Raw genomic sequence first — 72,089 nt, 5'->3', positions numbered from 1 at the left:
CAGCTAAAATGTCTATTTCAATAATCTCTGTATTTTGCCAGGCTTAATAATCATATATGGGTATTAACCTTAATTGTCTGAATTTCTTCAATTCTCATTCAAGCCTGCAATAAATACACCATATGGCACTGAAGTTTGAAAAAAAGAAAAAGATCAGTTTTCTCCATTCCTCAGTACCTTTAAACTTGAAAAGTCCTGTGACATACAAAGATCCTGGTAAATATTTACATACATTTTCTAAAGTGTTTATGATCTGATCTTTTTATAACTAAGGTTTCAGTGAGATTAAAAATCTAATATGTTTACATGTATTCTTTAAGTAAGATCAATCTCTCAACTGGAAATTTTTTTTATGTCTCCCTACTATGTGCCAAATATTTTGTGTATGTTTTCATTGGCTCTACCTGAAATGCTTGTAGATGGGCACAATTATTTTCCCTTTATAAGACATGCAGTTCAAGATCAGAGATGTCAAACACAAGTTTGTCCACAATAGTACAGCTAGTGAACAGAGCAAGTGGACTTGAGCCCAGTGGAACTGACCATAGGATGGAGCTGGCGCGGCAGACCATCCTGCCTGCTGTGGGCATTGGCTAAGCCAAGCATCAAGAAGGCTGACTTATGGATGCTAGTGTTTAAACAGAGCTGATTTCTCCAAGTTTCCTTTTCAGTTTCCAAATTCACAGTGCCATCCCACAAAACTTCAGTTGGGGTGAAGGGAACGATTGGGCCTCATTTCTGGGAAAGATATTGACGTTTTTCTCTTCTTTTCACCTCTAGTTCTACTCCCAAACTGTGCTATTAAAAAGTAACACCAACAGGGGCCCCTGGGTGGCTCAGTCGGTTAAGCTTCCGACTCTTGGTTTTGGCTCAAGTCCTGATCTCAGGGTCATGGGATCAATCCAGCATGGGCCCACATGGGGCTCTGCGCCCAGTGCGGAGGCTGCTTCTCTCCTCTCTTCCTCTGCCCCTCCCCCGGCTTGTGTGCTTTTTCTCTCTATAAATAAATAAATTAATTAATACACACATACATGCATGTATCTTAAAAAAAAAATGTCCTGAGCCATTGTTCTCTTCCAGCCACATTCTGGCACTACGGTCTGTACTAGTCGGCTCAGTAGAACTTTCTGTGGTGATAGAAATCTGTACTCGCAATGCCCAATATAATAATGTGCCACTGGCTACATGTGGCTATTGAGCACTTAAAACTGTGGCTAATATGACTGAACTTTAGTTCAATTTAATTATAATTAGTTTAAATTTAAAGAGCCACACATGGCAGTGACTATTAATATTGAACAGGGCAGGTCTATAGATTAATTCCTTGCAATTAAGTACCGAAGACGTCCATACCCCAAACTTTAAACTAAAAATATCTTCCCCCATATGAGTCTATTCTAGTGTGGGTGAAGCAACTAGCTTAGTATTGGGTCCACTTTGCCAGAAGGACCTTATTAGTCACATGTACCAGGAGAGTGTCAGGAACCATGGGCTGGTAAAGCTCCGCTGTTTCTAAGGAAGAAAACATTACACTGACATGTGTATAGACATTACACAGCACATGCATGATTTTTGTTAAAATTGCTTGTACCGAGTCATCCAAGCAGAAAGGATGATGGTGTCCACGATCATACATCTGAACCCTAACCTGCTGGGTTACATCAGTATCCACATCTCCCTGGAATCCGGAAATGGCAGCTGACCCCAGAAATAACTGAAGGTCTAGGGACCCCCATTTCTCCTTGAACATTTATTCACCAGTGGCTTCAATTTCCTGCAAGCAAAAGTCATAACAACCAAAAAGCAAGGGGGGAAAAATCCCAAATGCTAAGAGTACAATAAGTCATCAGAAAAAGATACTTTTCTGAATTGGACTGGTTACTACATCTTCTGGTTCAAAATAGGTAGGGTCCCTCCCTGCCCTGCTTTCCTCTCTTCCCTCTTGGGCTGGAACTCCTGGGACTTGCTCCTTCTCTGCACATGGCAAACTGCCAGAAGCCTTTTAGGTTTGTTCTGATCCCTGAAGGTGAAAGGCACTTTTCTCTGGTCCCTAGAGTATTCAATTTTGGCTTCAAGCTGTGGCGCACTGTTCTGACAAGGCCCTACTTCACTCCTTTTCCAGGGTTTTCCACTGTTTGGGGCCTCTAAAATTCTACCTGTATTCCTATCCCATTAATCTTCATGTTGGGTGGTTTACCTATGGCTTGTTTAACAACCAATTGTAAAAACATGGTCTACTTCTCCCACGTCTGGAATGAAGTAGCTGTTGAACAAATATTTTGTGAGTGACTCATAACCCAGGAACATTTAAGTTGCAGAATGAATGACCAAGCCCGTCCCAACCAGGGGACTGATGTCGCCATCACCCACTTCACGGTAGTGTCACAACTACCGAAATACTTTAAACATCTGTAACAGAAATAACATTTTGAGATGTTATATCATTATCTTTTTAGTAATTCCTTTTTTTCCTAAATGTCCCAGAAATCACTACCCATTGGATCCATAGACAGAATTCAATGAGAATGAGAAGCACCATTGCACTTTGTTTAAAAATGGATCTTAAAAGATTACAGTTAGACAAAGGTCTGCAAACAAACACTCCTGTTTTGCCAAAATCAAGCCTTGCTGACAAAAAAAAAAAAAGGTTAAAAAGAAAACATGTGCCATCTGATGGGCTGGATGTTGGAGGACTGGTTCTGGGGTTGAAGGGAGAGACAGGAGGCTCTTAGCTCCAAGAAGTGACTAACTCACTAAAGCCCACGGAAGCTTTCCTGGGCTGCAGAAAGGAGCCAGAGGAGAGGTACAGGAGAAGGGCCAAGGCCAGACCTGAGCATAAGGACAATTAGAGAAGTTTGGGGGGAGCCTGGGAACACAGCGTGAGTTTAGAATATAGCCAGTTCTTGGAGATTTCCAGCAATCTCGACCTGAGGGAATGGGTTGGCTTGGGGCCACCCCAGGTCCCGGGGGGCTCACACAGCGGTGTGGTGCTAAGATGGCCAGGAGAGGGTGGGACTGGGGGAAAGGGAGGAGACAAGTGCCAAGGGGACCATCTGGTGGTGGGAGGCCTAAGGACAGAGTGTAGGATCCACAGACCCATGGAGGCCGTGGGACAGGTCCCTGCACATCAGCAGGGAGCACTAGCGTGATATCCAAGGATGGCGCCAATTACCCCACCATGACCAGCAGAACTCCGGGAGCCCACTCCTCAGCAGGAGCATAGGGGCTGCAGAGGGCCGCCTGGGGTTCCTCTCACTCTTCTGCCTCCACACAGTCCTCCAGTCCAGACCAAGAGAAGAGGAGAGGGAAATTCTTCGAAGGGGAGAAATTGTCCTGAAAGAGGGTTTGAGCTTTGAATGGACTCAGTATTTACCCCCAAGAAACCCTGTTAGCCTGGAGAGAACAGAAATTGTCAAGGAAAAGATGCCCATCCTCTCAATATAAACAGGGTCTCTGAGCAAGATGAGCTCGTGCCGAAAAACTAAGGAAGATGTACCTTTATTTTTTTTATTTATGCATGTTTGATTCACATTGTGTGTATTTTGATCCCACTACAAATACATCAAGCATTTTTCCATCAAAATGAAGAGGGGGAAAAAATGTTCCCCATTCCCCAAATTAGAAACAATTACCAGATTGCATTGTAAATTCAGAAAGCTCCTTCATTCAATATACACTGTGTTCTATGTAGTGTGCAATGTGCAATCTCTATACGTTCAGATTAAAAATGTAATGTTTATTTTGGACGTTGTGAGCAAATTATCCTCACTGTTAGGGGAAAATGGAAATATATGTAGAAAGGTAATACCTGTATTAGTTATAATATTTTTAAAAAATGCCTTCGCCTTGCTTTTTTTTTTTAAGATTTTTATTTATTTGAGAGAGAGAGAGCAAGAGTGGGAGAGCATGAGTGGTGTGAGGGGCAGAGGGAGAAGCAGACTCCCCAATGAGCACAGAGCCCGATGTGGGGCTCGATCCTGGGACTCCAGGATCATGACCTGAGCTGAAGGCAGGCACTTAACTGAGCCACCCAGGCACCCCACCCTGCTTTTAATAAGACCTCAAACCAAGGTTATGCGTGTGCTGATTGGTCACCTGCAAGTTGTGATTTCATATCCACAGTTAACTTCCCACACCTCCAACTCTTCCTTATAAACTATGTATAGATGTTTAAATTGCCATTTGAGCCCTTAAAGTTAAGCAGTATCTCTATATGCAAAATTATATTCCTAAAATCATAATACATCATCATTAGCAATAACTTGCTTATTACTTGAGTTATAATTTACACCATGATTCACATTATTTCACTTAGTCTGGACGGTAGTGAGGGCATTTATTACACCCATTCTACAGATGAGAAAATGGAGGCTTCTCTGTTCAATAGTCTTTCTGAACCAGAATGAACCCAGGTCTTCAGATTCTCATACCGGCACCACCATCCTATTCAAACATCTACCGGGGCTTTTGCCATTTGAGGATAACTGATTTGATCGTTGGCACTTACAGCTTTAAAGTGGAGTAGAGTTCTACATCCACCATTGGCACAAAGACTTCCCTGGCCAACCTTGTCCACACTGACCTCACTTTCCTCTTAACGCCCACAACATGTCTATCCTCTTGACATTGCTATTTGGTAATTCATCATCTTCTTCCTTGAGACACCTCTTACACTGCTATTCATCTATCAGTATATTTACAGCTCGTTGCCCCAACTAAACACAGCTCCTGAAAGAACTTTTCCTCTTTTCTATGGGTTTTCCATACTCCCTTGCAGAGTACTTGGCACACCACATGTCTGCACGTATTTCCAGAGTTGTTGATTGACGAAACAGTTTGCTTCCTCTCATTCAAAAGAAAAAGGGCCCCCTGAGATTTCTGGACCCCCGGGACAAGAGAAGAGCTCCAAACGCAGGCACAACATCCAGCTTCACAATTTTGCTTACGACCACCCCTGCCAACCCCAGCAGTTAATTCATTATTTAATCCAGCCCAGTAAAGACTGGGTGATTTCATTCTTCTGACAAGAGCTCTGGTCTGTATTTAATGACTAAAACATACAAGTGTGGCTTGCAAATATTATAGTAATGACTTTATATACAGATCAATGCATTCCCAGGCTATGCCTTGTACGGCACTATCAAATGTAATTGGGCTTTCTAACCTTGTGACACAGCCCATCAGCTACAAAGTGCCTTATTTCCTTTTCTTAAAAAGTACGTTCAATCTACTCTGGACTTTCCCGTCTGTCAGTGCAGCTTGAGGTGACTTCCTGCTCTGTCAGCTGACCGTGAGTCACTTCATGCCTGCACATTAGTTAGAGACGCTGCTTCAGCTCTTTGGCTAGCTGGGAAAGAGAAGGATAGGCGTGAGCTATGGGACCTCCTTCTCAGGTTGCAAACCTCTGGGATCACATTTTTCCCTTGTTCACTGAAAATTTCCACCATGATAAGCCCTGCTCTTCAGCTTCTGGTTTTGTGGTGATCCTTTAAAAGACAGGAAAACCAGTTTCCTACTTTCCAGAATGAAAATGACACTTTAAAAAAATCCACTTCTGTAGTGAATGAATCATTTGTCGGGCAACCCCTTTCTCCAAGGGGGTCCTTCCTTTGAGCCACATTTCGGGGATGTCTTCAGTGAGGTAAATGACAATGACAGAAGCATTAGTTCTGGGATTTGAAATGATGCAAGTAGAATTTAAAAGGAATTTCAAAATTACAGGAAAGTAGCTATGAGGGTAGATAGGGCGGATGTGAAATACAAACAAGAAAACTTCCCGGGTTGAAGAAGCCATTGGAGCAAAATCATGGGGAGGTGCAGGGCTCAAGAATAAGAATAATCTGGGGTGCTTGGTGGCTCAGTTGGTTAAGCGACTGCCTTCAGCTCAGGTCATGATCCTGGAGTCCCGGGATCAAGTCCCACATCGGGCTCCCTGCTCAGCATGGGGTCTGCTTCTCCCTCTGACCCTCTTCCCTCTCGTGCTCTCTGTCTCTCATTCTTTCTCTCAAATAAATAAATAAAATCTTAAAAAAAAGAATAAGAATAATCTATAGAAAGTTAGAGGAATTTGGAGACCCCTTCTGCCTTCTGTAAATATCTTGCTTATTATTTAGCTACTTGGGTTTAAAGTCCTTCTCTTTAAAAAAAATAAAATTAAAAAAGTCCTTTTCATTAAAAGAGGATAAGAGAGCAGTGACACTAACCTACCTCATCTGATACTTTAGGAAAAAGCCAACAAAATACTATTGTGGTATAATAATGTAAATATGTTAAAATGTAAATAAATTAAACATGCACTTTTCCTAATGAGACCAGCAAAACAATAATCCAGTTACATTGTCATCACCTTTGATTTATCCATCTATATGGCTCATTAGCAGTGCCAGGATATTGCCTTGCTCTTTTTGTTTCTTTTTTTTTTTTTTCTTTCTTCTCAGGATTGTTGGCATGAAAATTATTTGGAAAAGAAAAAAAAAAAGCAGGTAAATTGGATATGTGGGTAGAAGAGTAAATGTATGCTCTCAAAGCTCCTAATAAGAGGTATGTTTGGTGGGGGATGGGGAGGAATTGCACAGTCAAAGCCCTCTGAGATCCAAAATAGGGAGGCTCACTGACCCTGACGTAGTAAAGGTAAGGGAACATCTGTGAGCCACTCCCACTAGAATACTCCACAGCATTCTACACATTTCAGTATCATTATGGATTAAATTACCTACAACCATTTTAACCAAACGCAACCTCCCAAACTATTGATATATGTGTAATTTAAACGTATGGCAAGCTTCCATTCTGAACTTTTTTTCAATGTCTCCCAACTGGAAACATTCTTATCTATTTGCTGGACCAAGCCTGATACTGATTTCGGGGGGGGCGGAAATGTGTCGGGTGTTTTTTTATCAAGGAAAAACAGGCTAATGTCCATCAAAGGAATAGGTGATGAATAACAAGAATTGGCTATAAATTAACAGTGGTTTAAGAAAAGATAGAAGTCTCTTTCCTCATATAAGTCTGGAGGTAGGAACCTGGATCTAGTATGGCAGCTCTGATCCCCAAATTTTTCAGGGATCCAGGTTCCATCCAGGTTTCTCTTCTGCTATCCCAAAGCTATGGTTCTAAAGCTCTGGTCCAAGGGGGAGGTTTCACCACCAGACCTACATTACAAGTAGCAAGAGAGGGGAAAGAACAAGTCTATAGGGCTTGGAGTGCAGATGTCATTGGTCTGTTAGAGAATGTTCCCAGAAGCTACCACCCACATGGTATAACCCCTGCTATCCCATTAGTCAGGAGTTTATCACTCAGACACACCTAGCTGCAAGGGAGCCTAAGAAATGCATTCTTTTTTCTGCACAGCCATGGACCTAGCCAAAAGTCTGTCACTGAGGAAGGAGAAAAGCTAGATATTGAGGGTAATTTGCTGTCTCAGCCCTGGAACCAAAAAGTATGATATATCACTTAAACAGGCTCTCACACTTCCATGTAATGTGCTAGTAAAGTCATCACATTGGGATGAAAGTTTGGCTGGAAACAGAAATAGCCATTTACATTCAATATAATAATTTATGGATTACTTGGGAAATCTAGACAGGACATAGCCATCTATCAGCTCTATAATATCATGTGCATATCTACTTCTTTATCCCAACATTTCTTGATTGGCAACAATATAGATTTACGTTAGAGAAATAAATGTAGCTATTAATATCTTGGGTCAGCATATTTAAGCCCCAAAGAGAAAAGCATGTGTGCAGCTTGGGGTTTCTTTAGTGCATTCATTGAAGTTATTCTTGGCATGCTATTTCAGAGAAATTCCAACCTGTACTTCTATGCATGTTTACATGGCTTGTTTAAGAAATTATTTCCATTTTCTGTATTCCTTCTCATAAAATCTAGTGATTTGTGAGCACTCCTCAATTGTCCATTTCATAAAATTTAGGAAATTTCAATAATATAGATTGAGGATGAGGTACTACTGAATTAAATTGGAAAAAGTTCAAAATTGTAATAGGGAGAAGATTTACCAGTTATCCAGAGAGAATTGCTGTAAGACTGACTATTGGTTTTTATTTAGGAATGCTCTAAAACCTCTGTCATAGGGTTCAGATATCTTAGTTGTATCTGAGTTACAGATGGAAACATGGTGATCATTCTCCAGGGTCAAACCTACTATTCCTAGAAAGGAAATGAATAACAACATCTTCAACTACACTTGAAGTAGAATCTTTAGGAAATAGTTGACAAATCTTTCCATTAAAATGAGACTGCCTTTTCAAGATAACGAATACTGTAAGGAATGTTTATAGATCCTTAAATATGACTTTAGAGCCTAGCTCCAGTGAGTAAACCCCCACACCAGGGAAAAGGTAAAATTCTGTCCTGACTCAAAGGCAGAATTCTACTGCCTGAGTCACCTAGAACACTTCAGCAGCACCCCGGATTTTCCTAAAAGGGTCCTCAGCCAAGGATTGGGCAGGTTTAGCCAAGTTCTCTTCTGAAACCAGCTGATGACACAGTCACAAGGACTACAGGTCAGAGCGTATGGATTGGGCTGGTGCCAACCCTGGTATGATGCTCTCCATTCGGTACAAAGAAATCTAATCTCTTTAAATATCAAGACTCTTACTTAGCTCGAGCATCTATGTTCTCTGCTCATGGTAAAAGCCCTACTTTTCGCTCTATCCTATTGTGGATGGCTAAGGCTGTTTAGCCCACACTGGATCAATTCTGTCTTCTTTGGATATGTATGGAAAATACGTGTTCATTTTCAGCTGCATTTGTTCATTTGCTTTTCATCTTTCTCCTCTCTCTGGCTTGCTTCTAGAATCAAGAATCATTCTCAAAATCACAGCCTAGAAGTCAGGGTAAAGGAGCCATCATCTAGAGGAGCGGGAGAACCTCAGATTTAAACCACGGTAAGAGCCAGAAGAGCTGTTAAAGATCTAGTCCAAACCCAGACCAAAGGAGTTGGGGTGCCCACATCAACACTCACAAGCAGATATGCAATCAGAAATTCTCAATGCATATAACTTTGACCCAGCTATTACACAACTAAGAGTCCAGTTTATAGATACCCTAAAATATATACAAAGACATTTGTACAAGTGCTCACATTGCAGCATTGTCTGTAGTCAAGAAATACTGGAAACAGCCTATCAATAAGAGAATGTCTAACAATCAAAAGCTGATCATACAAAGTGATGGGAGTGTGTGTGAGTGCAAGCATATGTGGAGAGAATGAGAAAATGCCCACAAGCCTGATTTACTAGTGGTTGCTTCTAGGGGTCACCTGGGTTGTTCAGTTGATTAAGCGTCTCACTCTTGGTTTCAGGTCATGGTCTGATGGGTCTTGAAATTGAGCCCCATGTCAGACTCTGTGCTCAGCGGGGAGTCTGCTTGAAGATTCTCTCTCTCTGACCTTTCCCTAGCTCTCTCAAATGAATAAATAAATCTTAAAAAAAAAAATAGCGGTTGCCTCTAAGGAATAGGATTGGCTAAACAACAGGGGAGGAGGGCTGTTCACATTTTCTGTTATACATGGCTGTTACAAGTTTTTAAAATGGAACTAGGAAGGGGTAAAAAGAGCATAGGTGTAACTTCCTCCCAGGTGATCACCCTCTCCATTAGAAGTGTCAGTGTGAACATTTCCCCAGCTTACTAAATATGCTTATCAGCTTGCCCCTTTCCCAATGGTCCAGATAATGTAAGATAAACATATTCCACATTCTTTTCTGTTGGGTAATGTTGGAAATGTGATTTTTTTAAAGCTTTCAGTACAATAGAAAATGATCCATTTTCCTCATCAATACACTCTACAGCCTGTTAAGCTTACATGGGTGATGATATGGGAGTTTTGATAAAACTGTGCTCTTTCTTCCCTTACTGTGACATTCCTCAGTGAACAAGCAATGGACCTTTGCTGGACTATGTCTCTCTCTGAAACTGCACATGTGGATTAGTCCTGGCCATGATAGTACTAATACTGTAATTCAAGTTTCCTCTGGCCTTACCCAACTGTAGAGATGAGAACACCAACTCAGGTTTCCCTGGTTCTTTCATAGCCTAGGAACAGCAGACCTTCAACCCTCCTTGAAAGGTGTTTTCCAAATAGTCCTGGAGGTCCCTAGAAGGTATCGCCTACGTGTTACTGAATCAGATCCCTACACGAAGCTAGTCTGAAGTCTCTCCCAGCCATTCAATGGCCACCACTGTCTCCTTCTTGGCACTTCCCTCCACTTCTGCAGTTGAGGCCCTGGAAATTGGAGATGTTCAGGTTGCACAACATTCTCTTTTAGATAGGAGGGATGCTCCCTTCCCCCAACCCCATGCCCAACCCCAGTGAAGGTACCCAGCGGTGTGGCTTCTGGCCCAGTATATTACGCAATTACTAATGATTCAGAATTTCAGTTTCCCCTTGCAGTTCCCTTACTGTTCAGGGGACTGAGGCTTTCATTCCTAAATATTTATTGACTCCCCGCTGTGTGCAGACACATGTAATATATACGGTAATGAATGAAACAGCCAAGGACCCTGCTACCATGGAATTTTGAGTCTATTCATGGAGAAAGATAATGGACAAGTAAATCAAAGTGAATAAATATATAACTGCACATTGAAGTAGTGCAGTGCAGGAAAGCGAAAGGTGTGAGAGAAAATAGCAAAGGAAATATTTCAGGTAGGGTGCTCCGAAAAGGCCTCTACTGACAGTTTATATACCAACTAAGACAGCTTAGGGAACACAGTCAATGGCATTATAATAGTGTCATATGGTAACAGATGGTAGCTGTACTTGCTGTGACCTGTGAGCTTGTTGAATTGCTACATTGTACACCTGAAACTACTGTACCATTGGGTGTCAACTATACTTCAATAAAAAAAAAAATCCAGACTTGGAAAAAGGAAAGGAAGGAGTTTCTTCAAAAGGGAGGAAATGAGGGAAGGAGGGGGGAAAGAACAGAGGGAGGGGGAGGAGCTAACTTTTTTTTTTTAGGTTTTATTTATTTACTTGAGAGAGCAAGTGAGAGAGAGCACGAGTGGGGGAGAGGGACAGAGGGAGAAGCAGACTCCCTGCCGAGCAGGGAGCTTGATGCAGGACTCGATCCTAGGACCCTGGGCTCACGACCTAAGCCGAAGGCAGATGCTTAACTGACTGAGCCACCCAGGCACCCCGGGAGCTAACATTTTAATTACTATGAACTAGGAACACTCTAAGAACTTCACATTATATCCTTTACTGCTAACACAGAGTCTGTGAAGTAGAACAATTGCTAGCCCCCCTTCCCGGATGAGTAAAATGAAACACAGACAGGATAAATAACACCTTTGTTACACAGGTGGTGAAGGCAGAACTTGAATCCAGGCAGTTTAAGACCCTAAGGAAGGAAAGATTTTAGATTCTTTCAGTAACTTAAAGGCTAATGTGTTTGAAATAGCAAGACAAAAGGGGAAATCAACCTGAGATGGAATTGTGGAGGCAGGCAGGGACTGGACCGTGCATGGCTATGTGGTCATATTTCCTTTCTCAGAGTAATTTGTGCTTGATTAACACTACTCCAAAGGAACAATATTGTACTGAGGAACCAGCTGGAGTAATGAAAATAATGATCACTTATATTATTTCTGTAGGCTGAGGTATGAGAAAATGAGTGCTTCCCTTATGAATAAGACAGGAGACCAAGATCCTGGAGTCTGAATTACACCTCCTGGCACATATGCTGACTTGATATATAACTTAGGAAACTGCACCATTTCCAGTCCTTACCTATAGTAACCCATCCCTGTATGATAAAATTACAGATAGCCAAATTAAACACCATTGTACATGGGTTTGAATACTGAGTTAATAAATATAGGGACAGGGCACCTTGGCGACTCAGGTGGTTGAGCATAGGACTCTTGGTTTCTGCTCAGGGCGTGATCTCACGTGGGATGGAGTCCTACCTTTAGCTCCATGCTCAGCGGGGAGTCTGCTTGGAGATTCTCTCCCTCTGCCCTTCACCCCAACCCATGAGCACACTCTCTCCCTCTCTCTCTCTAAAAATAAATAAATAGAGGATCCTGGGTGGCTCAGTCATTAAGCACCTGCCTTTGGCTCAAGTCATGATCCTGGGGTCCTGGGATCGAGCCCCGGGTGGGGCTCTCTGCTCATCGGGAAGCCTGCTTCTCCCTCTCCTGCCTGCCACACTGCCTACTTGTGTTCCTTCTCTCACTTTGTCTCTCTCTGTCAAATAAATAAATAAAATTCTTTTTTAAAAATAGATAAAAATAAAAAATAAATAAATCTTAAAAAAAAATTTAAAAACTAAATAAATATAGGGACGAGGAAGGGTAAGGAAGGAGCTATTTTCACTGTGAGTTGGCCCTCTCCAGGCAGCAGTGAGCTCTGCCTTGCCAGGAGCAGCTTGAGGTAACACATTTTTCATGGCCACTGGCTACAAACTGGGAACCTCTGTCTATGCTACCTGACTTGGACAAGAAGTCTAAGATGGAGATGAAGAAGTACCAGCATCTGGTGAACCAATGCAGAATAAGAATGAAAAGGGGTGAAGTGACTGCTTTCCTTACAACTCTGGCAAGTTCTATCAGTGGGAAGAATGAAGAAGCAACAATTGTTTTAAGTCCTTAAAGTCAACTTGTTGTTTGTTTGCTCTCCTGAATCCCGTCAGAGGATTCCTTCAACTTTTAGAAAATCTCAAACTCACCAAAAAATGAAAAAACAAACTCAATCTAATCACATACACTGAGTGTAATCTCAGTTCTGGTCACATAAACTAGGAAGAACAGAGAGGGGATTTCCCAAATTCTGTTTGCTTGTAATGGTAAATCCTTATTGGTTAGTGTGCTTCTTGCACACTTTCCCCTTTCGAGCAGCCGCTCAATTTCTGTTTCGGAAACACGTGATTCCTGAAAGGCTAACCCTTTCCCATCTTGCTGGTAAAGAGGGAACGCGTAGCCTAGGCTACGCCATCAGCACATCCATTCTCCTGGTCACAGTGACAGTGGCCTAAGCCAGTTACTTCAGAGTGACTCTCTGGACTTTTCCTGAGAGTGCAAGATAAACCCTCTATGTTCCCCCTGCTCTATTTGGATGAGGAGCCCTGGGGTTAGAGCCATCTGTGGACCATAAGAGGAGCCTGACTTAGGACAGAGTCAACACTAAGGAAAACAAAGTAGACAATGCAAACAATGAAAAACTAGGTCCTGGATGACATCAAGACCCCACCTCAGCAGAAACCTGGACTTTTCAGGGATGTCAGTTGATAAAATTGAGTTCAATGAATATTTATTGAGTCTCTACTTATGTGCCAGATATGGTATCCGGCACTTAGAATGCATTAATACATGAAACAGACATAAATCCCTGTCCTTATGGAGAAGGAGACAGACAATAGACAATAAGTATAACAAGTAAAATGGTAGTATGTTAGAGGGTGATAAATGCTATGGGAAAAAGGAAAAAGAAATACAAGGTAAGGAAGGTAGAGGATGGGGGAGTAGGAGCTGGAGAACAGGTTTAAGCTGGTGTGAGTTAGTCTCTCTATTATTTGCTGTCTATTACTTGCAAATAAAATTACAACACTTTAGAACATTTTCAGTATTTGTAACAACCCCATCCAAACACACATCCAGAAGCAGAAATTATAATAGACTAAAATAAATAAATAAGCAACAAAGAAAAGGAATGTTAATTAGCTTTGTCTAAGATTCATGAGGAGAAAAAATGTTGTATTTGGATTCGGGATAAAGATTGAACTAATTTATTTTAAAACACAGATCGACATTTTGGGCAGGGTTTGAGGAGACTTTTAAAATGCCTCCATTTAAATCCGATAGCATTTTGATATGAACTACAATACTTTCCTGAAGCAGTAAGACTCGTTCCCTCCCGTTGCTTCTTGAAATTTAAAAATAATCCCTTGTCTCTATTTCCAATGTTCCATTTATGGAAAATGCCGAAAAGTGATATCGACAATGCTTCATAACTCGCGATGTTAAATTCTGTGACTCATTCTTCAGGGACCAACTGGCAAGAACTATGATATTCAATAACTGAGTCGAAAGGCAACAAGCAAGGAAGGTAGGCAGCAAAAAAAGTAAGGAAAAGAGAATGAAAGAGAAAGAGTAAATTAACTTAATATAGAGATGTCTACTCCCACCCACCTTTCTGAGTGTGTGGCTAGTGGCTTCCTGTAAAGGAAACATTTTGTCGACTCTTGTCTTAGTTAGTTAAGACTGGCATTCCCCCCTTTGTACAACTGTGCAATGTTCTGTAAAAGAAGACACCATCACCATAGAGACTCGGGTCTCTTGAATACTAGGAATGGTGGCAGGTACTCTGTCTTGTCATAGCACTTACTTCTTAGGGGGCATCTGTTCATCCGCTGTGTGTTTTTAGATCTAGTGGCAGACAAACTAAAGCTATGCTCTGATGATGCCAGAAAGACATTTATTAATAAGACTAGATTAGCCTGGTAGGTTTTCATGCAAATGCACTGTGCTTTGTCCAGTTTCAGATCTTGAGTTCCAACTTTCCTTGATGCCTTGGAGTTTAACCTCAGTGAGTCTGCATCCAGTAGGCAGATCAGAGAGAACAGCAGAGCCAGAAGAGAACAAATGCAGAAGAAGACTACCTTACCCACTCAAAGTCTCTCCCTAAAACCTAGAATGATGAAAACAGACCTGGCCCCTCCAGGAAGATATAATAAACCTAAATAAAATTGTTTTTAAATGAGTGAAAAGAGACACCTTAAATCATTAGGAGAGTAAATGTTGCCAAGACACTTGGTCAGTCCTTTTGGCAAAAGAAGATCCTTCCCCCCTCCCATTAAATTCTCAATGACTGAGACCCCAAAACACATGCACAGAAATGCACACACACAAGTACACACACACACACACACAGGCAAAGGCATCTAACTATATACAGGCCAAGAAAAAAATAGCTGAATATTTATTTGTTCACTGATGGTGACAGGCACCCTAAGTGTAAGTCACATAAGAAATCCCAAGGAAATGATGAGAGACCTGACTGCATAAAGACATTGAACTTAAGGACATGAGATAGAAATATAAACATCTAAATAGAGAGGTAGATCTACAATGAATATAATGATAATAATCTAACATCTTTAAAACATAAAGAGCTTATAAAAATTGATTGAAAAAACATGAAAATTTCAGAATAAGAATGGGCAAGAGACACCTGGTAATTTATCATAGAGCAAATATAAAATAAATGAAAACCATCCATCTTACTACTTAACTACAGCAAAAATGAAACAAGCAGAAAGGAACCTTTCTTATTATCAAGTTAGCAAAAATAATTTCTCTTTCTAATAGTGCTGATAAGAATACGATGAAACAGGAAATCTCATTCACTGCTGGTAGGAGTGTAAAACTTTCTGGAAAGCAATCTGTTGTTTCTCAAGGGGCCTCAAAGATGTTTATATCCTTTGACTTTACTAATCCTATTTCCAAGAATTTATCATCAGAAAGTAATTTAAAACTTCCAAATCATGGACAAATAATCATGTATAAAAATTGCTCATTTCAGCATTGCTTATAAAAGAAAAACCGGATGCATCCTAAATGTCCACTAATCATCTCACTATTTCATTGAGTATTAAAATGTGTCAAACACTGAGCTCGAACAGAAGCCAAATACAACACACACATGGTCCTTATCCTGGTAGAACCTACAGTTAGGGAGAAAATAAGCAGTTAACGAAGCAGTTATGCCATTTGCTACAGAAGCTCATGGCAGAGGGAACCTAATCAAAGGAAGTGACATTTAAACTAAAATGTGAAAAAGTTAATCAGAAGGGAAGAGTGTTCCAGCAAAAGGGAGCAGTACATGCAAAGACCTGGAGATAAATGTTGGCTGGAGAACCGGTAAGTTCAGCAGGGATGGAGCAGGGGTGCAAGATGAGATAGGTAGAGCCAAATGGGGACAGGCCTGTATATCATGTCAGAAGTTCAGATTTTGTCCTGAGGGCAATGATTTGACAAATTAGGCCACATCCATTACATGAAAATACAAGCAACTAGAATAGTTTCTATTTTGTTCTATCATCTGAGGAGACTCAAAAGAGTAAAAAAGGTCATTTTGCTTTCTTTACTTACTCAAGGACATGGAAGCCTACAGACCCAGGCTTTGCTTTCTAGCCCTGCTTAGGCAATTCCAACCCTTCCCAACTCAGGTAAGAGGGTCTTTGTATTTGTGAGTGGCACTGAAGAGAGTCCAAGCCTCTATTTGGAAGATAAGGACCTAGGAGGCACCAAATTGGAGTTGCCTTTCTGCGAGAGGGGAGATGTTAGGAAGTGTCCAGTGTCCCTGCCCTCCCCTATCTCCACTCCTCCTCCCTCCCTGCACTGGGGAGAAAACCAGTCTTCCCAGATGAAAGAATGCCTGTGAAGGTGCTAAGGGAAGTTAAACATTAGGTACCATGTCTTGAATTCACCAGCAAAGACATGAAAGCCTCTCTCATCAGGAGGATATCCCCCCACACACACTTCTGAATGTACCACAAGGGCATGGTGGTCAAGTCTGACTGAAGACCAGAAGAGCCCAGGTCTCTAGTTTTAGTCAGTGTCAGGCTCCAGGATGTGTGTGTGTGTGTGTGTGTGTGTGTGTGTGTGTGTGTGTGTGTGTGTGTCTCCAAGAGAATTGTAGAGCCATCCCAAAACACAAGTGAGGTTAACTTTTCCAAAGAAACTTAGCATGGTCAAGACAAACTTTTGACTTAGAAATGAAGAAATCTGTGACCTATGCAGCATGTTCATGGAAAAAAAGAGAATATTTGTTACAAAGAAGATAAACATTATATAACCAGTGATACGTTTATTTATGAAGAGTTTGTAAAAACAAAAACTAAGCAGAGAAAAAGTAAATGATCAACTGTATAAATGGTATACTGGCAGCCTTGCTTAAAACACACACACAAGCACAGTTAACAAAAAGCAAGAACACGCTCCACCCTGTTAATGGTGGTTACCCCTGAGTGACAGTTTTTCTTCTGCTTTAGTGCATTTTTCAATTGTTGGATAAGCATATTTTACTTTTATCAATGCTTCTTATACATTGCAATGGTTTCAGAATATTAGCATCTTAAGAGAAAAAGCCTAGCTTGGTATCTAGCACCTAGTAGCACGACATCAGTAACATTCATCAGTGAATGAAGTCAATCAACTTAACTGCGAGAGTATACACAGGTTGTGAAAAGTGGTAAAATGTTTTTGACCCACAAAGTGTGCACAGGCCCTGTTGATTCTGACCACTGACCTACCTGCTGTACTTAGAGTTTTCTCGTTTGGGTGGTTGTCTGCCAGTTAAAATTACATTGATGATTCCTTCTTGCCTTCACCCTTGACAAACAGAGAAGAAATACTTAAGCATGTATTGCTTTAAAACTTTCAAATTGTTAGTCTTGTTGTCACTTGTTGTTTTAGGCCTTACCAATGGGGGCATGTATTTCTTTTGAAAATTACAAGTCCTGTGGAAATTTAGTTAAATTAATGAAGAAGATTCTAGCAAAAAAATCAACAGCTTTACTTCTAGAGTCCTCTAAAACCTAAGCTAACGATAAAAGAGCAGCAAGAAGGGGCCGCTGTTATCTGGTTAAAACTGACAACTGCGAGATATATGAATGGTTGTCTACAAGTTTAGAAACAGGAAACAGTGCTTGCTGCACTTGCCAAAGGGCATATAAACCGAGAATGTTGTTATGTAGGAAATCAAGATGAGAGGATGAGTGCAGACTATCTTCAAGAACAAAACAGTTTGCGGTGACAAGTAGTGACGTGATGTTGTGTTTATGTGAACACAAGCCCTCTCATCCCATATCTGGTGACTAGAGTGTTTTCTGCACCCACAACAACTTTGTTGTCAAAGGGCTCTGTGCTATTAACTGTGGAAGCCTGTCTGTCACTATTAACGTATCAAACAGAGGTCTTGATATTATCTGCAGCTGATGAGTTGATTAGGTTTGACCCACAGGAAAAGCCTGGCCACAGGCTGCCACAGACCAGCCACGCATGACGTACAGAAGAGCGCTTGTCTCCCCGGGTGGGAGTGATGCAGGCGAAAAACACACCTGATCCCGTCGGCTCTCCATGGCAACCAGGCTGCTCGTCAGGCCAGATAACGATGATCCATCGTCAGGAAAAGGCTTATCCCATGACGAGAGGGTTTTTTTTAAAGTTAACACGTCAACCACGATGCCTCGGCAACACTTTGTTATTGTGGTAGACAGGGATACAAAGAGAGGGCAAGGCTGCCAGCCTAAGTTGCATGTGCAACAGAAGATTCCTGCCCTGGAAGAAGGAACAGACTACAGCCATTCCCCTTGTCTGCGGGGATTATGTTCCAAGACCCCCAGCGGATGCCTGAAATCATGGACAGTACTGAGCCCTCCATCTACTATGTTTTTCCCTCTAAACACATACCTCCAATAGGGTTTAATTTAAAAATTAGGCACAGGAAGAGATTAACAACAAAAACCAACAATAAAATAGGGCAATTATAATAATGTATTGTAATAAAAGTTATGTGAATGTTGTCTCTCTGTCTCTCAAAATATTGTACTGTCCTCACCTTTCTTCTTCACTTGATGATGTGAAATGATAAAATGCCTACATGACCAGATGAAATGAGGTGAATGACATAGGAATTGTAATGTAGCATTAGGCTACCATACGTCAGAAGGAGGATCATCTGCTTCCAGACCACAGTTGACTGGGGTCATGGAAACCCTGGAAAGCAAACCTTGGAAAGGAGGAACTTAGATAGAAATGTTCTCTATTTCTTGGGGGTAAGAAAGCAGATAAGCATATGCTGAGTTGGAGCCTCTATTCCTCTGTAAGTTATTTATCAGATGGACAGAACATCTTCCTTCTGAACAACCCAACACCTTATGGAGAGAAACTTCAAATCTCTGCCATTTAGGCTTGTGAGTTGTAAATAGAAGAAATCAAGGAAGTAACGGAGGGAAAACTAACTGAGAGAGGAAGGGAGTCATGGCTCTGTGAATCAAGGCAAGGTGGGTCCCTGCCCCTCTGGGCTCCCACAGCTCTTTCTTTTGGCCTTTACCAGAGGCTGTTTGGGATTTTGTCAGCTTGTTTGCTCGGGTGTCTATCTCCTCCATAGTGCCCGAGGGCAGAATTGTAGTCTCCTTTTCATTTTTATATCCATAGTACCTAGCATAGAACAGAAATTCCATCAATATTTACCAGTTGCTTGTGGTGATGGGGGTGGTGGTCGTATGAGAAGCAGGATGGACAGAGGCACAGCTAAGTGATGGGACATTCTCTTTCTGGGCCTTAGGCAGTGTGGAGGTCCCTGGGCAGTTCCAGTCCAGATCTGGAGGAGGCCTCTAGCCAGGCTAGTCAAGAGTGGGACTTCTGGTGTCCTCTCCAAGAGAGGCAGGAGCGCCATTGTTTTTAGAGCATGGGCTTTGAAGCCAAACAACCGAAATTGGGATCCTGGCTTTACTCCAAGCTGTGTGAGTGCTTGCAACTTGCTTACCTTCTCTGTGCCTTTGTGAAGATGAAATGAGCTCATTAGAATGGTGCCTCGTACCCCCAGAAAAGCTCTCTAAAGTTTAGCTATCACTATTTCCAGTATTGCTGCTCTGTTTAGGAAGAGGAAAATCCAGGAGATGAGAATCTTTTGCCTCAAATTTTGAGTTTCACAATTAACTTTGCAGTCTTATCCCCTAGGAGTCCCTGCCTGGTTGGAAGATGAATCAGGTATCTGAGCTCTCACCTTAAAGCTGGTATTTACACCACTGCCAATCTCTAAGAGTGCTTCTGATTTCCTCATTTAACATCTACAAATGTATAGTTAAGCCACTTGATGAGAAAAGATAAGTGGGGGGGTGCTGGATGGCTCAGTTGGTTGAGCATCAGGCTCTTGATTTTGGCTCAAGTCATGGTCTCAGGATTGTGAGATCACAAGGAGTCTGCTTGAGATTCTCTATTTCTCTCTCCCTCTGCCCCTCTGCCCCCCACTTGTACACATGCCTTTCTCTCTAAAATAAATAAATAAATCTTAAAAAAAAGGGGGGGAAAGCTAAATGGTTCAGACCTGGCACTAAAAGATAAATGGTGTCTGCTAGGTCCAATCCACTGTAACTGCACATGGGGCATTTAGTTTGGCCTTGAATTATTGTCTCCTTTCCAGATTCGAGTGCTACTTACTATTTTGAACCTTGCCAGGTACTATGGCAGGGACTATGAACAACCAATAATAAAGGGTGAGAGGACCTACAGTCAAGTTGGAGAAATAAAATCAATATTGGATAACTAATATACACACATAACCAGAGAGTGGTTGGGTTATTCCCCCGGGCGCGCACACACGCACACACACCCACACACACCCACACACACACACACTGTGAGCCCACAGTGTTCCAAGGACACATTAAAACTTAAATGAATAGATGGGAATTTCGATAAGGTTCACTCTTGAAGCCAGTGACATAAGGTAATCCATAACTACAAACCAGCAGCAAAATACTGCCTGGAGGATTCTGCTTTATCCAGACCACCTTGAGCAGATTCTCTTAGGACAGCCAAAAAGAGGAAGAGGGAGAGAGAATCACTGAAATGGTTTCCAGATAGCTATATCCAAAAAGTTGAAAATTTCTACTAAGAATTTTAAGTCATTGCAACAGATGCCTTTCTTATCTAGGATTGTAGTCCCACTGCATGGCTGCAGTAAAGAGGAGTCAGCTACCTTGTCTTTTAGCTGTGAATGTGCTGAGATGTGTATGTGTGTATTATATATGTATATACATATATATTTAAAGTACAGCTCTAAGAATCATTTTAAAGTCACACAACTGCAAATAAAGGGAATTAAAGATATTTTGTATAATTTATTCAGAACAAGGACTCATTCAAACTGCAAATACAATTATGTGATTATTTTTCCTCGGTGCTCTTAAAAGAAAACAACTCTACAAATGCCATCAGGAATGGTTTGCGTTATAACAGCCAGGAAGCCCCTCCGATCCCTGCCCTGCTTTAATAAACTCTGTTTATCTTAGAGCAGTTTTAGATTTACAGAACTATTGTAATTAGCACAGTAGTATTATAGAGAATTCCCATCTACACCACAACCTGTTTCCCCACTTGTTATCATATTACCTAAGTATGGTACATTTGCCACAACCAATGAACCCGTATTGATACGTTCTTTTCTCAATTGCTCCCCAGTGTCTTTTTTTCTGTCCCCAAATCCCATCTGACATACCACATTACATTTAGTAGCCATGTCTACTTATGCTTCTCTGGGCTGTGACAGTCTCTCAGACTTCCCTTGTTTTTGATGACCTTAACAGTTTGGAGGGTTACTGGTCAGATATGTTGTAGGATGTCCCTCAGCTGGCATTTGTCTGATGTTTCTCTCTTTATCAGACTTGGCTAATGTACTCTTGCAAGGAGGACCACAGAGGGAAAGTACTGTCATTTTGTATCAAGGGTGCATCCTGTGAATTGACTTATCTCTGTCAGCTGGTTCTTTTTAATGTCTAAAGTAAATACTTTTTGCTTAAAAAATAAAAAAATAAAAATAAAGTAAATACCTTTTCTTAGAGCAGTGGTTCTCAAAGTGTGGCCCCAGATCAGGAGTATCAGCATCACCTGGAACTTGTTAAAAATGCAAATTTGGGGCCTGAGGGTCACAGACCCACTGAATCAGAAACTCTGGGGGTGGGGCTCAGCAGTCTGTGTTTTAACAAATCTTCCAGGTGATTCTGATGCACCTCAAGTGTGGGAGTTTGTCTAATGTGTACTCGTATACACAGAACATTGTCACCCATTAACCAGTGGCTGTCAACCTGGCTCCATTGTAGAAATACCTATCACCAGACACCATCCTCAGAGACTCCGATGTAACTGGTTTGGGAGGGGATTTTATTAAAAAGCTCCCAGGTAATTCTCAGCCTGTACAGGTGAGGCCTCCTCCATCTGGCCCCTAGCTAAGAGAAGCCCTTCCTCTTCTACTCACACTTTCCATGCTTCTCATGCTCCCCTTCCTTCCTCCCCAGACTTGAGAAGAATGTATCAATCAGTAGCCTGATTTCTTAGAAAACATCAAACAGGATTTCATACTATGAAATTGTTGTAGATATTGTAATAGCCATAAAGGTCAACTAGTTAAGTGGTTTTAAAACCTTTTTTTTTTTCTTTTGAGCAGCTCTCTTTCAAAGGAAATCTTATGAGGAAGCCCAATATAGAAAAAGAGAGAAAGCAGAGCTGCTCTGAGTGAAGGTGAGGGGCTTGATGGGCTGCTGGTTGCCCAGGTTCAGCTGGCTCATCACTGGCCTTGTTCTCCATTCGCAGTCCATGGGTGGACTTCTCCTTTATCACCTCCAGTCATCAAAGCTCCCTTACTGCCAAACCACGTCCATCTTCAGGACAGCTCAAAGCCTTCATTCTTCTTTCCTTTGAGCCCAACTGCCTCCTTATCCCTTCCTACCACTGGTACTAGGTCTCTGTTTGGCATTCATGAGGACACCAACAGCCTTTCCCCTTCGAGACCTCTTCTCATTTCACCCTCAGACCTGCTGCCCCCTAAACAGGGGGTCTCAGCTTGACTGTGCATTAGTATCACCTACAGAGCTTTTAAGACTTCTGATGTCCAAATTGCCTTCCAAATCAATAATTCAGTATCTCTTTGCGTGTGACTCGGGAGAGGGATTTTTCAAAGTGTCACAGGCAGAGTCAGTGTGCAGAGAGCAAGCTGAGAGCGAGCCAGTCTCCCTTGCCCAGGCAAATGCAGGACCTCTTCTACCTGCTCCCTAGGTAACACCATTTTGATCCTTCTCACCACCTGCTCTGCTTTCTTTTCAGAATGCTCCGTTGTCCAGATCCCAACACAAGTCATAACAGCACAATTTGAACAAGCTGTTTTTGTAGACTGGATGCAAAAACTGTAAGTGCTGAGCTGGTATAATACCACATTCTTCCTTTTCCCAGGTAATTAAAATAAAAAGTATCTATTATTTCATGCCTCAACGATTTAAGTACCTACTCACCCGTTTCCCCTTCCCCTGTATAGAAAAGATCATAGAAACCCTACCTTTTTCTAAACAGCCTTGGCTTTTGGTCAAAGGGAGCAGCCTTTACCTTCATAGCTCGTGTCTTTGCCCTGCCCTGGTTCTATGAGAGATGGACTATATGATGGTTTTTGATGAATGACCCAAGCAACTCCACCCAAATGGCCCAGTTCTCTGTTTGGTGAGGATTCCTCTCTCCTCCTCTACCCCCTACACCTATTAGTCAGCAAACAATTGAGCGGCACAAAAACACAGGCTGCCTAGGTTGTCAAGTTCACCAGCCTCCCGGTGGCTCTTCCTGAATCTTCTTAACCAGTATTTCCTGAATGAAGTTAAGATCGTATAGGCCAGGATCCAAGTAGTTTTGCTGAAGAGGGTGGGGTGAAACACACCTAGATGAAGCTTTGAAGTATCTTAACGACTCAAGAGCCAATGATAATTACTTGTCTCCGCCAGGCTGAAGAACATGTTTTAGTTGTTTCTATCCCCTTTCATTAACTTGTCCCCTCTTTATCAGATGACTCACAGTCATGAGGTCCAAGGAAACACAAAAGGAATGATGTCCACATGGATTCTAAGACTGAGGTCAACTCCACCAGCTGTTTCGGGGCTACAGAGCACTGCTGGGGCAAACACAGCAATCGTGCTGAGTTTCATCTCGGACTCACATAGTCCACCTTCAGTTGCTGCCTCTATTACCCTCCTATATATATTTTCTGTTTTCTTACTTAACTGGGTACCCTATACTCCACAACAGAGTCTCAGAAATTTCTTCCAGAGCATCAGTTATCTCATTGCTAAAATGGGGATAATCAGCATTTACCTGAACAGTTTGTTCTGCATATTAAATAAAACAATGGGCATAAGATTATTTTCTATTCATCTCAGAGTCACAAAACACTTTTAAGTGCCAATTATATGCATTATTGTAAGAGGCACAGGGATTTTGAAAAATTAATAAAACTTAGTCTTTGTTCATCACACAGGGAGAAAGAGGTATGGAATGCTTTAAAGTTGACACAGCACTTTGACACATACCCTCTGAAGATCCCAGCTCCCTCCCTCCCTCTTGTTTTCCCTCATCTCATGGCCCTTCCTTCCTTATTAAGATCAGGGCAAGTCAATGGAAGCCCTTCAGTGTTGCTTTTTAACTCAGAATTTCTCCATGTCATCAAGGTTCTTGTTTTTCTGTCTTGTCACAGAAGACCGTGTCTGCTCCACTCCTGGGCCCCAGCCCTTCACACCCTCCTGTGGTGTCCTGGAGGGGATTCCCACTCAGTCTCTGCTGTAAGCTCTGGGCACTGCAGCCCACAGGCTTAAAATTGTGTCCTTGCTCTTGAAGAGATTAGAACAGAGTTGAGGTGACAGGAAAGAAGAAGAAGATGAAGAAGAAGGAGAGGACGGAGAGGACAGAGAGGAAGGAGAAGAAGAGGAAAAAGAAGAAGGAGGAGAAGGAGGGGGGAAGAAGAAGAGGAAAAGAAGAGGAAGAAGAAAAACAAAAACCTTCAAGATAGCTCATAACAAGTGCCATGAGTCATTCGAGAAAATAAAAAAGCCACAACCTTCAGCAGGAAAGAACCATTGAGCTCCAGTTGAAAAAATACTGTTCCCAAATAGGTATAAAGTTAATTCCCCAAAACTTTGTAATTGTATTACTATTACTATTAATAATCATATTAATAACACTTTAATATGTTACAGTTTTTATAAGGTGATTTCACAAAAATTGTTTCCTTTAAGCTACTTAACTCAGTGAGGAAAGTTAAAGACTATCCTGCCCATTTTACAAATAAGGAAACTGAGGCTAAGGGGAGGGGGTTAGGAGAATTCCCAAGGTGGCATCCAGCAGACACTGGAGTCAGGATTTCAGGATGGGTTTTGGGAACCCCCTCCCCTGTTTTTTCTCCTTGGACATTAACATTTGTTAGTTTATTCTGTGCCAACATCATGGTGGGAATTTAGCAGTATGTTTCCCTACCTACCCTTTACAGCTCTGGAAGGTAAGTCTTACAACCTGCATTTTACAGATGAGGATGACCTCATAAGGAAAGGCTAGAAAGAGAGGGAGCCTGTTAAGTAACTTGCCCAAATCCAACTGCCAGGAAGCTACAGAGTTGGCATAGAAACCCAGGCTCACAAAACCTGAATTCTATGTAATACTCTATATTCCTCACATGTTTAGGACTTTTGCTTGTGAGAGCAAAAAATAATAGCAAAAAAGTGAAAGCTAACTTTAGAATAGGTGGCAGTGACAGCAGCTAAAAATGGACACAACCATGGTTTGGTGACTTGTCCATGCCAAGACTGGGCCATAATGAGGAATGGAGAGGAGAAGGCCCTCCTAGGTAATGGCCAGAAATACTCAGCTATGTTCAGAAACACTAATTCCTAAGGAAAATGACTTAATTTGATTATCCCTTGATTTTCTTTGCTCCCTATGACAACATGAGATCCTCTTCTAGAAACTCTTCAGTGACTAAAGTGCATGGCAGTCATCTGTGTGTCCATTTGGACCTATCGCTTACCTAGATAGCCTCTAACAGATGATGGCTATGTTTTTCAAGTAAATTCAATTCTTTCTATTATGTTGGAGTTGTAGACATTCCTTAATTAATTTGAAGTTTAGGACATTAGCAAAAATCTCCTTCAAAGAAAAACACCAAGGAATATATTATATGGGTTCAACAAAATATATAAAGATAACAATACTTAACATAGTGTAAGAAAGTTTATGGCAGATACCTGATGTGGCAGCCTCTTTGGAATTTTCAATTTGGAAATATTTCAGTGGGTTAGATCTCAAAATTTTAAAGCATGACTGAACAATTTTCTACTAGGTATACTGTACTTTTATGAGGATTTTGTCCTTTTTTTTCCCTTAGTGTGTTCAGTCTGACCTGGTTGACGACTATGACTCAGATGATAGACTCACTAGTTGTGGTCTGAAGGGGATCGCTTCAGAATTCTAATCTCTTTTGTCATGGACCATCCCTGGGGATTCCAAAGTGCTGCCAGCCTTCAAGGAACTCCCCTTCCTCAAAAACCACAGCTCCCAACAAGAAATGAGCAACTTCTGATAGTGAAAACGGGACATTTTAGGAGTATTAAGTAATCATAAACCCAAGTCAAGAAAACTCTCTCTGAAAGCCACTATTTACCATATTAGGAAAAGATGCATGGGAGATAGACAAAAGCTTCTTAAGAAGTGGACTGGATTAATTTTACAAAAATTAATTGTTGTTATTGTTTTTCACCGGTTAAATCATTAGAGAGGAAGAAAGAGGGTAAGTTATAACCTACATACTGACTGATTACCCCACTTTTTCAGATCAGAGAAAGCAATCATTCCTAGGCCCTCCTTAATCAAATTCAAGTCTGATCAACATTTGCAAATGCCTACTTTGTGCCACCCTGTGTTAATAGGCACTGGGGAGTTTGTAATGCAAGGTCTTTCCCTTCCAGGAGCTCACTATCCAGTGGAGGAGTTCATACTTTAGCCACACACTTTTTAATACTTATTATCAGAGTTTCTAGGTACTGCTACCTGCTGAGCGCTTTGCTCTGTCCTCAGTATGAATAAACAAGAGGACCCAGAGACATGTGAAGGCCTCCCACAATCACAGTTCAATTTACCTCCTGACTATAGACTTCCATTTGTGGTTTTATACTTTTTTTTCTCTTAATCTGTTTCAGATAGAGACATACTCATTTCTCAATAATACTATAAGTACACTGTGTGCATCCCAGAAAATAGGACATCCTTATGTTCAGAGCCCAAAAACTTAACTCTCAAAAACTAAGAGATGGATTGGAATCAAAGAGGAGCCTATCTGAAAATTAGAAGGGTGTGGTAGAAAAATCACCAGAGGGCCAAAGTTATAGTTAATGTAAGCCCAAGATTTCCCCATCGTGCCTTGGTGTCAATACACTGTTTGCACAGGCTGAAAGGGTATAGGGATTTGTGCAAATAGTTTTCTAAAAAGAATATACCATACATAAAATACTTCAGCTTTCCAGATCCAAAATTCCCAAGTGGAAGGGGAATTAGGGACTTTTTTAAGGGAGTAAATGACTCAGCTTGACTATCCGACTTTATCCAGTGAGTGTTTAAAAAGCAAACAAACAAAACACACACACACACACACACACACACACACACACAAAACCAGCCCAATTATGTAGTTGGGTAATATACTCAAAACACCCACAAAAGTTTTGAATTTGTAAATCACATCAAGTAATGACATGTAGAGTTTGGTGGTGATGAGCAGAGTCTCATTTCCATCATAGACATTCATATTTAGTGGATATGCCTTTCGAATGAAAGAACAAACAAATGAATCAATCACTGACTGCTTCTATAGGCACAGATGTACCTGTGGGTGTATGGGTGTGAGGATTTGTGGATTTGACCTTCTAAATTCCACATCTGAACATAAAAATGAACTCCAAAGCAATGTTTTCTAAACTTGCCTGCTTATAAGAATCACCAGGACCCATGTGTTGAAGGTACTGATTTCCAGGCTTCTGTCCTGGACACTCTGATGTGAGAGGACAAAACCCTCCATTGTTAACAGGTAGCTCCTGGTGATTCTTGTTATCTAGCACTTGTAGAAAATATCTACCAAGCTAACTGATTCGCCCTGCTCTGTTTATAATATTTCCTTTGTCTGAGGGTTTTTGATCATTTGTGTTTTTTTCTTTTTTTTTTTTTTATCACAGGAATTTCAATGGTCCTTTTGTTAGTCCTCACTCCTGCTTTTCTGCATTTTCCTCTCCTGGAGTTTCATCTACTCCCTTAAATGGCGGCGGTGCAGCCTGTTCCCCATCTATATCCCCAGCCTGGATATCTAGTCAACTCCCACCTAAATAGTCCTCACTGATAATACTTCGTTAGAATCCTAATGGTCAGAGTAATACATGTGCATTTCAAGAACTTTTAGAACCTTTGAGAGACGAAACAATTTTTATCATTTGATGGACTTCAGGAAAAATTGGAGAAAAAAAAAAGCCAAAAACTTGAGGAACTGAAAATGTCTGAGGCCTGAAGTCAGGAAATATACCAAAGGAACAAAGCCCCAAATCTCTTGTTCACACTTCCTCCAGACTCACTTATAATTTATTTACATATTCTTACTTCAAAGGAGATCACTTTCTGCTTTGACCAAAGTTTTCAGATATTGGAGATGATACTCATGTATTCGGATCATAACTGATAATTCTGTGAATATGTCACTCCCATTAGTGTGAGATCATGGGAAGAAACTTGCATATCCATTCAGTTTTCATTTATTCAATAACTGACAAAATTCAAATGCCTACCACTCTGTGCCATGTGCCACTCTTTGATTGCTAAGAGATAATCCTCATCCTTAACTAAAGCAGCCTCCATGCCCAGTGCAGAGCCTAAGGTGGGGCTCAGTCCCACCACCCTGAGATCATGATCTAAGCCGAAATCAAGAGTTGGACGCTTAACCCTATGATGATCATTTCTTTTACAGTTATCTATTGCTAAGGCTGTTCTTTAATTGTGTAAATAATGAAACAATTTTAAGGAGAACTTTTTTTCCCACCACTTTGCACGTTAACAATTTCTCTTTTGCTATATTTACATCCAGCTTCATTCATATGTAAATATATATGCATATTATATATACTTATGTATGCACAATATGCATATATTGTAATATACACATATACAAGAATAATAACATGTATGTGTAAGATTATATTTATATTTATGTATATATGATGTACATATATTAGAATATATAATTAGAAAGTCAAAATCATAACATCAACAGTTGTGTGTTCCAAAAGTTTACATACATTTGGCTGTTTGAAACTTGAAATGTGTTTTCATATAAAAACAATATTATCAAGGGTTGTTAGCTTTCCCAGGATAGTCTATTTAATACATACCATTCTACTGCGATACTACTGTTTCTCGGTGGTAGAGTAATTTACTTCTCAGTAAACAAATAAGAAATTGAGTAAAGGAAGAAGGACCAGAGAAAGAGACAAAGAAGGAATGGCCAGAGGTCTAGTAGAAAATCAGGTTAGTATTTTCTCCCAGAAATCGGTAATGAAGAGAATTTCAAGGAAAGTTTATCAAATGCCACAGAAATGCCAAGGCCACAGGGTTTGGTAATGAAGGGGTCATTGACAAACTCTGAAAGAACAAATTCAGTACAGCAGTGGACTAGGAACCAGAATGGGTTGGAAAGACCATAGGAAGTGCAGAACTCAAAGTGGTTTGGCAGTGAAGATTTTCATTCCATTGATTCATTTATTCATTCACTTATTCACTCATGCATTAATGTATCCAACAGATAAATAAATTGGGAGTGTGCAGAAGGCATTGTGCTAGACATTTGGAATAGATCCCAGCCCTCATTCTAATGAAAACAAAACAAAAAAATGAGTTAGAAAAATAAAATAATACAGTTGTAGTAAGTACAATTAAGAAAATACTTAAGCATAAGTCAGGGGTGGGTGTAAAGGGAAAAACGCCTATATACAGGATGATCCGGGCAGGGGTTGAGGGAAGTGGGTCTGTTTTGTTTGAGTAGGAAAGACCACCCATTTGTAGGCTAGTAGGAAAAATCAAAATGCAAACGAAACAAACGTGGAAAATGGAGGAGGAATCATTTATGGAGCAAAGTACAGGAGAAATGGGATTGTGTTCCATCCAAGGCACCAGGGTGGAAGTAAACCTTGGAAAGGATCGGGAACACTTCTTCCTCAAAACAGGATCGAGGAAAGGGAGGGGACATCAAGAATTTCCTCTGGAAAGAAGAAGAAAAAGGAGATTGAAGGGTCCCATGCGAGAAGTTCACCTCAGTCAGGGAGATCGTAATATCGTTTGCCAAGACAGAGAGGTTGCCCTCCGGTGTGTGGTGACCTCCTCTGGGTTACCACTGTAAGACAGGCACTGTGCTGGGCACCCAGCATGTAGAGTGGAGCAGTGTGTCCTTTCCGTCTCCACAGAGTTTCGAAGCATCGAGAAGGTTAGAGACTTGAAAACAGATTATCTCGGTTGTATGGTAAGTCCCCTGACAGAGGATGCACGAGGTGGAGTGGGAGCATGGTGGAAGGAGGGGTCGGGACTGCTGGAGGAGGGAAAGAGAGGGGCTCAGAAAAGGGTCCTGGTACTTGTGAGCTGAATCTCAAAAGATATCAAGTATGTGGGAAGTAACCTGGGTGGGGAAAGCTATGCGGACAGAAGAGCCCCATGTCCAGAGGCATATGCAATAGCATGGCGGCTTCCAGGAAGAAGGGCAAGTTTGAATGGATAGACTATAAGGTTCACAAAGTGGAATGGGGCAGGAGAAGGAGGAGACATACCTGAGCAGAAAGGTGGATGAGGTGGGCAGAGGCCAGGCCACAGAGGGCCCTGTTTTGTACATAAGGAGGTTGGACTTTCCTCTTGTAGATAATGGGAGTCACTGGAGAGTTTTCTATAAAGCAATGACAAGGTTAGATTTTAGGTCTGAGGCCCTGTGGTGGAACAACGGAAGAATTCCAGATGAGAGGCAAGAAAACCCATCGTTGGAATTTGGAAGCTTGAAAGCGGTTAGGAGGAATGAAATAAGCAATCAACTAAAAATAGTTATTAAGTGGCATGAGGGTCAAGTGGAAGCAGCATGAATTCGTAGCAAAATTTGTAGTAAAGTAAAGCTGAGTTTCCCAGCAAACTCAAGAGAGGAGCAGGGAAAAGAGGCGCATCTGTACTCTGGAGGGAGGGGTGGGAATATGAGGAAGGCAGCAGGCCAGGCAGAAAGAGAGCTTCAACAAGGGCTCAGTTCAAGGGGCTTGAGTTTGAGCTCTGTGCTGGGATGTCTGATGTGCAAAGTCAGGGAGGAGCCTAGCGAGGGAGCTAGGAGATCAGGAACGGGGAAGAGAGCAGAAGGTGCTCTGAGGTCAAAGAGCAGTTCAAGGGGTGCTGGAGGGATAAGTGGCTGTGGTCACATGGAGAATTCCAGCATTTAGGATCACATAGATGGAGTGCCTTCAGTTGACTCTAAAGCCTAAGGTGTGGCCTAGCTCACCTGCAGCTTGCCTGCACTGCTGTGATGCAGTACGTATGAGGACTGATGTTAGGTGTGGATGTTGAAGTCACCGTGGCTCTTGTCAGGGGAAGGCGGGGGGCACACTCCAGAAGGTGGAGAAGTAGCTTACAAGGCCCAGGGCCATCTGTCTCCCCCCAGCTCCTCCCCATACTGCTCAGACCATGCCCTGCCACTCCAGCCCAGCTGGCCTGCTTTCAGTTCCTTGAATGCTCTGGACTCTGTTTCACCTCAGGGCCCTCGCAAATATAATTTCTTCTTCTTAGAATTTCTAACCCTTTGGCTTCAACTCTCCCTTCCTCCACTCCAACCAGATTTCACTGTGAATGTCACTTCCCCAAAGAGACTTTCCCCAAATCTTCAGGCTTTAAGTTTGCATTAGAGCCTTCTGTTAGACTTCCACATATTACCTACAATGTCTTAGCATGTACCACGATTGTAACTAACTCTTTTTGGAATGATATGTTTACAGCCAATCTCTCTCAATGGATAATCTTTCTGAGGGCAAACCCTATCTGCTTTGTCTACTGAGACAACTCTGTCCCTAACAGAGTACCCATTTACGTATTTTTACTTACCCTTGGTCCAAAGGACTGGACATGGGACAGGGCAATTGGTAAGGAGTCTTTCTATACAAAATATTAAAACAATATTACACAAGATTAAAACATTAGATAAAATGTCTAAATGAATGTGAAGGTAGACTGTTCATGGGCTGGCAAAATAGCTAAACTCCTGAATTAAGACTATAGTGTATCAACATATAAGAAGCTTCCGCCCAAAGGACTGACTACCTGTCAGTCTCGAGTGGAGTACCCTCCTGCCACATTAATCTTCTTTAAGCAGCATTTTTATCCCAGTATTTCCCGGCTAAAAGTTTTCGGGGTTTCCCTTTTCCTTTGGCAAAGCTAACGTCCTTTGATGATTTGCAGAGTTCCCTCCAATGCTTCCAAGCCCAGTCTTTTTTTACTCAAGGCAGGCAAGTTTTTTCACTCTCCCCTAACTTGCTGGGCTCATTTCCCACCTCGGTGACTCAGCTCTCATAACTTCCCTCTCCTGGAAGGCCCTTGCCTTTCTCTAGAACCCATCTGACATTGTCCCTGTCATTTAAGACCCATCTCCACTCTCAGTTCCTCCACGGACCTTCAAACTCTGGCCATGTCTCACCTTGTTGATACATAAATTCCAACAACATTGGACCACTGGAACCGTAAAATAGAACTGAATTGTCTACTGTCCTCAATTGCTCAGTATAGGTTCTTAAGAGTTGCACATATCTCAGTATCTCCTAAGAGATAATAAATTCCTCATCTAACCAAAGGGAACCAAAGCCTAAAATAAACTAAATCACCTTTGTACTCCCCTGGACTATGATGCTGGTCAGGTTATCTATTTATTGCCTCAAAAATTTATTTTCAAATTTAAACGGTCTTAGAAAAATATATTTTAGCAACCCTTTTTCTGTTTTCCCCCTAGTCTCATGTAAGCAAGTAGTAGTTAATGGGACATCTGGGGGTTGAATTATGAACAATCTCTTTCTAGAACACAAAATCAACACTGTACTGCCATAAGGATCTGTCTCCAGTCACTTACTAAAGGTCATACCATATTTATGAGTGAGGCTGGGGTAGGCATAGGAATTCCTGGGATTCCATGTAGTTTTCTAATTAATTCCACTGGCTCTCATAACATATTAAGAAATTGCTACAAAACATGTTTACAGCAATTCAGGACTTTCTCTATGACTCTCGTTTAACTAAACAACTCTTTGCAATCATTTTCTTGGCTGTATATCTTATAGAAATTAGGCAAGCTTTGCCCTTTAGCCACGGAAGGTATATTTCTTAAAAAACTCAAATACATTCCACTCAAAAACTTTAAGTATTAAATCAATAAAAAAGAAAACTGAAAATAAGTTTACATTACAAATGCCAATGAGTTATGTGTCTGTGTGAAGTCTTTATATTAATGCCTATCATTATATTAATAAAGTATTATTATCACTACCTATTATGTTCTATTAATAAAATATTAATTATGTGCAGGGCTAGAATCCATGACATATCTGTTACTCTATTGGAAACACTGCAAAGGCACACAATGACTAATCAACTGGAAGGATTCCTTAAAGAATTTAGAGAATTTGAGATTGTTTTGCTTAACTGTAAAAGCTGACACTAGATAATGCTCAAAGCTTATGAATACAGTTTTTATAACCATAATGATAGAAAGTTCATTTATCTTTTTTTATCCTTTGAGATCCATTTCAGTGTTCCTCTCACAAATTAAAAAAAAAAGTGGTAGAGGCAATTCTGGAATATCCAGGAAATCTGATCTCACTAATGAGGAAACTACCCAATATGGGCACACTCAGTCAGACAATTTTCCAGTGCAAATTCTCTGAGGTGTATTGAGTTGGGAATACCCTTATTAAAAATTCCTTTTCCAAATTTAATTTAAAATGATCTGCTCAATTGTTAGAATATGGCTGATGGGAAAAACAATAGTCATGATGTGGGGAATCACCCAAAGTTTTCTATAGACTCATAGGATCCAAGTAATCAGAGGCACTAATTTCGGGAGACTTGGTTCAAGTTACATTTCCTTCTGATCCATAAGAGGCATCTTTCTGTTTCATATTGCCTGTGCACAGTCCACATATGAGGCCAAGGTCATCACCCACACAGAAAAGAGACAGAAATATGCATGCCACCCCCACCTGCTTCTGAAAATGAATCTACCTCAAGACAAAGACTATAGTCTGAACTCGCACCGTGTGCTGTATGAATTAGGGTTTTGAGTGGTTAGTAAATGTGAAAGACAGAGAGAGCTATTTCCATTTCCATTTGAATCAGATTTGCTATCTCTCATAACTGAGTGGCACAAAAGAATTGCAAGTCCCCAGGGCCCCATTTGCTCCCAGAGGGAAGATCCCCCACCCTACAGTCCCCATGGCCAGCCAGAATAATTTATCCAGAGAGTCTAGGGAGCCTGAGGTGGAAAATTCCAGTGTGGCGATTAAGAACAAGAATGCTGGAGCCAAACTATGCTGCCACTTAAGGAAAGGGTGGCCTTGGGCATGATACCCTCAGTTTCCTTATCTGTCTAATAGGGATAATAACAGTGCCTACTTTATAAAGTGATCGTGAGGATGAAACAGATCACTGCTTATAAAACACTAGAACATTCCCAAACACATGGTAAGTGCTGTGAGTGTCGGCTCCAACATTCCTGTCTATGTAGCCCTACATATAACATTGAACTTGATCCTCAGGTTTCTAATCTGTAAAGTATAATGAAAAACATCTACCTTTAAGGATTACTTGGAAGAATAGGGATACTATCTACAGTGGACCTATCGCAGTGACAGCCAAATTTAAAACACTGAAACTGAATGGTAGCGCCAAAGATGGGCATTTGGGGCGTGTGATCTTTCTAATTAAGAGTCTCCCATTTGTGGGGGCACCTGGATGGCTCAGTCAGTTAAGCATCCAACTCTTGATTTCCACTAAGGCCATGATCTCAGGGTCCTGGGTTAGAGCCCTGAGGCGGGCTCCGCCGTCAGTGGGGAGTCTGCTTGGGGATTTCTCTCTCCTCACCCTCTGCCCCTCCCCCTGCTTACATCGTTCTCTCTCTCTCTCAAATAAATAAATAAATCTTGAAAAAAAAAAAAGAAGAGTCTACCATTTGGGTTCCATAGAAACTGAGGAAACTGGCAAAACTTTTCGGAGTGTTTGATTGAATATGTCCCCACCAAATTCACAGGTTGAACCTAATTCCCCCAAGTGGTGGTATTTGGAGGCGGGGCTTCGGAATGTGGTAGGTTGTGAAGGTGGAGCTCCCCTGGATGGGATTTGTGCCCTTACAAAGGAGACCCCAGAGAGCTCCCTCACCTTCTCCCCCCATTTGAGAACACGGTAAAAAGATGGCCATCTGTGAAACAGAAGCGAGGTCTCACCAAATACCCAATCTGCCAGCAACTTTATCTCAGACTTTCCAGCCTCTGGACCTGTAAGAAATAAATTTCTGTTGTTTATAGGCCACCCAGTCCTCGGTACCTTTGTTATAGCAGCCTGAATGGGCTAAGACAATGTGTGTGTGACCAAAGTGAAGACCCGAGAATATGTAAAGCTGCCCAAGAATGAGTAAGGAACTACCTGCCTACTGCTCATCCTCCTAATTTCCTCCACCTGGGCCCTTGATCGCCACCTGCAGGTTCAGCCCCACCCTAGGCTCTGGGATAACCAGGACCTTAGTCAGTGTTAGGTGACTCAACATCAAGTCAGCCCCATTCAGGGACCACATGTCCTACATTCAGAAACTGGGTGCCTGCCTTATGCCTCATATATTCACTCACCAAATACTTTTTTGAGTGTCTCCTATGTGCTAAGCAGAGGGCTTCTTGAAAGACAATAGAGCAGTGAGCAAGATAGACATACAGTTCCTAAGAACAAGATTTCCCCTTACAGCTCACTGAATCGGTCCCTTCCCTGAGTACCTGCCTTGCTAAAATACCAAATACTCCACTTCCTCCAAGACTGAGTTCCAGACTTGCTCTCCCCGGTTCTTCTAGGAGTGAGGTCCTCTGATACTTAGTCCTGCCAACATCTCCTGAAGATGCTCTAACTATGTGGGTCTCCACATACCTCTGCTCCCAGGCTTGCCCTGTTGGACCTCATCGATGCTGACCTTCCACATGCCTGTCTGCTCTCTCATTGGTGGCTCCCAGGTCCCTCCATGCCTGATTGGAGCCTTCTCTGTGACAGAGCATCTCTTTGGGTGCTTTAGTGACAATCCCTTATTCCTTAGCATGACAGGCCTCACCCGCCCGCGTGGAAACAAGCCCAAGTTAAATGCAAGAATGGAAACTATAAAAGGAACTCTGGCTTTGTTCATTCACCTTTTTTGATCATGGGATAGTCCTTATGTTTTGTGACTCACACTGAAATGCCTTGAGTGTGCTCTTCCCTGGGCAATTTCCCCTGATTCATTGGCCACATGCTTTTTCCCCTGGGGAGTAAGTAATTCACTGGATCACCTTCCATATTTGCTGAAATATTTCTGAGTTTGGATAAGTTACCTGGGAAAGGCCAAATGGAGGTGTGACACAAGTAAGTTTTCTATCAAATGAAAGCATTAAAAAATTAAAACAAATGGAGCATTCCTCTGGTATTGTTGCTATGGCACATTCAGATCACATGAAAATATAAATCTTGTTCCCTGAAAGCAAATGCAGCTGAAAAGATAATTAATTTCCCCAGGACCTTTTCAGGTTGATTTTCAAGAAAGACCAGGAACTGTAGCCCTCAGTGGAGGTATGATTTTAGTGACAAAAAGAATATTTATCTAACAATACCTAGCACGACAATGCTACCATTCCAGATGAAAGAACATGCTCCAACATACAGTCAAATAATATTTTAACTTTTTTACAGTTGATATTATTTAATGTGTTTAACATCTGCTAATTTAAACATTATGGTTAGTATCACAGACTTTAGAGACAAGCCAATCTCCAGGAGAGGTTTTGTCAGCTTCTAGATCTGTGACCTTAACCCTCAGTTATTTTATCTGTAAAATGGGATAATGATACTTCTTTGCGAAGATTAAATGTGGGAAAGCAAATAAAACAAGTGAGTGTGCTCTAAGGGAATATAAAATATATGGATATGGGGCCCTGAGTATCAGAAGATGATAATCCAGACTCTCCATTTGATTGACAATTGAGCAATCTTAATCAAACCCCTCACTATCCTATAGAGGGAGATTCTCTACCTTCAAAACAGAAATAAAATAGCTTTAAAATTTATAAAGTATCTGGCAATATTTTCTTCATTCTGTCCACAGTTTTCAAGAGATTTGAAGTGTGAGGCCCCTTCAGTTGCCTCTTCCTGGGTGCTGCTGATACCTTCCTTGTATAGGCAGGGCAGCCATGACCTGTTAAACTCCCACGTCCAACAAGGATGCCATTCATGCCCCTGGTGGCACTTCTGGTCTCCTTGCTGCACCTGTCACAAATGTGAGTAGGGCATAGGGAAGAGTGGCAAAGAGAGAAAAATAGTTTCTATTTCAGGGTAGAGCCAAGTATGAGTCCCAATCTTGGAAATTTCAGATTATTGAGAGACTGATTTGTCTTCTTGGATTAGTCACATATACTTCAGGATACAGCAATAAAGTGTGCATTTGTCACACATTATACACATTACGTTCTTTGAGCATGGCTAAAGGCCAGGTTCTATACATTATCTTCATTTAATTCTTACCATGACTCTTTGAGATAAGTACTGTTTTTATCCCTCTTCATAGTATCTCCACTTTATCTTTTTAAAGATTTATTTATTTATTTTAAAGAGAGACAGAGAGAGAACACATGCATGCATGAGTGGGGGGAGGGGCAGAAGGAGAGGGAGAGAATCTTCAAGCAGTCTCCACACGGAGCACAGAGCCAGACTTGGCGCTTGATCTCACATCCCATAACATCATGACTGAGTCGAAACCAGGAGTCAGTCGCTCAACCAACTGAGCCATCCAGGTGTCCTTATCTCCATTTTATGATATCTGTATATGCAAACTTCTACTGAGGAACACAAAGATAGTTAAATGAAAATGAGGTATATCATATTCTCTTTTTTTAAAGATTTACTTATTTATTTGAGAGAAAGAGATTGAGCATGCAGGGGGAGGAGCAGAGGGAGGAGAGAGAGAATCTTAAGCAGGCTTCATGCCCAGTGCAGAGCCCGACTAGGGGCTCGATCTCACAACCCAGAGATCGTGACCTGAGCTGAAATCAACATTTGGACACTTAACCAACTGAGCCACCCAGGCACCCTGAGGCATATCATATTCTTGAATAAAAAGGTTCAACATCATATATATATAGTCTTCCTGAAAAATTATAAATTTAATGCACTCCCCTCAAAAATATGGGTCAATTTTGTTGGGAGGAGTGGACTAGATAAGGGAATTCTTCATATGAAAAAGTAAAGAAGCAAGATAAGCCAGGAAATGTCTTGAAGAAATTAGATGATACTTTATCAGATTTGAAAGTATATTTTAACACTCAAATTATTAAAACAATGTTTTCTTTGCATAAGAACAGATAAAAAAATCAGTAGAACAGTGCAGAAAGCCTAACAATATATTAAAATATGCACAGAAATTCAGAATATTATAAATTCAGTGGGAGATGGATGTATTATTCAATAAATGGCATTGGAACAAGTAGGTGGCCATCTGGAAAGAAGAGAAGAGAAGAGAAGAGAAGAGAAGAGAAGAGAAGAGAAGAGAAGAGGAAGGAAGGAAGAAAGGAAAGAAAGGAAAGGAAAGGAAAGGAAAGGAAAGGAAAGGAAAGGAAGGGAAAAGAAAAAAATTTGGAGATTTTAATTTTTTTATTTCAGACTGAGAAAGAACTTTTCATAGATGATAAAAACCCAGAAGCCATCAAACAATTCCTAAAAATTCTGCTTGAAAAACTAAACAAAGTTAAAAGACAAAAATATGTGTGTTCGTGTGTGTATGTGTGTGTTTGCAATTCATACAACAAAAAAGCTAATTTCCATGCACATAAACAGTTCTTAGACTTTGGTAAGAAAAAGTCCAACACTCAAGAAAAAAAGCACACCAGATGTGAGCAGTTACAGAAAGGAAAGTAAGAATACCTCTTTACAACATGAAAGGATGCTCACTCTTCCTCAGGACAACAGTGGCGCTCAGTAAACTACAACGAGATGTCTTTTCCAGTGAACATGAGTGCATGGCTGGCAAGAATATGAAGAGATAACCACAATGCAGGGCCATTTCACACTGTCTACCAACTTTTTTTTTTTTTAAGATTTTATTTGTTTATTTATATGAGAGAAAGAGCGCAGGTGGAGGGGAGGGTCAGAGGGAGAGGGAGAGGGAGAAGCAGATGCCCTGCTGAGCAGGGAACCCGATGCAAGGCTCCATCCCAGGGATCCCAGGATCCTGGGATCATGACCTGAGCCAAAGGCAGATGTTCAACTGACTGAGTCACCCAGGTGCCCCCCAACTTTCAAATACAAAGATTTTCTTTTAGCCAGCAATTGTACTTACAAGGGTCTACCACAGAGATGTCTTCCCATGTGTACAATGACCCACCCACTTGGCAGCATTGCCTCTTAGAGCAAAAGACTGGAAGCAGCCTAACGTCCATCAGTAGTGGAATAATAGTACAGCTATATAATGGAATGTTGTGCAGTCATTAAAAAAATAATAAAGTAGATCACATGTGCTGATAAAGGACAGCTCTAAGATATTTTTTAAGTGAAAAAATATGTAAGCCTGAGGAAAGAATCTTCAAGAAATTGAATAACTTACCTAAAATAACCTTGCCGTTAAGTAGGGTAGTTTGTGGTAGAACTCCGCTCTTTCTGAGTAGCCCTGCTTGAATGGGTATTGGGCACTGCTGTTCTGCTCCTGTGGGAAAGTCATGGTGCTGATAAGATGGGGAGGGTCAATGGACTGCATGTCATCTGTAACTCTACGGACCCATTGTTTCTTTAGGCAGTTTTTCAAGGAGTGGGGCACAGGGTATGGGGTGGAGGGTGAACTGTAAGACTTTGATCTGGTTAATAGCTTTCCCCTTAATATTTCTCACACATATCCAGGGCTAGCAGGAAAGGTATGGCTTATCGATTCTTCCCTGAGTGTCTGGAGCAGACTTGAAGCTGGGAGATCTAGTTCTGGGAAACATAAAAATTTGTTCCCTAATTCCTCTGCCCCTTGGGAAGCTTTTTGTACCCAAAAGAAAGCCCAAGGTACTTATGACAAAACTTTCTTCCATTCTGAAGGGAAAAGCATTCAGCAAACTAGGGCATTAATAGTTATTGAAAAGACATGCGCCAACATCACAATTCAGTCCACGAGAGGAAGTGAAGGCAGAGTTCTTATCTAATTAAAACAGCTTGGGGAAAGAAAGTAGGCAAAGGATAATTACCTAGTTTGGCATTTGGCCTGGAAAAGAAAGGTTAGTATTTCTTTTCTTGCAAAAACTGTCAGGAAATTTCAAATTATAATGCTTGCCTTCCAGCTGTAGGGAATTTTTCATCCCTGAATCTCATGGTGCTTGACACATATGAGTTATTTTTTCCTTGGTTTGTTTCATTTAAAAAGCAATTATTCATTTCTCTATAGAAAATCAAATTTAGGTGCTGAAGATCATATTAAACAATCTAAAGGCCCAATCTCTGGCATCTTATTTAACTTCTAAATTCTAGTTCCCTTGATTTAGTCTTCATTGCTTTCATCAAGTAGAATAAACCCCACTAGGCAAAAACGCAAGAGAGATGTTCTGGGGTTTTTTGGTTGTTGTTTGTGAGTTTGTTTGTTTTTACTTTAATCTGTTGGAAAGTTTCCATGGTAACATGGTGTAGAATGTGGTCAGTTGGGCAGTCAGAAGTCTGGTTTTTATTTCTGTTCTGCTATTCACCTGCTATGTGTCCCTGGGCATATCAATGTACTTCACTGAGGCTCAGTTTCTTCATCTGTAAAATGTGTTAAATCTGAAATTTGTGTTAAATCAGAAAATTCTTACCAGGAATTGCAACTGCATAAAGTAGGTGGAAGCAAAGCCATTCTGGTAGAATTCGAAGAGAGAACATGGAGGCCCATCCTTCCGCACCCATCCTACATGGCTTTGAGGATGACCTTCATATCATTTCCAAGGAACTCAGGAATTCCTGGGTAGAGGAAGGTCTTGGTCAAAGGTACTAACTTGCCATCATAAGGTTAATAAGTTCTGGGGATCTAATGATTAGCATGGTGACCTATGGGGCCAGGAGGTAAGGAAAATTAGATTATGGTCAAAAAGTTCAAAGTTGCAATTATATCGGATGAATTGGTCTAGAGATCTAATGTACAACATGATGATTATAGTTTATAATACTGTATCACATACTGGAAATTTGCTAAAAGAGTAGATTTCAGGTGCTCTCACCACACACACACACACACAAATGGTAAATATGTGAGGAGATGGGTATGTCAACTGTAGTAAACATTTTACTATGTAGATGTATACCAAAACATCATGTTGTATACCTTAACTGTATATAATTTTTATGTTTTTAAAATGCAAATTGTGATGTGGATAAGAAATCAAGTCACTTACATTAAAATAATTGATTCTGATAAGAATACATTCAGTGAATTAAAAATAAGCATATATGACCTAAAATTGGTTTGCTCTGCTATTTTCTTAATGGACCCCAAAATTCAAATGTTTAATGAAAAATGATAATACTTTATTGGATACTTGAAATTTGCTAAGAGTACATCTTAAGTGTTCTCCCAGCACACATACAATATGGTAACTATGTGAGACAATGGGTGTGTTAATTAGATTGGTACATTAATCATTTCACAATGTGTACATATATCAAATCACCACATTGTATACCTTAAATATATATAATTTTTATTTGTCAATTATTCTTCAATAAAGCTGGGGCAAATGTTTATTTAAAGAACTAAAATACTGTCATAAAGAAAAAGAATCATCAGTCTTGACAGTTTCTAAAGCCCCATCACATTCCATAGTTCTATAATTCTATATTTATAAAAAAAAGAAGTAAATGCATAAAGGAATTCCTGAACTCCCTTGCAATATAAAGGTGATACTTACCCAATAATGTGGAAAATAATCATGGAATGCCTTGTATGATTAATGCCAAGCAAACCTTGGGAAAAAAGGATTCGCCTTGTCACTAAAATGAACAAATAATAATAATTCACATTACCATGTGTCAATCACTGCTCAAAGCACATCACATGTATCAATTTATTTAATCCTCCTAATAACCCTAGGTCCTAATATCAGCTCCATTTTTCAAACAGAACTAAAAGCAGAGAACGGAAGTAACTTGCCCAAGGTCAGTTAGCTAGTAAGTAGCAGAGCTGAGCTTTGAACCTAGCAATGTGATTTAGAGCCTGTACTCAGATTTCTGTATTAAATGTAGCCCACTGGAGTATTAATCCAAATACAATTTTCTTGATACAAGCATAGAAGATAGAACCATGTTAGAGTTGGAATGACTCTGGGGGACCAGTGTATTCCAAATCTTTCATTTGATAAATGAAACCAATTTAAAGAGGAAAAAATAATATCTTGGCTCAGCTGAAAGTTCTACCAATTTTCTTGAAGTTTTAAAAAATGATTTTTATCAGAATTTTCAACTTAAAGATTTCACATTGCTTTTAAAAAAGTAAAACAAGTATTAACTCAGAAAACATCAGAAAAATAGAAGCTTTAAAACTTAGAATAAATGATTATTAACTTAGGAGACTGTTTACATTTTGTCCTGGTAAGTTTTCCATTCAAATCATCTGATTTAGCTCTAGAAGGCACTTTGAAAACAAGAGTTCTGCATGGATAGTTCAATTATCAAAAAAAACAAAAAACAAAAAAACAAAAAAACCCCCAAACCAAAAAAAAAAAAAAAACCCACACAAAAACAAAAACAAAAAAAACCCTCCCATGGTTAGGGAATAAGACATAACAGGTTGTACGTTTCTGAGCGATTATTGTTAAAATGCCCAGGGCCAAGAATTTTTCAACCACCCAAGCAGTACAGTAATTTTCCTGAAGTTCAAAGCCAGGAATGTACATATGAATTAAGTTCTTTCATTATAAAAAAATTTTGTTTAATCTCATTTGTTCAAGTTTGGGTGTCTGGCATCATTGAGACCCAACCAAATGATAAGTGTTTCATTCAGCCTGAGAAGCCAAGAACCAACCATGAGAACCTGAAGAATCAAGGCATTTCTTCTTAAGCATTTATTTCAGAGCTGAGATGTAATGAGTTGAGTTCTGGAGAGTACTTCTTTAAGATACCATGAAAGTCACTTGTTTCGGTAGAAAATTACATTTCATTCTGGAGATGAAGTATGATGCCTGTGTAATTGTTTTCTCTAGAGAACTGAACCTGTCTCAAGACGGAGTCAGCAGATTTATTTCGTGTGGAAAACCCAGGCAACCCCAGGCACTTGTTTTTCTAAGTGTTTCAGCCCCAAATAATCCATATTACAAAGTACCTATTTGGGGATTGACATGCCTTGAATTCCTTCACCTGTCACCATCCATGTTTGGATCTCAGGCTCCTTGGAGTTTGGGCCCTTGACAGCTGCGTGTTGAAGTGCTAAGACAGGCTGCTTCTGGTAACCCGGTTCCTCTGCTGGCCTCTTTAGAACTTTAGCATTGACCGTGAAATTATATTCCTTTAAAATTCTCTTGAAGGTCAGCTAGAAACTGAGAGTTAGTCCTTTAAGAGATGCTGTTCAGTAACAGGTACCTATTCTAACTTTGGGGAGGAATTTGGCATTGTCTAAGCCTTCAGTGTCAAGGCATGGTCTGTATTTCCATAACACATTTAAATAGCTTTATCTCTATGTGGGGACCTTCCCTTTAAGGTACTAAAAGGTCACCGGTTTCTGCTTTACCAGAGACAACCAGAGAGCAATTATCTCTCTAATGATGAGCGCTTGCTTCTCTTAGAATATTTTCATGTGTTTTTGTTCTGTTTTTTTCTCTTTTACCTTCAATACAAAAATCATAATGTATCTTTTAAAGATATTTTATTTAACTAATAGGAATCCAAATTTAAGTTAAGTTGAGCTTCTTGCTGAACTGGAAACACAATACCACAGTGGTGAATTTTGCCAGTTGTTGTTGATGAAGTTCAGAACATGCCACCCCAAAATTTGCACTTTGGTATACTGAATTTTTCGAGCTAAAGGCACTTGAAAAACAGAAAATGCAGGAATAGGTTTTCTCTGAACTTCCCTTACCGCCTAAGGATAGATCCTCCAAACTGAGCTCAATTGTCATATATCCCCTACCCAGGAGCTTCATTAACCAGAGATTGACTCATCACAGAAGTGACTAGGACATTGACACCACACGCAAACTTTGTCACAAACTGTCACATCTCTTATCTGTTCTTCTAAGGGCCCATTCATTTTCCCTAAAAACCATTTACTTTCCCCTATAATGCCTACATGTCTCTCTCCCTTCCCCTACATAAACTGTCAAATCTCACCACTGTTTGGGGTACAACACACTGTTTTCCAATGATGCCCTCATGAACATAATATTAAAAATTAACAAATTTGTATACATTTTCTTCTGTTAATCTGCCTGCTGTCAGTTTATTTCATAGACCCAGCTATAGAATCTAAGAGAGAAGAGGAAAAGTCTTTCCTTCCCCACACAGAGCAGAAACAGGAACGTGATGACATCAATGAATGTAGCCCATTGTCAGTGAGTAAAAGAAGGGACATGTGTACATTTAATATTATGAAGTTGATTCTCCCACATTATTAAGTCGATGGGGTGTCTTATAACTATGGACTCCCACAGGGAAATATAACAGCTTCTTCCCCAGCCTGCTAAGGTGCTTAGAACTTCCACCATTAAAGCTGTAGGAAGTTCCGGTCTCAATAGGAATGTTTCCCAAGTAATATAGCACAACAACACATTGAAATCTTTTTTGGAAAATGAACATGATTTACCTTACTAGATTAGCCAGTCCCAGAAAACAGGCCCCTCGAAAAGTGAAAGCCAAAATCCTTTTTTATGGAGATGGGGGTGGTGGTGGTGGAGGAGTAGGATGGGAGAGGAGGCAAGATTGGCAAGGAGACAAAAATTATGGGCATCCCAAACTGGACTGAGGGAGTTCAGGCACAAACGAAGAGAAAAGGGGAATATCAAAGGCCAATTTTCACAAGGGTCGCACTCTTCCAAATAAAAACAAATGTATTTCAGTTAACAGCTTGCTTACTGCTGAACCCAACACTGCATATCGTTTGGTTGCTAGTAGCACTCACTTCAGATCTGTCATTGTTCATATTTGGTCATCTACAGCAGCCTCCACAGAAACCAAGAATTGAACGTTTATTTATAATGTAAAATAAAATTATTTTGCCAAGTGTTTTAGCCAAGTATTGACAGGAAATTCAGCCAGAATTCATGGGGAAATGAATTTTCTGACAGATTTCAGCATCTCATTATTTTCAGGCAAAATGGAGTCAGAGAAGCTGTTCTTGGCAGGAGACCAATTCCCTTCCTTCCACTGGAAGGTCTTTGTTCCTGTTCCTAGTGACTCATTGGATTACCTCAGTTATGTCCCTTTACCACGGTGGGTCTTTGTTTCTCCACACCCCCAGATAATAACTACAAAAGATCTGAGGTTCCTAGATGAGCAGTATTTCAGGAGAAGTTGGCACTCACATTGTAATGAAATCTATGACATCATTTATCACAGTTCTCCTTGTAGTTAGAGCCCACGGAGAGCTTGTGTTGCTTCTCAGCACTAGCCTTTGAGAGTACAAACACCACTAGTAATCTCAAAGCCCAGCCAAGGGTTATTAAAATTTGAAGCAGGCTTCAAAGCTACCCTGCAATAACTAAACTGCCATACTTACAAAAGGCTGTTTCAAAATAAGTTTAATAGGGACCTCCCTTTGCAACAGAGCGCATGCTGGGGGCAAAAAAGGAAGAATGGTACGACAGATGCAAGATGTCCGATTTGAGTTTGACCCATGGTTGCCGTGCCCTGGAATCCTATACACTCTCAGAAATACACACAGCTGTATCTCGATTAAGAAAGACTCATGAACTACAGTTAGTGCTGAGTGGGATTCAGGTCCCCTTCCCAATTGTCATATCTGCCTCTCTGTAATCTGGCTTCTCCTGCCCCCTGCTGCCACCCCCAACCCACTCACTCGGGATGCACATCTTTCTCATTATGTGGTAAACCCATACAAGCTGCCGACACGGTCCTACAGACGCACTCCAAGAGGTCACGTGTACTCACTTTATGTGGCTTGTGACATGTGAACGTTGGCACCACAGTGAAAATGGCACATAATTCAGGAATTCTCCAAAACACTCCATATAATCAGAATTCAGTTTTCCTCTTATAAGGAAACAGGTTTTTTTCCTCCTATGTGTCCACTAGATGTTAATAAACACAGCTTCCTCTTTTCAGAGTTCTGTTCATCATGCTAAAGATTATCACGGAAATTAAAGTGCCTTGCAAGGCTTTGGGGTACTCTGTCTCTCTTTGGTTTCAATGCATTCCACCAGTCTCTCCAAATTTTATATTTCTTTTCCCATACACCCATACGGAGTCTCTCTGTTCCTTGTCCACTCTTCTCTCTAATTTACCACCGAGAAAATCCTTATTGGTTTTGCCCCCATGTTAAGTTTTAGAAAGGGAAACGTGTATGGCCAGAGCTTCGTCTTAGAAGACAGAAAAGGACAGTAAACACTAGGCGAGGACAGGATTGAGGATGTCTCCTCAACAAAACAGTTGCTCCAGCAGAAGAACTGTGGGAAAATGCAGAGAGAGCAAAACTGAGGGTTACAGAGCACTCCTGCATCTGACCGCTATTAACTCGTCACAAATCTGGCAGGCAAGACGGTATAACAGCTACCTTGGGACACTCGGAAGTGGCAGAGGTGGTCATGGGCTTTCAGGCTTGTTACTCCTGCTATTGCATTCCCAGCTCATCAAACCAAGCAGCAGATGTAAACCCAGAGGGGCAGTGGAAGCTACAGGAGGGGCTGTGGGGCCAGAGCCAGACAGACAGGAGACAGAGAAGACAAATTCTGTTTCCAAAGGAGCACAAGGGGAGAGTGGTCTGAGGCTGTTTGTTCACATACACCATCTTTTATCATCTCAACTAGACCTGAAAGTTTCCCGAGGTTGGAACCAAGGCCTGTCTGACTCTCAAAGCCACATTCTGCCACTGCCCACCATCCATGTTTGACTAAGTGAGTGTCGTGTGTTTATAAGGCTGGGGACCAGGGTAGAAACAGGAGCCTTGAGATTCTAAATCTTGGAGGGTCTTTTCTGAGAGTAATAGTTAAGACTTAACAGCGTTTGCCTTGCTTGGAGTAAACAGGCCCAGTTCCCATCACAGCTCTGTCACTGACTGTGTAGACTCTGGGCAAATGGCTTAAGCTTCTTACACTTCAATTTCTTCAGCTTCAAAGTGGAGCTATTTTGAGGTTTAAATGGCAGACTGCATTTCAAACACTTAGCCTGGAGAGTGGCATATAGTAAGGACTTAATAAACATTATTATTATCACATTCACTATCCATTGTTTGAGAGTTGGCAGCTATATACATTTGTGAATGAGAAGCTTATACCAGCAGGGATAAGAAGAAATACCAGGAGGTTTGGAGTTGTCAAAAGTCCCAGCTATCGGTTTCAAATGGCCAGCACCGGCCTTGGAAACTTGGCCACTTCCGACTCTGCTCTAAGTCTCCCTTTGCCAAAAAAGTGCCACCCTCCACCCAGCCCCCATCCCAGTCTCTGCAGGTCCCTACTGGAGAGGGAAGCATATTTTTCTAATTCCAAAACTGAGGGACATGGCCTGACAAGTACAGTTAAGTCTAGAAGGGAACGATGCACAGAGTATTTCAATCTGGTTCTAGTTTAGCTATTCTGAGAAATGGGCCTAGGGGGCCTGCTAGACAGTAAAAGGGCTTGCCTCTCCCTCTGCAATTCATGCACCTCTACTGCCCAGGAGGCTGACACCTATTTCCATAGGACATCCTTTGGGTAAAGATAGTGGGTTACTGCACTATTTAATAACGGGTGGGGGTGGCGGGTGGGTAAAGAGTATGATCAGCCTTTGGCACCTTGGAGTGAACTAATTGTCAGGTCATCTAAAAGAACTCCTAGGGGCACCTGGGTGGCTCAGTCGGTTAAGCGTCTGCCTTTGGCCCAGGTCAGGATCTCAGGGTCCTGGGATGGAGCTCCACATCTGGCTCTCTGCTCAGCGAGGAGTCTGCTTCTCCCTCTCCCTCTGCCTGCCTCTCTCTCTTTCTGTCAATAAATAAATAAGATCTTTCTTAAAATACTAAAAAATAAATAAAAGAACTCCTAATAGGGTCTTAGGGAGACATGGCAAGGATAGTAATGGACTAGATTTCTAAACTGAGATGCTACCGGAACATGGTGTCACCTGGGCACCCGGTATGCAGAAATGGAAAGGGGAAATCAATTAAGTGCAGGACAGGGTTGATAGTTGCTCTGATTCTTAACTGGGCCCCTGCCCCAGCCCCTACCCCACAGTCAGACTTCAAAACCTAAGATTGGTTTGCCCCTGCAAACTTCAAGGCTGCGGGGCCTCAGGATGTCACCCCCACCAGCCTGGGGTCTGGGTGGCAGGAACGCAGGGGTGGGGACCGAGGGCCGTGACCGCTTTTTTTTCTCGAAATCCCCACCAGGGCCCAGAGTAGTGCGCTCCCCTAAGAGTTCATCACGTGCACAGCCCCAGCCTCTCAAATCCGACCCCAAGCCTGTGGTCCTGGACGCCCGGGTGGTTTTTAGGGTTTTCTTTCTTTATTATTTCCCTTCTTGTTCTCCACAGTTGGTGATTTTCTGCAGAAAAACGGCTGAGAAAAAAGAACCTATTTCATTTCCAGTTCCCATCACCGCGATTTCCACATGGACGTGACGTTTGGCTAGCTTCCGAAATGCCCAGGTGACTCACGCGGGGACACCCGGGGGCGGGGCTCAGGAGTTTCTCGCGCGGGGGGCGGGGCGGAGCGAAGCGGGGCGGGGCGCCGCTCGCCTCCTGCGCCTCCCGCGCCTCCCGCGCCTCCCGCGCCCTCCTGCGCCCCCTGGCGGCCGGCGGGCCCCCGGCTCTCGGCGCCGGGCCTGGCGTCACGTGACTGGAAAGTCCCTGGGTGGAAATCCCCGCTCTCCGCCGGCGGTAAAACAGAAAGGGAAAAAGAGAACTGGCAGTCTGCAGTCTTCGCAGCGGGCCAAGTGCAGCGAACTCGGAGCCCGTGGGGGCGGAGCTGTGACAGCAGCCGCCTGGACAAGTGCGGCGGCGGCGGCGGCGGCGGGCGGCAGCGGGCGCGATCCACACCCCCGGCCGACCCAGCCAGCGAGCGAACGCCGAGCCCCGGCGTCCATGGGGCGCCTCCTCCGTGCGGCCCCGATCCCCACCTGCGGCGCTCGCCTGCCCTGACCTGGACTTAGGACTTCGGAAGAGGATCGCGCGGCCGGGACAGGTAACCGCCGCGTCCCCTTGCCGTCTGCCACCGGCTCCCGCGGTGGAGCTGCGGATGCGTAATTGGCGGCGACTCGCGGGCTGGCCCCGTCTACCTGGCCTGGGTTTTGCAGCGGTCCTGGAGGGGAGTTTGTTGGCCGTCGGTGCCCACTGTAGGTTTGAAATGCTAGGAGTCGAGGTCGCCGCGCCAGATGTTGGGGTGACAGCTCTGGAATCCTCCAGCCAGCTGTTCCTTTTAAATCCTGCCAAGAACTTAAGCTGCAGCAGACTGCTGGCGAGGAGCCTCCGGACTCCTAGGTCGGGTGGTCCTTGGGGTTTCGCTCCTTTTCGTGCCTTTTGTATTTTTAAATCGAGCTCTGGATGCTGTTGGACACGTAGACCTTGCAGAACCACTGTGGCTTCTTACAAGATTGTGCAGCAGCAGCCCATCGCCGGTGGCATGTCGCGGAGAGCACAAAACCCGGCGCGGGTGGGGGACTCCGCCAGCCAGCCTGTCCAGGGACAGCTTGCAGACGCTTGGAGTGAAGTGCAGGGAGGTGGGTGGGGTCGAGGGACAGTGCTGATCTTCAGTCGCTGCAGTGGAAGAGAAGTGTGCATGTTAAAGTGGGTCGTCGGCCTGCTTTTCGGGTGCTCCAGTTTACAGTGATCTGCAGGCCCCTGCCCCAGCCCCTACCCCACAGTCAGACAGTCTTTGTCAGCCCCCGGGGCGTCCCACATCCTGCCACCTGGCCTCTCAGGAAAGCAGTGGTATTAAGTAAGGAAGGAGCTCAGCTCTTTTGAGACCTCTTTGTTTTCAGTTCTCCCTGCGTCTGATCTTCTTTCCTTGGAAAGCTGGTCTCTGGTCAAGGGTCTCAGGGCAGCATGTGGGGAGCACTATTGTTCATTCACCAGTCCTCTGGACCGTAGCCTGAGTGTCCCCAATTATTGAGCAGCCGGTCACTGCTCCATTCTCATTGTCTAAGGTGCTTCTTTGATTTTTGCGATTCTTTGTACAATTTGCGAAGTTTCAGAGGGATACCTTCCAAAAATGTGATGAGGCTTTTGTTGATAAAAAGTCAGTGAGGTAAAAAATGTAAAGGAAATGTTAAGGGTGATAGCATATGTCTGTACCTGTAAGGACGTTACAGTCACAGGTCAGGAACATTTATTCTTTAATCTTAACGAGAACTGGGAATTTGGAGGGTGGGTTTGGATTCTTGTAAGGAGGTGGTTCTGCAATCTGTGCGAGGCTAAACCTATGAAGGAGATGACCCTGGGCTATCTGGTACTGACATTTGCATGTCTTGCCTAGGGATTACAACTCTCACCATTTGAGGTCTTGGCTGAAAGATCTTTAAGTGAGAAGAGAATAATACAAGACTCAGAAAAACAAAAAGGCAACACCTCGCTTGTTTCAAATCTTTTCACTTCCTGCCTCTTCCCGTCTGAGAGCAGCAAGCCCAGCAGCCGCAGGGGTGGTGTTGTGGGAATAGCGAGGGGCAGGTGCTGGGAGATCTGGCATCTGGGCAAAGCCCTCTGCCCTGGATGGCGTGGAACCTGAGCAGGACCTGTACTTCTTTTGCCTTGGTTGCAGATGGGGAATAAGGTCATCTTGGATTTTTATACCCAGTGTCAAGCATGGCCCTCAACCTTCAGTAGGTGGTCAGGTCGTGCTTTTTGAGTGATGGACATATGAATGGGTGATATTGCAAGATGCTGGCCATGCCACAAAGTGGAAATGGGTGTATTGTTTTTATCCCCTCGTTGTGCTTGCGATCCTGCTGTAATTTTGCCCACTTCCACCTTCAGGGAATGTCTGATGGCAGAGGAAAAATTACCAACTGACCCAGAGAATTACTTCCCCCAAGCCTCACTGGCAAGCACATTAGGAGTCCTGATCCAAAACTATCACGAGAAAGCAACCTTGGGGTCATCTAGTCCAACTTCTCTACTTTGAGTGCATTGCAAGAATTTAAACCACTTCATCAATGGCTTTAAGAGAGCCTAGACCCACCTAGCAGTGGCTTCCCTAAAAATCTAGGTTTCTTCTCACTCTTGCATAGGTTTAAGGTCTTCCTCAACTAAAAGCTTGCCCTGGCGAATAGTGTGATACAGGAATGAGATTAACAATCGCCATGAAACTTCCTAGGGAATATCTTTGTGCTCTGAAGCCATCTTTGTCTTCATCTCGGAAACCAGGATGTATGGTGAGGCACCCTGCTAAGGCTTGTGAACGACAGCTGGCTTTCCACACATCTCCACACTGCAAGGATCCCGGTTGCGTCAATTCACAACATCCCAGGCTGTTGGCATGGGTTGTAGATGCTGTGTTTTGCCCCCTGCTTCCTTCATTTGTCCTGAGTGTCCCCCTGGCCATCTTTCCTTGCCTGCTTCCAGACTTTTATTTCCTTCCACCAGTGGATTATGCTTGAAGATCTCAGGGTGAAGACAGGGTGGGAAATGCATCTGAGTGTCAGTACCTGGAGGATGATAATAAATGTGGTTGGCAGTTGAGTTGGAATAATGGAACTCTGATGCCTGCTCTTGGAAGCGTAAAATTTATTCTTCTGTTATTGTTATAATTCTGTTTCTCATTCTGATGTTGTGAAGTTCAACGGAGAGGTTCCGAAAGACTTATTGTTTGCTCTTAAAATTGCAAAGCATCTTACTGGAAATAGGCTTTTTCATTGGTTATAACATATTCAGTTTTAACCTTTATAAGTATTATAATACATTTTATAAAGGAGCTCTGTATAAATATTTCTCTTTGGGGCTAAAGAGGAGACTCTAAGCAGCAGCCTAGGTGACAACATAAAATCGCCAGATTTTTCATAAAACATTTACTTTGCAGTATAGGAAGTGAGGGAGGGCTTAGAAGAGATAAATCAAAGCTTTGCCTGAGAGCAAGGGTTGCTGAGCAGTGGTCTTAGGGGAGGAGCCTACAGACTTGTCAGGGCTGCCTTGTGGCCGTCACTGGCATTCAGAGCTCCTAACACCCAGTGGCTGTGTCAGGGGGGCATGAACACGAGATGGAAGCTTGTTGGTTATGAGATGCAGTACCTGGTGCTGACAGATAGGGTTGGCTCCCTGACAAACGTTACTGAAAACACGGGTTATTCCCCTCCTCCTCAGTACCCACCCCCCCGCCTTCCTTCTCTTGTTTAGACTAATCTTTAAAAGTGATGTAACTTACAACAGTCCAGTGTGAGTTAATCTTGGGGGCCAGCTCGTATCCTGGGAGTGGAGGTGACTAAGATCTTTTGCCTACAGATTAGGGTAATGACAAGATCAAACACTGGGGTTTCCTGCAGGCAGGTATATAGGAGTGGTATCAAAGCTGGGCTAACGGAATGGGTTTTTCTCCCCTCCTCTTCAGGTGTTGCAGAGCACAATGGCTGAACAACTCCTTCCCCAGGCTTTGTATTTGAGCAACATGCGGAAAGCTGTGAAGATACGAGAGAGAACTCCAGAAGACATATTTAAGCCTACCAATGGGATCATTCACCATTTTAAATCCATGCACCGATACACACTAGAAATGTTCAGAACTTGCCAGTTTTGCCCACAATTTCGGGAGATCATCCACAAAGCTCTCATTGACAGAAACATCCAGGCCTCCCTCGAAAGCCAGAAGAAGCTCAACTGGTGTCGAGAAGTCAGGAAGCTGGTGGCACTGAAAACGAATGGTAAGAAGCTTTTGTCTAAGGCTTGGCCCCCACGGTGCTGGGTCCCCATTTATTAAATAGTAATAGCGCTGGCCCAGACTCAGTCTCTTGAGAGCATAGACCCCTTAGTATAGAATACTCTATAGAAGGTATGTGATAAAAGCAAGCTTGTTTTGCCAGTATTTTTATGAAGGATATTTTGCAATTGTGCGTATTAGAGAGCAGAGCCACTGAGGCTTGAGGAATGCATTTCTAAACACTGTGCCTCCCACTGGAGGACTTATGTATCTAATTTTTGTGGCTGTTTGTGTAATCATTTGTAAGATACCCTTTCCTGGCCAGTAATGGAAACATTAAAAGGCTTTAAGTTCAAAAGGAAAGCGTGGTGTGAAAACTAGTTATTACTATTGTTTCCCACTATCATTAGAAAATGCTCCTAATGATGACCTTACACATCTTGAATTGATGGCATTTTAGGGCTTAGCCAGTGAATGGCTGTTGTCTGCCTTCCCCTTACCTAGGTTCTGTTGGTTTGGGTCCCGTGACATGAAGTAGAAAGATACTTGAGATTTTTAGCACAGACTTTAGACCTTTACTTCATTATTTTTAGGAATCCCTGGTTCTGAATTTCTTGCTATCTCTGTGTATCTGCCCAATGGCCCTTTACCACTAGTAGCTATTTCCTGTTCTAAACTTTACTGTTTTGTGTTTTTGATTATTTCCTTTCAGCAAGAGTGTGTGTATCATGGCCACATCCAAGCACACTGTTTCATGCAGATACAAAATCCTACATTCTAATGTTGCTAATTATTACAAGAAGCAAGTAGACTGTCCATGATCAATTAAATGCTTACAGTCGAGATGAGGGCATGAATCAGGTTCTTACATAAGTAACAGTTCTTCTTTAAGACCACCTCAATCAAAATAATACATCCAAGCACAGAAATCCTTGTTGACAATGAGAGGATAAGAGTATTAATTAACTTATTTGGTACATTAACTTTGGCCATTTTTGAGTTGGGTAGTGTGGAGTGATTTGAGATACGTATTTTGCGGTGTTCCAGGGGGTGGGGGGTGTCTTGTGCATTACTTCAACATCTTGCCTCTACTTTTGAAGCACAGATTCTTAGAAACAAAGGTAGAATGAAAACTGGGGAGAGCTAGTGTTTACATTTTTCTTGGCCTTAAATCAAGTGATGCATAGAAGTGGGTAATTATGTTAAGTCATCATCAAGAGGTTTATATTCCTGACAGTTGTGGTTTTAACTGTCTCCCATTTTGTTACAAAAAAGAAACCGAGTGAACTCCGGGAGAGTTGGAAACAGAGAGATTCTGCCAAACTAGAGATGTGGTAGGAAGAGGAAAACCTTCTTATCATTAGCAGAATTAAGTGACATTTTAGGTTGAACTACTCCTTTAAGAAAACAGTGGCTATAAATCGTAAACACTTGTTTTGCAAAGATATGTCATTAAAGTCAACAAGGATTCATGCTACAAATAAAGCTACAAAAGCAAGTGTGTCTTGATAACATTTTCTGGGATATAGAAATGTGGAGGCTCAGATCCTCTTTATGTCCCCCTTTTCAAGAAAATTCCTTAAAATCCTGGAAAAGGAAAAAAAAGATATTTAGGGGAGGGGGAATAGAAAAGGGACTTTTACTCTCTGGCTTTTATTAAGCACTTTTTTTTTTTTTTTTTAAACCCTTCTCCTCTAGGAGGGTTCTACAAAGTCAGTGGTCTGTTTGGGGAGGGGGTGATTCACAAGTTTGCATTTGAGGATATGAGACTGCGGTGAATGAGGAAGGGAGTAGGTGGCATAAAATTGAAACTTGATGTGAAAAATTCCAGCGTCTATTGGCTGCCGCGATTTCACTTGTATAATGAGTAGCCCTATTCCAGCTCACCCTGACCACACCCACTTGGAAAGTCCAGGGCGCCCTTAGCAGTTTAAATGTCTACACACCAGAACAAAAAGTACAATAGCTGTTGCTCAATTGCTAGTCAAATAACTTAGCGCTGGGGAATTCCAGATGTTGCTTAGGGAATTTTGTACTGGTGCATCTCAATAAAGAACTGAAAGTAAGCACCAGAAGAAGAAAAAAAAGCCTTATCTTTGCTCTAGATTTTGCAAAGGGGAAATTTCAACAGAATGCAATCGTTGCCACACTTCTGCCAAGACAAAAGGCTGAGCGATCTTTTTTTTGTTCATTCTTGTGAATACTTACTTAGCTCATCTTTCCGTACGTATGAATTGCAGGGATATGAGCTGTGGATATAAATGCTTGAGGGGTTTTCTTTGTTGTTTTGTTTTTGTTTTTGTTTTTGTTTACAGTTTGACTCTAAAGAGTTGATAAGAAATTTCAAAAAATGTTGATAAACCCTACTTGTAGAGTAATGTAAGAAAACAGTTGAACTCTTCTTTATAAAAACAGTGGTGCACTTGGCCACAAGATATTAAGGAGTTGACTTTTTTGGTATTAAACATTCCCCCCAAATGTTTATTGTTTGGGGGTTGGAAAAAAGGCAGTCTCTTGAATTGTGGGTTTTAACCTGTGAAAGTAACAAATTAATGGAGTAAAATTAGACCTGTTTCTCCCAATGCTCAAAGGCAGGCTGAGGAGGTAATGCAGTGTTCTTGATCCCACTTCATAAACCAGGAGAGGAAACTCCCAGGCCCCAGAGGCCTCAGTGGAATGGTCAAGTCATTTACCACTGAGTCATAGCCAGAGACCGTCCCTGTCTAGTAAACGGAGCCAAGCCAGCTTCCTGGCTTATGCATATTACCCTGTCTGTTCCCTCTAGAGCCACAGAGTGATAGTGCCAGTGTCTTGGCCAAGACATCAAGGAATGCTAGAACGGAATGGACTTTAGAGATCCAATACCCTCATTTCACAAAGAGAAAAAAAAAAAAACAAAACACTCAGAAGTGGAGGAATTTCCCCCAAGGTCACACCTAAACCAGTTAGGGCAAGCCAGGCTAGAACCAAGGTCCCCTGATAATCAGTCCCTGGCCCCTTTGCTCTGTTGTTGTCAGTCATTAAAAATAAGAGTGAAAAGAGTGTTTTCTTTTTTCCTTAAAGCTGTCATCACCTTGTGAAATGTTCTCAGTTGGCTGTTGGACTAAGAAAATAAACCACTTGTATCTCTCACATGCCCCTTTGGGTCCCCCCTACTAGGCAGCAGGGCTAGTGCATTCTAAAAAACCTTTGCGAGGCCTTTGATGTGTGTGGCTTCTGTCCTCAGGTGATGGAAACTGCCTCATGCATGCTGCTTCTCAGTATATGTGGGGTGTTCAGGACACAGACCTGGTCCTGAGGAAGGCACTCTTCAGCACTCTCAAGGAGACGGATACACGCAACTTTAAATTCCGCTGGCAGCTGGAGTCTCTTAAGTCTCAGGAATTTGTGGAAACGGGGCTTTGCTATGACACTCGGGTATGTTTTGTTCCCCATTTGAGTGCCTGTCACTAGAGCTCCGTGGTGGGGAAAGGGTCTCTCGGGCCAGCCCCTGCTCTCAAGGAGCACATGATTTACTAGGTCACATGAACTTGGCTAAGCAAAGCACAGTCCATGGAAAACACCAGAAACCTCCCTGTGGGATGAACCTGAGGCTTTTGTCACCGCTGCGAGGTTTCCAGGCAGCAGATTCCCAGCTGTGGATCTCTTCCTTTTAGCAGAAGGGCTTCTGCTCATGGCCTTTCCTGTGATGTTTTGGTTGTTTTCCAATGTGATTGTCCTTTGCATGCTTTACTGAGCCTGCCAATCAAATTCAGACATGGGGCTCCCCATTCTCAGTCACAGGCTTGGAATTGTTATGCACATTTGGATAAGGGGCTTTGTTGTTATGCCTCATGAGGGATTTTTTTGAAAGCAGGTGCTGTCCCCATCTTTCCCCGCTTTTAAGTTGGCCTTATAGTTGGGAAAAAAGTAAAGGAAGAAAACCAAAATGGGGAAAAAAGGGTGATCATTTGAATGATGATTTCCAGAAAGGGGAAAAATAAGCGGAGTTATATAAATGAATAATTGTAGAGTGAAGTCAGACTGAGTTTTTAACGCATAGTACATTCAATCATGATTTTCCCTTTACCCACTTGCCTTAGAATTGGACCGATGAATGGGACAGCCTTGTCAAAATGGCATCCACAGACACACCCGTGGCCCGAGGTGGACTTCAGTATAACTCACTGGAAGAAATACACATATTTGTCCTTTGCAACATCCTCAGAAGGCCAATCATTGTCATTTCAGGTGAGATGCCTGCAGATTGCTTATTTGTATTTGAGTGCTGGTCGGCTTCCATGCTTTTAGCTCTTAGGGAAAAAGCGAGGCTACCTGAGTCACGACGGACAATAGTAGCTGAAGGGAATTTGATGAAAATCACCTGAGGGCCTTATTGCTCTTGTTCTTTCCCTGAACAGACAAAATGCTGAGAAGTTTGGAATCGGGTTCCAATTTTGCTCCCTTGAAGGTGGGAGGGATTTACCTGCCTCTCCACTGGCCAGCTCAGGAGTGCTACCGATACCCCATCATTCTCGGCTACGACAGCCAGCACTTTGTACCCCTGGTGACCCTGAAGGACAGCGGACCTGGTGAGAACACTGTGCATGGATTCGCATTTGTAACTGCTGGTAGATACTGGGACGCCCTGTTCCCACTGAACATCGGGCTTTTCTGGCAATAGCCTTGTTTATGTTTATTAATTATTTTTATGTGACTACAGTGTTCTGTCACATGCTTGATTAGCAGCAGTAATGCAGTGGCAGTAATCCCTGTACCCACTATGTTTGGGTATGGCTTGGAAAGCACTTTCCACAGCTTAGTTGCAAGTAGGAAATCTAGGCATACATGTGACTACCACCCTTTGCTGTATGACAGAGTAAGGCATGCAGAGCCCTGGCATGGAGCAGGTAAAAATGTCTGTCAGGTTAGCTATTATTATGATAGCTTCCAGTGGAAGAGGCAGGGTGCAAAGTGCTTTCGGGACGTTATTGCATTTCATTTCATCCTCACGGCATCCCTATGGACTGTAAGCACTGGGTGTCTTGTTTTACAGATGAGACCCTTGAAGCTCAGAGAAGTAGGTTCAGTAACTTGCCTGATGTCACAGAGCTTGATAGTGACAAAGTCAGATTTCAGACTCATATCATTGTGGTTCTGAAGTGTGGCGATTTACCCAGCAAGATCCACTGCCCCCAGGCTGCCTAATATTCTCTGAGCTTCCAGAACAAAGCATTTTATGTTAGAGTTTAGAATAGTTTGTTTTCCCATCTGAGTTTGACAGCGGCTAGGTGATACTTTTGTACCCTTTCATTGTATTCTTTCTGTGTTTTCGAAATGTGATCATTATATATGCGGCCTCACACATAATCTCATTTAGTAGAATCATGTGTTGCTTATGTGTTCTTCCTTTCCCTCAGAAATCCGAGCTGTTCCACTAGTTAACAGAGATCGAGGAAGATTTGAAGACTTAAAAGTTCACTTTTTGACAGATCCTGAAAACGAGATGAAGGAAAAGCTCTTGAAAGAGTACTTGATGGTGATTGAAATCCCTGTCCAAGGCTGGGACCATGGCACTACCCATTTGATCAATGCCGCAAAGTAAGAGTTAATCCTTAGTGCCGTCCTTTGTCATCTTCAACTGCTTTTACTTCCGCCACATAAGCTGATGCCACCCCAGAGCTCAACCATAAAGTCATCATTTGAAGCTAGTTTCCTCCAGTGTCAGTCAGACAGAAAGGATGACCGGAGGCCGTACTAACTTGGGTTTCACGTGGGAACGAGTAATTTCTCCATGGTGACTTTCCTGCGTATTTGGATGCTGACAGTCAGAATTGTGGCTTTTAAGTATATTAAACCAAGAATAGTTTTGTTGTGTTTTGTTTAATTGCCCTAGTACTAGGCTAGCAAGTGAAAATTCTTGGAAACAAAAACCTTTTTCTCTTGGCTTCTTGGAAAGGACAGACACATCAGACACAATCGGGGTTGTAGAATGTGTTTATGTGGCAGCCGTATGATTTTTGCCACATGGAAAGTGGAGGAGAGAGCCAGAGTGCGCTTTTGTGCAGCTATCCAGATCTTAAACACTGGCTTTATGTTGGAGAGATGCCTGTTCATAAGGACTTTGAAATACACCGGAGGGGACCACGGAGGCATAGGAGGATCAGTTTCTCAAAGCGGAGGTGGACACATGACAGAGGCTCAGAAGTCAGTGGACAGCGCCTGTGGGTGTGTCTGCTGCTAAGTCACTGCGCGGGGCAGTCCATGCTGATAGAAACCAGGCGCAAGTTTAAGATTAATAACAGCAAGATATAGGCAACAGGGTCCCAAAGTAGTTTGAACTACAACGTAGACGAGTCCCAAATGAACAGCCTATGTAATGTTTTACTAGAAGTTTGATCTCAGAGAAGTTGAAAAGTAAAAGTGACTTTTTAAAAGAGGAATAGAGTTATCCAAGTGTAGAGGCATCCCCAGAATAGCCCTCTCTTTGGAATTACCAGTAATTGGGGTGGACCAAGGTTGATTAAATAAGACTGTGATTTTTGAAATAGTGAAATCTTCTTAGCAGTATTGGACTGTGCTATATTGGAGGTGCAGACTCTTTATCATAGGCCTGCATTTCAATGAGTGGTTATCAAGTTATTGCCAGAATCCACATTCTAAAAGTTTGCCCTGTGAGCTCATGATGTGAAATCGTGTGTGTGTCTGTGTGTGTCCGTGTTTGTGTGCGTGTCCGTGTTTGTGTGTGGTCTCATATTTTTCCTTTTGGTCTTTAGGCTAGATGAAGCCAACTTACCCAAAGAAATAAATCTGGTAGATGATTACTTTGAACTTGTCCAGCACGAGTACAAGAAATGGCAGGAGAACAATGAGCAGGAGCGGAGAGAGATGCATGCTCAGAATCCTTTGGAACCTTCCATTCCACAGCTTTCTCTCATGGACATAAAATGTGAAACCCCCAACTGTCCTTTCTTCATGTCGGTGAACACGCAGCCGCTGTGCCACGAGTGCTCAGAGAGGCGGCAAAAGACCCAAAGCAAATCCTCAAAGCTGCACTCCAAGCCAGGCCCTGAGGCACTCCCTGGCATGGCCCTCGGGGCTTCCCGGGGCGAGGCCTATGAGCCCATGGGCTGGAGCCCCGAGGAGCCAGCTGGGGGGCCTCGTTCGGCCCCTCCGACGGCGCCCAGTCTCTTCCTCTTCAGCGAGACCACTGCTATGAAGTGCAGGAGCCCCGGCTGCCCTTTCACGCTGAATGTGCAGCACAACGGATTTTGTGAGCGCTGCCACAACGCCCGGCAGCTGAACGCGGGCCACCCCTCGGACAGCACGAGGCACTTGGACCCCGGTAAGTGCCGAGCCTGCCTGCAGGACGTCACCAGGACGTTTAATGGAATCTGCAGTACTTGCTTCAAAAGGACTACGGCAGAGCCCCCCTCGGGCCTCAACTCCAGCATCCCTCCTTCCTGTCACCAGAGGTCCAAGTCAGACCCCTCGCAGCTCATCCAGAGTCTCTCCCCACATTCTTGCCACAGAGCCGGGACCGAGGCTCCCTCCGGCTGCCTCTCTCAGGCCACGCGGACTCCAGGGGATGGGACGGGGACGAGCAAGTGCAGAAAAGCCGGCTGCATGTATTTTGGGACTCCAGAAAACAAAGGCTTCTGCACGCTGTGTTTCATCGAGTACAGAGAAAACAAACGTGAGTGAAACGAGGGATTTCCTAACCCCCGTTTCTAAACCCCTGGGCTAGGGGCAGTTTTGCTTCCGCGCTGCAAGAAAGCAGCCCCTCTGGGCCGTGGGGGAGAGTGCGGCCGAGCCAGAGGGACGGTCACGTGGAGACCAAAGACACGGAAAACCACCTTCCAAAGCCCTGCAGCCCCTCGTAGATAGAGTTTGTAGGTCATTCAGCGTCCGGCATTTGTGAGGTGGAGTTTAAACAAGACTTCTTTGGACACGTAGGTGTAAATAGAGAAAAGTCCAAAGGGGAAGGGCAGTAGTTGGAGAGAGGGAAGTTTCCGCTGACACTGTGAGAAAACACGGGTGGTTTTAGAAACCTCTCGCTTGAAAGAGGAACGGACGGACAGGCCGTTGACGTAGCTCTGCTTGTTCTGTTACTATATCTGGCCGGTGCAGCATGTTCAAAAGTGAGACCTTTGTCAAGTCAAAGATGTGTCGATAATGGCATTATTATCGTTTTTTTCTTTGGCTGAATTTAGAAAAGGCCGTGCTCACGGATGCACGGCCCAGGCTGCCCTAACCGGTATCCAGAACCTGTCTGTCTAACGGCGGTGTCTCCGCTCTCTGCTTGGACACCACCCGTGGCACTGATGAGCTCCACCTCTCTTTTAGATTTTGTCAGTGCCTCCGCGAAAGCCAGTCCCATGGCCCCCAGGTTCCAGAACGCTGTCCCCTGCCTGGGCAGGGAATGTGGCACCCTGGGGAGCACCGTGTTTGAAGGATACTGTCAGAAGTGTTTCATCGAAGCTCAGAGTCAGAGATTTCACGAAGCAAAAAGGACCGAAGAGCAACTGGTGAGACATCTTGAGGTACTTCCCCTCCCCGTTGGGCCAGCCCTCCTTCCTGGAGCCGCTGTTTCTGACAGACTTCCCTCCCTGCCAAGTTCAGGGGAGGACTCTGAGGGGGGTGGTGGGGGGAGAAGTCACTGTGGCCCCCAGGGCTGGAAGTGCAGTAGCTACTCTTGATTTTCATGGCCTGGGTGTGCTTTAGAATTCATTTAAAAAGTAAATCCAGTCAGCCATAGAGTAAAACCTCTTCAAGTCTGCAAAAAGCCAGATGCCGAACAGAGACATGGTGATTGGTGGTAGCAGCACAGGCGGTTGGGCGAGCTGCAGACTGCGGGAAGTACTCCTTTATCAGGAGACAGACAGGGGGAGGATGGGTGCATCCACACAGCCGCGTAGAAGAAAAGCAAACTGGCTGATGGATGCCTCTCCTGTTGTTTACAGAAGGGTGGGGACTCTATCTCAAGAAGGGCAGCTTATTACTTACTAATGCAAGCGGAGGCGAGCGGGGCCAGCAGTCGCAGGCCTCCGGGTCAGGCCCCGCTCGGTGGTTGCGCTTGGCCTCCGTGGGGCCGGGCCTGCTGTCATGGGACTGGGAGCAGGCGTGCTTGGGGAGCTCCTGGGCACAGACAGCATGTGGAGCTCTGGTTCCCTGGGTCAGGCGGCTGCTCTCCACCCCCACACCGTTCTTGGTAGCATGCGCGCCATCAGACAAGATTGCCTGGTGCTCTCCCTGACCAACGGGGCCAACAGTTGTCTCTGCTCTTTCCATTCAGAGGTCGAGCCAGCGCAGAGACGCGCCTCGAAGCACGGCGAGCGCCTCCAGGCCCAAGTGTGCCCGGGCCTCCTGCAAGAACATCCTGGCCTGCCGCAGCGAGGAGCTCTGCATGGAGTGCCAGCACCTCGGGCAGCGAGTGGGCGCGGGGGCCCACCGGGGCGAGCCAGCTCCCGAGGAGCCCCCCAAACAGCGCTGCCGGGCCCCCGCCTGCGATCACTTCGGCAACACCAAGTGTAGCGGCTACTGCAACGAGTGCTTCCAGTTCAAGCAGCTGTACGGCTGACGGATGCGGCGGGCCGCCTCGGCCCTAGGGGCCCTCGAGCCTTAGCCGGCATGGTGCTAGTCCCGAAATACTGCGATGCCGCAGCGGGGAGCTGTGGGCGGCTTGCAGCCGTGAAGTGAAGAGGAGCTCGTGGTCGCCGCCAGCCTGCCCAGGTGGCCTTCGAGCGAGAGCGAGGCCAGTGACTGGCCGCGGATGGCGTCCGGTCCGGCCGGGGGCTCCTCCTCCTCGCCTCCCACGGAAGGCCAGGAACTCCATGGACTTGGAATGTGTGCCGGGACTGCTTCATCATCTCGGGAGAAAAGGGAGAAGACCCGCTGGGTCAGGCGGGCTGGGAACCCCGGAGCCGTACCCCCGCCCAGCCCCACGCCGCCGGACTCCGAGCCGTGGAGCTGACCCGCCACTCCCGCAGGCTGTGGGCCGCAAGTTCAGGAAGCTCAGGGAGAACGGACGGACGGACATATTCAGAGTGTCAGGGGTGAATGGTCTTTCCCTCCCCGCCTCGTCCCTTTCCCGTGGACACGGCAGCCACGGAGCCATCCACAGACTGTGGTTCTGAGGCTGCTGAGACCGAATCAGTTCACACTGAAAAGCAAACCAGCTGCTCTTTACAGTATGCACCTTGGAAAAAATCAGAATATTCTAGTAGGAATATGTGTGACCCTTTTGGGTATCACTGTCTTCACTTCTAAAGAAGTTAGCCTGAACTGAGGTGTGCATAAAAGTGTGTACATATATAATGTACCCTTATATTATGTATGAGGGATTTTTTTTTTTTTATGTTGAAATGCTGCCCTAGAGATTTAAGTAGGAAGACTGAATAATAACCTATTTTCTGGTTGTTGTTGGGGCGCCATCTGTATACAGCTTGCATGAGTTCAACCAGCTGCCTTGTTAAAGTGAGCTCCCTATTGTGTCTATGTAATTCACTTTATTTATTTTATTTCAAACTTCAAGGGTATTTAAATGAAGACTTCTGCTCTGGGTAAAGCGCTTGCTGTAGTGTCTTCTTGAAATAATATATTCATATTGAGTCCTCTTTCAGGCGAGTTCCTGAGTACCTTGGGGATTTGGTCTCTTTGATGTACTGTGGTTGTCTTCCCTAAGAAAGAAGGAATTGCATCAAAGGTATATTCGTTAAAACCTCAGGCTTCTTAATGAAACTTGGGTCAGAGCCTCTTGCTAGCCAGATGGGGAAAAAAAAAAAAAAACCCTCCACAGTAGACAGACGCCTCGAATATCCTACCTCCTTAGAGATAAGATTGGGAAGGAATGGGGATGAGATTGGAGAAGGTCACCGGGACGATGTGACCTTTAATGACAGTTTTATTTGCTGTGTTAACGCTGTGTCCTGGCAGTGACCTCACAACCAGTGGCAGCTTAGCGCTGGGACAGCAAAACCCTGTGACCATGAGCATAAGGAAATTTCTCTCTGTCCTCGGCCTGCAGTTTCTTTGTTTGCTTTGTGTTGCTGTCATACCTGTTTTAGAAAAAAAGGGGGAAACACATTGTCCCCAGAGGTAAAGGCTGCCATTTTTGGGGGGGGGGGTCTGGAACTTATGACCTGAAAATATTAGCAATCTATAACTCTACACAGCCTTTACCTGTGTTACCTGACATGTTTGTCACCTCGAGTGCCCTGAGTCTATTTTCTGGACATAAATCTTAATTTTTTTCTAAAGATCTCAAGTAAATTTCAGTGTTCATCCAGTAATTCTAAAGTCAACATTTTAATATTTTGTGTGTACCAATATTTTCATTCTTAATGTGAAAAAATGGAATTATTTATACTTATTATAGAAAGCATTTGAAATTTGCACATTTAGTTGTCCCTAATAGAGAGCTGTTTACTCTGTTGGATTCTCTCAAGTTTTCCTAAGTATGTGTAACTTTTCACAAAAGTCAATATTAAAAAATAAATTATTTAAGAACAGATTTTGACGTCTTCTGTTTACAAATGATGAGAGAAAGAGACCCAAATACTAAGGCCATGTCTCCCAAACGGCTTCATTTCAAGACACACCTGGACAGTGGACACGTGCCCCACCCCCGTGTAGTAAGAGAACTTTGCGAACGTTATAACAACATGAGGGTAGGGCATCGTTCAACCATGGGGACACAGAGGCCCACACAGGAGTGGGAAGGGTCCACCTGTCCCGTTCCCAGGCGACATTAGGTCCCTGTGCCCCTCCAAAGGTTCCTGCCCTTGGCCATCATGCAGTGCAGGAAAGGAAAGCAGGAGAGAGGAGCAGAGAGAGGCCTGGAAAGACAGAGATAGGAGGGAGGAGGGAAGCCTGGTGTAAGATTTCCTGGGTCGGACCTTAGAAGAGGTGACGGATGGCCGTGGTGGCTGCGACGACTGGCAGCACCAAAGCCCCGGGGAATTGTAAAATGACATATTCTTCTACCCAATGCAAACACACCCACAGAAGATTGATTCAGGAGGACTGCACCTCCCGGAATCTACTGTTTTTAAAGCTCCCCAGGAGATTCTGATTATCGGCGAGATTTTAGAACCGTGCTTTAGTGCGGTTCACTAAATCATTCGTGATCCTTTATTAAGTTACTGTGAGAAATGTTAACACACAAGAAAGTAGAGTATAATGAACCCCCATGTATCCATTATCTGGTTTGGACAACCATTGGCATTTTGCCAAATTTGTTTCATCTTTCAACCCCTCTTTTTTTTTTCTTTTCCTGGATGATTTCAAAGCAAATCCCAGGTACGTGTGTCCTCACACCCACAAATACGTGAGTGTGCATCTCTAACTGATCATTGTTCTTTTTTTTTTACAACTACCATTTTTTACACCTAGCTAAATGATTCGTGGTGTCATCCAATACTTAAGTATGTACTCGAACTTCTCGGGTTGTCCACTATACAGACATAGTCCTATTACTTTGGGTTGCTGGCAATAAAAGAGCTTAAGGCTCTTTTATTCTGTAACATTCTCTTTTCATTTTTCATCCTATTAATTTGTTGGGGCAGTTGGGTCGTTTGTTCTGTAGAAGGGCCCACATTCTGGATTTGGCTGACTGCTTTCTTACGGTGCCATTTAACTTGTTCTTCTATAATGTACTTTGGATTCAATTCTGGTTCAATGAGACAAGAGTCATGCCCAGGTGGTGCCGTGTGTCCCATCGAGTCCCAACCTGTGGGAGCTACATGAATGCCAACCCAGAGGCATCATAAAGCCTCAAATTCACCTCTTCCCCTTTTGTCCATTCTTCCTCCCATCTGTCACCCAGCATTAAAAACGACAATTCTTCAATCAGCATGATGAACATAAGCATTTGACCATAAGTCATCAGGCTTTCCAAAATAGGAAGTGACTTATAATTAGCAAATTATCTCTGACTCAGAAAAATGGCACAAAGGGAGGTAGGGCAGGTTTGGAGGACAGCAAGGGAGCCCGTCGGGGATGGGCCTCTGCGGATGACGGGCTTATAAAGCATATGCATAATTTTATGTCAGGGTGTGTACATTATTTTTCTGAAATGGAGCCAATCAGTGCTTTCTTCAGAGTCTCAAAGAAATGGATGATTTTCCAAAAAGGCCAAGAACCTCAGCATAAGGAGGGCTGAGAAATAAGACTTGGGAGGAACTGATCTTTGCTTCCAGTGCTGCTAATGTCACCCTCATACCACACAAAGGTGAAGTTCCTATCACCCAAAATTGAACTCCTAATATTCTATCCCTGCGCCCTTCTTCCCATGCTCAAAAAATGGCATTATCTTCCCAGCCACTCTAGACTTTTTCCCCCTCCTCCCACATCCAGACTTCACATAGTGTATCTCCAAAGTGTCTCTCACATTCACTGCTCGAGTCTATCCTGCCACTCTGGCGTGGGCTCTAGTCTCCTTCTGTCTTTTTGCTTCCACTCTCCCCTTTCCAGCCCACTCTCTCGCATAACTTTACTGTTCACATATGCTTGTAAACCAGAGACCTGGTGATGCGTCTCCCCTAATTAAAACTCCCTGATGGCTTTCCCAAACCTGGCTGCATGCAACAGGAGGTGCAGGAAGAAAGTAGGAAACCTCTGAGGTCATTTGGCGAATATTTGATGCATGAATTACTACTGGCACTCTCCCTTTCTCAACATCAGAGGCCACTGTCACCTGAGCAGTCCTGAAGGAACTATGAGTTGCCCAGTTAAGACGGGGTAATAGTGACACCTGCATGCATTTGCTTCCTGCCTGTTGAGACAAATTACATTTGAATTATCCCATGTTAGGTGATTTTATGGCCAAAACTGATGGAGCCGTGCCACCCATAAACTTTCCTATCTGCACACCTAAGCTTGGAAACCACAATTTTTAGTCTGTTTAAAAATTATCCAAATGAAGAGTTTCAGGAGGTTTTGAACCCATTTATTAAAAATACCATCAGAGCTCTACATCCTCCCAAATAATTGACATCAAGGACTGGAATTTACTGAGTTTCAACAAAAACCATTGCATAGTTGGTAGCTAGAGTGAAATGTAATTAATCATGAATAAGGAGGCACAATAATTTTTTTCTTTCTTTTCTGCTCTCTATTGCTTTTCTATCTTCTGTAGGTGTCCATTCCAGCTCTGGAGGTCATTCACATCAAGGATCACAACAAAGTGGACTTAGACTCAGACTTTGGAATAGCTTTATCACAAAATGATAGATCATGATTTTAAAAAAAAGAAGTATATTTATTGAGTTCATTATTTCTTATTGAGAGCAAAAGGTGTTTTTACCATTAATAAAAAATAATTATTTTAGAATATTGCCTCATCTTTACCTCAGTGTTTTGAAATCCCTACATTTTGTGATTTTTAATGTTTTATATAATAGTAAAATAATACATATATTGTGAATGCACTCTAAAAAAATGTTTTTAAAGATTTAAATCATCATTTGAGATGAGATCAAAAGCCCTTAAAATTGAATTTCCAACATGTTATGTAGGGCTGTTGACGACTTGAACCAATTTAAGTATTCATTTTTGTCTTCTGCCACTATTATAGATATCTCATGACATATACTCTCTTCTGTACTCTCTAGAAAAGACACCTTTTGGTCTCAGGACCCTTTTACACTCTTAAAAATTATTAAAGACTCCAAAGAGCTTTTGTTTATGTGTGTTATATCTATTTATACTCAGCGGTTAGAAATTAAAACTAAAAAATATCAAAGCACAGAGTTTACAAGCAAACATTCCATTAGCTTCCAAAATGATGATATCGTTACCTGTCATGGAGCCTCTGGAAAACTCCACTGCACACTTAGGAGAGTCTGAGAACAGGAATGGTAAATAACACCTGAGTATTTTTGTGAACATAATTTTTTACCTCATGGAGTCCCTGACAAAGACATAAGGACCCCTAGCGATCTCCAGACAATACTTTAAGAACCTTTGCTCTAGAATAATGATTTTTAACCCAAGGCTGCCATCACCACACCAGTAACCCCTGCAGAATGTTTTGAGAATGTCTTGTATCTGTGCCCTGCCGGTAACCAGTAATTCAGTGCCTATGGCCAGGCAGGGGCCTGCACGCAGCCCTAGTGGAGAAGATCTTCTCTAAACAATGGACTCCAGGCTTTTTTGACTGTGTGTCCCTACCAGTAAACATTTTTTGAGAACGTACTCCATTATATGTGTATTTATTTCTTTATAAATTATATACATATATTACCGTATCAATGGATCCTGAACCTTGTAAAACATGCAAAAAAATAAAAATAAAAATAAGAGATAGAAAACCAAAACAAGGAGCGCCTGGGTGGCTCAGTCGGTTAAGCATCTGCCTTTGGCTCAGGTCATGATCCCAGGATCCTGGAATCGAGTCCCACATCCCACATCAGGCTCCCTGCTCAGTGGGGAGCCTGCTTCTCCCTCTGCCCCTCACCCCGCTCATGTTCTCTCTCACTCTCTGTCTCTCTCTCAAATAAATAAATAAAATCTGAAAAAAAAAATTCTACCATATCCCAGCCATGCCCCAGTGAGTCGTATGCATACACTTTGAAGACAGCTGTAGAGATCATCCTGCAAATTTCTATACCTCTTTGCCTTTTCTTGGGATGTCTTTCTGGATGCCCTTTCTGCCTTCCCCTCCCGTCTCCCTTCTCCCTTCACCAGAATCTGGCAGACGTCCTTCCTTATGAACTGCATTCTCCCAGATATCATAGAAAGAACTTGATATTTTGTAAAAGAAACTTTAGGTTCAAACCCTGGCTCCATTGCCTGTTAATTATTTAAATTTGAGCAAGTTACCTCCTGTCTCTCTGAGTCTCAGCTTCCTCAACTGTAAAATGCTCCTTAAATGTTTTCTAAAATGTATTAGGGAACTTCTCCCCGCTCATCCTACCAGAAAATGTTCTTCTCTGTCAGTAACTGAGCTAATGGTCCTCATCGCTGAGGACATATTAGAGTCACCCAGAGGGCTTTTAAACCAAGCCAATGTCCAGAGATGTCCACTTTTAATTGGTCTGAGATGGCACTCTTGGGTATTGGATTTTTTTAAAGTTCAGGTGAATCTAATACGCAGCCAGGATTTAGAATCAGTAGTAGCCAAAAGAGCACTATTTTCACAGATGCAACAAAGGAAAGAGAACACGATTACACCGTGCACCTGGGGCATTTGAAGAAGGCAGGTGTCTTCCTTCAGGTGGTGCCATCTGCAGGCGATCAACTTGTCATCTGCAACCTCATCGGTGACATTGATTATCACTATATTCACTGCATTTTTCAGCATAAAAGCTCCATCTTCCAGAGGCAATGTCATATTAACAAAGATCAGAGATATACTAGTGTATTGGTAATTTACATGAGAACAATTTACTACCAAAGAGGTACAAACACTTGCACCCTCTGGTTAGTGCACCCCCTCCTCAGAGGCTCACTCCATGAGAATCCTTATTAGGATGCCTGGTGAGCCTGGAATCAGATCAGGGGGAGCTAGTGTCTGAGTTCACGAGACAGATGCACTCTTCTGTATACTGTGATATGCCCATCTCTAGGTCCCAATGATCAAGTCTTCTTTCCTTACACAGCAGGAGTCCAGGATGCTGTCTCCTGCCCATGGTACTTCGATGGACTATGTCTGCTTTTGAGACCCTCCTAGTTCTTTGTCACTACCCCAACTTCTGATTAGCCCACTTTCTTCTAATCATGTCAACACCTTCAGTTAGGCCACAGTCTGTCTCTTCCAATGACTTTGTACACTTCTGAACCGGTTGGTTATTTAACTCACAGAGGAAATTCCTATTTCTGAGCTAAACTCCCATCCAGTTAATACCTAAGAATCTTGGGACGCCTGGGTGGCCCAGTTGGTTAAGCGCCTGCCTTCAGCTCAGGTCATGACCCCAGGGTCCTGGGATCAAGTCCCGCATCAGGCTCCTTGCTTAGCAGGGAACCTTCTTCTCCCTCTGCCTCATCAGGCTCCTTGCTTAGCAGGGAACCTTCTTCTCCCTCTGCCTGCCGCTTCCCCTGCTTGTGTGCTCTCTCTTTCTCTCTCTCTCTCTTTCTCTGCTAAATAAATAAAAATCTTAAAAAAAAATACCTAAGAATCTTGAGTTACAGGTGGTAACTTGGGAAATCCTTAGAGATCGTTAGAATAAGATTTAACATGACATTTTCAAATATTACTCTAATAATATTTTATCATATTTAAAATGACATCCAGCTGTCGGTCTACACAGGAATCAAAGTAAGAGAAGACATTATTTACAGCATGAGGAATCATAGCAAACACATCCATGAATTTGCTAATATTAAGAGACTTGGAGTCCTGAAATGACTAAAGAGAGAAGTGGAATAAACCCCTCTCTTGCTGTCCTCAACCACCGCCACCCCTCACCTACCTACCTCCTGCCTTTAAAACAATACTGATGGCGCCTGGTGGCTCAGTCGGTTAAGCATCTGCCTTCCGCTCAGGTCATGATCCCAGAGTCCTGGAATCGGGTCCCAAGTCGGGCTCCCTGCTCAGTGGGGAGTCTGCTTCTCCCTCTGCCTCTGCCCGCCCTCCCCATTTGTGCTCTCTCTCTCTCCCAAATAAATAAATAAATAAAATTAAAAAAATAAAACAATACTGATCTATTTATCTTTTGGTCCTATGATTCAGTGCAATTCTGCTCGGGGGTTAGGGACCCAGACTTCATTCAAGTCCTTGCTCCCCAGATCGTCAAGGCCCAGGGTGTCCTGTGTCCTCCCTCGACAAGTTTTGTGAAGGTGAAATCACCTAATATGTTGTTGGTTGACTGTTGAACATGTTTCACAAATCTATAATGCTTCTCTGTGGATTCCAGTTTTATAGTTAGATTTTCCAGTAGAATAATGAGTCAGAAAATAGGAAGTAGCTAGCTAGCACTTCACACTTTTCATGTTCATCTTTAGAAAATTTAAACAGAAAATGACTTAAACTCAAGTTTTAGAAAATTTAAAATGACTAGATAGAAGCCCGGTGGTTGTTTTATATTTTCCTCAGGATTTAAACACATCAGGTTGTGGGTTTTAAAGCAGGCACTTGAAAGTGAAAGTAACTGTCATGTTATTAGCTGTTTCTCAGCTTTCAAAGTATTATATTTTCTAACTCATGTCCGAAATTACATTTTGTTTAAAACACCATATTCAAAGTGGAGAATATTTCAAATATTCAACATCTGAATATCTAAAATGGCAACTGACCTTTTCTTATCCGAAACTGAGATCTCCAGCTTTCTAATAGCTGAAACAGACTAAAGGCCAAGCATGCAAAATTACTGCTGGTTAAAAAAAATGTATTTAATAAATGGACGTTAAAAAAGAATAGTCTTTTTTACAGGGGAAGAAAATTCAGGAATTATTTTGCAGAGTGGAATGGAAATTGTTTCCACAGAAGCTTCTGGATCCACAGAAGGATCAGCCCTGTTGGTCCAACACAAACTACACAGGAACTCTAGGGGCAACAGAATAGTTTTTGGGCCTGTGAAAAATGTACCACAATTATTTTTAACCACAGAGTTTAGAAATATATTGCTTAAACTGACTTTATGCTTCTTTTGTTGTCTATGTAGGATTTTGTACTTTTGAAGAAAGGACAACTTGGTATTGCAGGTCCAAGTAAATCCACTCATGTCTCTTCCATCCCCAGCACACATTCAAGATCATACTTAATTGTCAGAGCATTTGCTAACAGTTGTCATAATAACATAGTAGGGATATATTCCAAACCATCAGGTAAATAGAGAATCATACTATAAAATATTATTTATTACAAATGAAAATGAAATAAAATGAACCAGAAAATTTTTCAATGAAAAAATTGTTTTTAAAGAAGTGAGGGTCAAAATCTGTCCATTTGGAATCTACTGATCAGCTCTTTTAGGTTTCCATATCATCAACCAGATTGCCTCTCACCTGGACCACTATACCAGCTTGTTAACTGGTCATCTTACTCTCAATTATGATCCCTGCAAACTGTCTTCTGCACGGCAGCCACTGGGATCTTTTTAAATGTCCATCTAATCAGGCTTATGGACCCATGGAACACCCTAGAACTGGAGGATTTCAGGGGCAAGGACTTGAATGAAGCTGAGGATCCCCGAACTGAGCAGAATTTCACTGAAACACAGGATCTATATCCATGGCCCTCCATGGACTTTCAGCTACATCCAAGCCCCTAAGCATGGCCCACAAGGCTTTTTGTGATGTGGGCCTGTGGCTCTTTGCATATATGCACACCCAC

General features: G+C 42.7%; 1 protein-coding gene across 5 annotated transcripts; it reads left to right on the top strand.

Moving 5' to 3' along the window:
* The first annotated feature begins 48,893 nt into the window (after window positions 1-48,893).
* Window positions 48,894-64,323, top strand: TNFAIP3 (TNF alpha induced protein 3). 5 transcript variants are annotated; one of them, XM_027601851.2, is made up of 9 exons: window positions 48,894-49,177; window positions 52,532-52,841; window positions 56,064-56,254; window positions 56,920-57,067; window positions 57,238-57,408; window positions 58,237-58,417; window positions 59,593-60,512; window positions 61,163-61,359; window positions 62,112-64,323. In XM_027601851.2, exons 2-9 carry the CDS (start codon window positions 52,547-52,549, stop codon window positions 62,394-62,396), a joined length of 2,388 nt encoding a protein of 795 aa, XP_027457652.1. In that variant the 5' UTR covers window positions 48,894-49,177; window positions 52,532-52,546; the 3' UTR covers window positions 62,397-64,323. The 5 variants fall into 5 exon arrangements, with proteins under 5 accessions (XP_027457652.1, XP_027457655.1, XP_027457654.1 ...); XM_027601854.2 differs by having other exon boundaries at window positions 48,895-49,177; window positions 61,163-61,344; XM_027601853.2 differs by lacking the exon at window positions 48,894-49,177 and adding an exon at window positions 49,216-52,431.
* Window positions 64,324-72,089: the final 7,766 nt, after the last annotated feature.

This window comes from Zalophus californianus, chromosome 7 (assembly GCF_009762305.2).
Source record: "Zalophus californianus isolate mZalCal1 chromosome 7, mZalCal1.pri.v2, whole genome shotgun sequence".
NCBI lineage: Eukaryota > Metazoa > Chordata > Mammalia > Carnivora > Otariidae > Zalophus > Zalophus californianus.
Note: the sequence above shows the minus strand (reverse complement) of the source record. Positions and strands in the feature narration are given on the sequence as shown.

Coding starts and splice junctions, on each gene's coding strand:
- TNFAIP3 (XM_027601851.2), top strand. CDS start 52,547: ATGGCTGAACAACTCCTTCCCCAGGCTTTGTATTTGAGCAACATGCGG. Junction 57,068..57,237: donor GCCAATCATTGTCATTTCAG/GTGAGATGCCTG, acceptor TTCCCTGAACAG/ACAAAATGCTGAGAAGTTTG. Junction 60,513..61,162: donor CGAGTACAGAGAAAACAAAC/GTGAGTGAAACG, acceptor CCTCTCTTTTAG/ATTTTGTCAGTGCCTCCGCG.